Source organism: Plectropomus leopardus, chromosome 13 (genome assembly GCF_026936395.1).
Source record: "Plectropomus leopardus strain MGB_pleo_1.0 chromosome 13, ASM2693639v1, whole genome shotgun sequence".
Classification (NCBI taxonomy): Eukaryota; Metazoa; Chordata; class Actinopteri; order Perciformes; family Serranidae; genus Plectropomus; species Plectropomus leopardus.
Window position 1 is genome coordinate 10733090 of NC_142188.1, and position 55266 is coordinate 10788355.

General features: G+C 39.3%; 1 protein-coding gene across 4 annotated transcripts; it reads right to left on the bottom strand.

The window, feature by feature from the left end:
• Positions 1-16677: 16677 nt before the first annotated feature.
• Positions 16678-38351, bottom strand: LOC121954350 (atlastin-2). Of its 4 annotated transcripts, none has more exons than XR_015778375.1 (15): positions 38210-38351; positions 31589-31755; positions 31131-31343; positions 27259-27390; positions 27010-27114; positions 26858-26908; positions 26707-26763; positions 25843-25935; positions 25433-25571; positions 25215-25342; positions 23953-24009; positions 23759-23830; positions 23090-23521; positions 19828-20299; positions 16678-17151 (listed from the first exon to the last, which is right to left on the bottom strand). XR_015778375.1 is itself a non-coding variant. In XM_088086280.1 (15 exons), the coding sequence occupies exons 1-15, from the start codon at positions 38280-38282 to the stop codon at positions 20770-20772; spliced, it is 1872 nt and encodes a 623-aa protein (XP_087942406.1). In that variant the 5' UTR covers positions 38283-38351; the 3' UTR covers positions 20314-20769. The 4 variants fall into 4 exon arrangements, 3 of the variants coding, with proteins under 3 accessions (XP_042357734.1, XP_087942406.1, XP_087942405.1); XM_088086280.1 differs by lacking the exons at positions 16678-17151; positions 19828-20299 and adding exons at positions 20314-20907; positions 21213-21227; XM_042501800.2 differs by lacking the exon at positions 16678-17151 and having other exon boundaries at positions 17286-20299.
• Between the last annotated feature and the right edge of the window lie 16915 nt (positions 38352-55266).

The following is a 55266-nucleotide window of genomic DNA, read 5'->3' on the forward strand; positions in this document are numbered from 1 at the left end:
ATTATGATGTTTTTGGCCTTTATTTCCACTTTATTCACTATGTGGCGACTCTACAAGCTACAATATGTTGTTTTCTGCCATTTTTATGACGTCAAATTTTGACATTTTTCGACATACTATACTATTGCCTTTGTGGCCATTTTTTGGACATGCAAAATTATGATGTTTTTGGCCGTTTTTGGCCTTTATTTCCACTTTATTCACTATGTGGCGACTCTACAAGCTATAATATGTTGTTTTCTGCCATTTTTATGACATGTCAAAATTTGACATTTTCGACATACTGTACTATTGCCTTTGTGGCCATTTTTGGACATACAAAATTATGATGTTCTTGGCCGTTTTGGCCTTTATTTCCACTTTATTCACTATGTAGCGACTCTACAAGCTACAATATGTTGTTTTCTGCCATTTTTATGACATGTCAAAATTTGACATTTTTCGACATACTATACTATTGCCTTTGTGGCCATTTTTTGGACATGCAAAATTATGATGTTTTTGGCCGTTTTTGGCCTTTATTTCCACTTTATTCACTATGTGGCGACTCTACAAGCTACAATATGTTGTTTTCTGCCATTTTTATGACGTCAAATTTTGACATTTTTCGACATACTATACTATTGCCTTTGTGGCCATTTTTTGGACATACAAAATTATGATGTTCTTGGCCGTTTTTGGCCTTTATTTCCACTTTATTCACTATGTGGCGACTCTACAAGCTACAATATGTTGTTTTCTGCCATTTTTATGACATGTCAAAATTTGACATTTTTCGACATAGTATACTATTGCCTTTGTGGCCATTTTTTGGACATGCAAAATTATGATGTTTTTGGCCGTTTTTGGCCTTTATTTCCACTTTATTCACTATGTGGCGACTCTACAAGCTATAATATGTTGTTTTCTGCCATTTTTATGACATGTCAAAATTTGACATTTTTCGACATACTATACTGTTGCCTTTGTGGCCATTTTTGGACATACAAAATTATGATGTTCTTGGCCGTTTTGGCCTTTATTTCCTCTTTATTCACTATGTGGCGACTCTACAAGCTACAATATGTTGTTTTCTGCCATTTTTATGACATGTCAAATTTTGACATTTTTCGACATACTATACTATTGCCTTTGTGGCCATTTTTTGGACATGCAAAATTATGATGTTTTTGGCCGTTTTTGGCCTTTATTTCCACTTTATTCACTATGTGGCGACTCTACAAGCTATAATATGTTGTTTTCTGCCATTTTTATGACATGTCAAAATTTGACATTTTTCGACATACTATACTATTGCCTTTGTGGCCATTTTTTGGACATACAAAATTATGATGTTCTTGGCCGTTTTTGGCCTTTATTTCCACTTTATTCACTATGTAGCGACTCTACAAGCTACAATATGTTGTTTTCTGCCATTTTTACGACATGTCAAAATTTGACATTTTTCGACATACTATACTATTGCCTTTGTGGCCATTTTTTGGACATGCAAAATTATGATGTTTTTGGCCGTTTTTGGCCTTTATTTCCACTTTATTCACTATGTGGCGACTCTACAAGCTATAATATGTTGTTTTCTGCCATTTTTATGACATGTCAAATTTTGACATTTTTCGACATACTATACTATTGCCTTTGTGGCCATTTTTTGGACATATAAAATTATGATGTTCTTGGCCGTTTTTGGCCTTTATTTCCACTTTATTCACTATGTCACGACTCTACAAGCTACAATATGTTGTTTTCTGCCATTTTTATGACATGTCAAAATTTGACATTTTTCGACATACTATACTATTGCCTTTGTGGCCATTTTTGGACATACAAAATTATGATGTTCTTGGCCGTTTTGGCCTTTATTTCCACTTTATTCACTATGTAGCGACTCTACAAGCTACAATATGTTGTTTTCTGCCATTTTACGACATGTCAAAATTTGACATTTTTCGACATACTATACTATTGCCTTTGTGGCCATTTTTGGACATGCAAAATTATGATGTTTTTGGCCGTTTTTGGCCTTTATTTCCACTTTATTCACTATGTGGCGACTCTACAAGCTATAATATGTTGTTTTCTGCCATTTTTATGACATGTCAAATTTTGACATTTTTCGACATACTATACTATTGCCTTTGTGGCCATTTTTTGGACATATAAAATTATGATGTTCTTGGCCGTTTTTGGCCTTTATTTCCACTTTATTCACTATGTCACGACTCTACAAGCTACAATATGTTGTTTTCTGCCATTTTTATGACATGTCAAAATTTGACATTTTTCGACATACTATACTATTGCCTTTGTGGCCATTTTTTGGACATGCAAAATTATGATGTTTTTCATTGCTTTTGGCCTTTATTTCCACTTTATTCACTATGTGGCGACTCTACAAGCTACAATATGTTGTTTTCTGCCATTTTTATGACATGTCAAATTTTGACATTTTTCGACATACTATACTATTGCCTTTGTGGCCATTTTTTGGACATGCACAATTATGAGGTTTTTGGCCGTTTTGGCCTTTATTTCCACTTTATTCACTATGTGGCGACTCTACAAGCTATAATATGTTGTTTTCTGCCATTTTTATGACATGTCAAAATTTGACATTTTTCGACATACTATACTATTGCCTTTGTGGCCATTTTTTGGACGTACAAAATTATGATGTTCTTGGCCGTTTTTAGCCTTTATTTCCACTTTATTCACTATGTAGCGACTCTACAAGCTACAATATGTTGTTTTCTGCCATTTTTATGACATGTCAAAATTTGACATTTTTCGACATACTATACTATTGCCTTTGTGGCCATTTTTTGGACATGCAAAATTATGATGTTTTTGGCCGTTTTTGGCCTTTATTTCCACTTTATTCACTATGTGGCGACTCTACAAGCTACAATATGTTGTTTTCTGCCATTTTTATGACATGTCAAATTTTGACATTTTTCGACATACTATACTATTGCCTTTGTGGCCATTTTTTGGACATGCAAAATTATGATGTTTTTGGCCGTTTTTGGCCTTTATTTCCACTTTATTCACTATGTGGCGACTCTACAAGCTATAATATGTTGTTTTCTGCCATTTTTATGACATGTCAAAATTTGACATTTTTCGACATACTATACTATTGCCTTTGTGGCCATTTTTGGACATACAAAATTATGATGTTCTTGGCCGTTTTGGCCTTTATTTCCACTTTATTCACTATGTAGCGACTCTACAAGCTACAATATGTTGTTTTCTGCCATTTTTATGACATGTCAAAATTTGACATTTTTCGACATACTATACTATTGCCTTTGTGGCCATTTTTTGGACATGCAAAATTATGATGTTTTTGGCCGTTTTTGGCCTTTATTTCCACTTTATTCACTATGTGGCGACTCTACAAGCTACAATATGTTGTTTTCTGCCATTTTTATGACATGTCAAATTTTGACATTTTTCGACATACTATACTATTGCCTTTGTGGCCATTTTTTGGACATGCAAAATTATGATGTTTTTGGCCGTTTTTGGCCTTTATTTCCACTTTATTCACGATGTGGCGACTCTACAAGCTATAATATGTTGTTTTCTGCCATTTTTATGACATGTCAAAATTTGACATTTTTCGACATACTATACTATTGCCTTTGTGGCCATTTTTTGGACATACAAAATTATGATGTTCTTGGCCGTTTTTGGCCTTTATTTCCACTTTATTCACTATGTAGCGACTCTACAAGCTACAATATGTTGTTTTCTGCCATTTTTATGACATGTCAAAATTTGACATTTTTCGACATACTATACTATTGCCTTTGTGGCCATTTTTGGACATGCAAAATTATTATTTTTTTCGCCGTTTTTGGCCTTTATTTCCACTTTATTCACTATGTGGCGACTCTACAAGCTATAATATGTTGTTTTCTGCCATTTTTATGACATGTCAAAATTTGACATTTTTCGACATACTATACTATTGCCTTTGTGGCCATTTTTGGACATACAAAATTATGATGTTCTTGGCCGTTTTGGCCTTTATTTCCACTTTATTCACTATGTAGCGACTCTACAAGCTACAATATGTTGTTTTCTGCCATTTTTATGACATGTCAAATTTTGACATTTTTCGACATACTATACTATTGCCTTTGTGGCCATTTTTTGGACATGCAAAATTATTATTTTTTTCGCCGTTTTTGGCCTTTATTTCCACTTTATTCACTATGTGGCGACTCTACAAGCTATAATATGTTGTTTTCTGCCATTTTTATGACATGTCAAAATTTGACATTTTTCGACATACTATACTATTGCCTTTGTGGCCATTTTTTGGACATATAAAATTATGATGTTCTTGGCCGTTTTTGGCCTTTATTTCCACTTTATTCACTATGTAGCGACTCTACAAGCTACAATATGTTGTTTTCTGCCATTTTTATGACATGTCAAAATTTGACATTTTTCGACATACTATACTATTGCCTTTGTGGCCATTTTTTGGACATGCAAAATTATGATGTTTTTGGCCGTTTTTGGCCTTTATTTCCACTTTATTCACTATGTGGCGACTCTACAAGCTACATTATGTTGTGTCGTGTCATTTTTATGTCATGTCAAATTTTTACATTTTTCGACATACTATACTATTGCCTTTGTGGCCATTTTTGGACATTCAAAATTATGATGTTCTTGGCCGTTTTTGGCCTTTATTTCCACTTTATTCACTATGTGGCGACTCTACAAGCTACAATATGTTGTCTTCTGCCATTTTTATGACATGTCAAAATTTGACATTTTTCGACATACTATACTATTGCCTTTGTGGCCATTTTTTGGACATACAAAATTATGATGTTCTTGGCCGTTTTTGGCCTTTATTTCCACTTTATTCACTATGTAGCGACTCTACAAGCTACAATATGTTGTTTTCTGCCATTTTTATGACATGTCAAAATTTGACATTTTTCGACATACTATACTATTGCCTTTGTGGCCATTTTTTGGACATGCAAAATTATGATGTTTTTGGCCGTTTTTGGCCTTTATTTCCACTTTATTCACTATGTGGCGACTCTACAAGCTACAATATGTTGTTTTCTGCCATTTTTATGACATGTCAAATTTTGACATTTTTCGACATACTATACTATTGCCTTTGTGGCCATTTTTTGGACATGCAACATTATTATTTTTTTTTGCTTTTTGGCCTTTATTTCCACTTTATTCACTATGTGGCGACTCTACAAGCTATAATATGTTGTTTTCTGCCATTTTTATGACATGTCAAAATTTGACATTTTTCGACATACTATACTATTGCCTTTGTGGCCATTTTTTGGACATACAAAATTATGATGTTCTTGGCCGTTTTTGGCCTTTATTTCCACTTTATTCACTATGTAGCGACTCTACAAGCTACAATATGTTGTTTTCTGCCATTTTTATGACATGTCAAAATTTGACATTTTTCGACATACTATACTATTGCCTTTGTGGCCATTTTTTGGACATACAAAATTATGATGTTCTTGGCCGTTTTTGGCCTTTATTTCCACTTTATTCACTATGTGGCGACTCTACAAGCTACAATATGTTGTCTTCTGCCATTTTTATGACATGTCAAAATTTGACATTTTTCGACATACTATACTATTGCCTTTGTGGCCATTTTTTGGACATACAAAATTATGATGTTCTTAGCCGTTTTGGCCTTTATTTCCACTTTATTCACTATGTAGCGACTCTACAAGCTACAATATGTTGTTTTCTGCCATTTTTATGACATGTCAAAATTTGACATTTTTCGACATACTATACTATTGCCTTTGTGGCCATTTTTTGGACATGCAAAATTATGATGTTTTTGGCCTTTATTTCCACTTTATTCACTATGTGGCGACTCTACAAGCTATAATATGTTGTTTTCTGCCATTTTTATGATGTCAAAATTTGACATTTTTCGACATACTATACTATTGCCTTTGTGGCCATTTTTTGGACATACAAAATTATGATGTTCTTGGCCGTTTTTGGCCTTTATTTCCACTTTATTCACTATGTGGCGACTCTACAAGCTACAATATGTTGTTTTCTGCCATTTTTATGACATGTCAAATTTTGACATTTTTCGACATACTATACTATTGTCTTTGTGGCCATTTTTTGGACATACAAAATTATGATGTTTTTGGCCGTTTTTGGCCTTTATTTCCACTTTATTCACTATGTGGCGACTCTACAAGCTATAATATGTTGTTTTCTGCCATTTTTATGACATGTCAAAATTTGACATTTTTCGACATACTATACTATTGCCTTTGTGGCCATTTTTTGGACATGCAAAATTATGATGTTTTTGGCCGTTTTTGGCCTTTATTTCCACTTTATTCACTATGTGGCGACTCTACAAGCTACAATATGTTGTTTTCTGCCATTTTTATGACATGTCAAATTTTGACATTTTTCGACATACTATACTATTGCCTTTGTGGCCATTTTTTGGACATGCAAAATTATTATTTTTTTCGCCGTTTTTGGCCTTTATTTCCACTTTATTCACTATGTGGCGACTCTACAAGCTATAATATGTTGTTTTCTGCCATTTTTATGACATGTCAAAATTTGACATTTTTCGACATACTATACTATTGCCTTTGTGGCCATTTTTTGGACATACAAAATTATGATGTTCTTGGCCGTTTTTGGCCTTTATTTCCACTTTATTCACTATGTAGCGACTCTACAAGCTACAATATGTTGTTTTCTGCCATTTTTATGACATGTCAAATTTTGACATTTTTCGACATACTATACTATTGCCTTTGTGGCCATTTTTTGGACATGCAAAATTATGATGTTTTTCATTGCTTTTTGGCCTTTATTTCCACTTTATTCACTATGTGGCGACTCTACAAGCTACAATATGTTGTTTTCTGCCATTTTTATGACGTCAAATTTTGACATTTTTCGACATACTATACTATTGCCTTTGTGGCCATTTTTTGGACATGCAAAATTATTATTTTTTTCGCCGTTTTTGGCCTTTATTTCCACTTTATTCACTATGTGGCGACTCTACAAGCTATAATATGTTGTTTTCTGCCATTTTTATGACATGTCAAAATTTGACATTTTTCGACATACTATACTATTGCCTTTGTGGCCATTTTTTGGACATATAAAATTATGATGTTCTTGGCCGTTTTTGGCCTTTATTTCCACTTTATTCACTATGTAGCGACTCTACAAGCTACAATATGTTGTTTTCTGCCATTTTTATGACATGTCAAAATTTGACATTTTTCGACATACTATACTATTGCCTTTGTGGCCATTTTTTGGACATGCAAAATTATGATGTTTTTGGCCGTTTTTGGCCTTTATTTCCACTTTATTCACTATGTGGCGACTCTACAAGCTACAATATGTTGTTTTCTGCCATTTTTATGACATGTCAAATTTTGACATTTTTCGACATACTATACTATTGCCTTTGTGGCCATTTTTTGGACATTCAAAATTATGATGTTCTTGGCCGTTTTTGGCCTTTATTTCCACTTTATTCACTATGTGGCGACTCTACAAGCTACAATATGTTGTCTTCTGCCATTTTTATGACATGTCAAAATTTGACATTTTTTAGACATACTATACTATTGCCTTTGTGGCCATTTTTGGACATACAAAATTATGATGTTCTTGGCCGTTTTGGCCTTTATTTCCACTTTATTCACTATGTAGCGACTCTACAAGCTACAATATGTTGTTTTCTGCCATTTTTATGACATGTCAAAATTTGACATTTTTCGACATACTATACTATTGCCTTTGTGGCCATTTTTGGACATGCAAAATTATGATGTTTTTGGCCGTTTTGGCCTTTATTTCCACTTTATTCACTATGTGGCGACTCTACAAGCTACAATATGTTGTTTTCTGCCATTTTTATGACATGTCAAATTTTGACATTTTTCGACATACTATACTATTGCCTTTGTGGCCATTTTTTGGACATGCAAAATTATTATTTTTTTCGCCGTTTTTGGCCTTTATTTCCACTTTATTCACTATGTGGCGACTCTACAAGCTATAATATGTTGTTTTCTGCCATTTTTATGACATGTCAAAATTTGACATTTTTCGACATACTATACTATTGCCTTTGTGGCCATTTTTTGGACATACAAAATTATGATGTTCTTGGCCGTTTTTGGCCTTTATTTCCACTTTATTCACTATGTAGCGACTCTACAAGCTACAATATGTTGTTTTCTGCCATTTTTATGACATGTCAAAATTTGACATTTTTCGACATACTATACTATTGCCTTTGTGGCCATTTTTTGGACATGCAAAATTATGATGTTTTTCATTGCTTTTTGGCCTTTATTTCCACTTTATTCACTATGTGGCGACTCTACAAGCTACAATATGTTGTTTTCTGCCATTTTTATGACATGTCAAATTTTGACATTTTTCGACATACTATACTATTGCCTTTGTGGCCATTTTTTGGACATGCAAAATTATTATTTTTTTTGCCGTTTTGGCCTTTATTTCCCTTTTATTCTCTATGTGGCGACTCTACAAGCTATAATATGTTGTTTTCTGCCATTTTTATGACATGTCAAAATTTGACATTTTTCGACATACTATACTATTGCCTTTGTGGCCATTTTTTGGACATATAAAATTATGATGTTCTTGGCCGTTTTTGGCCTTTATTTCCACTTTATTCACTATGTAGCGACTCTACAAGCTACAATATGTTGTTTTCTGCCATTTTTATGACATGTCAAAATTTGACATTTTTCGACATACTATACTATTGCCTTTGTGGCCATTTTTTGGACATGCAAAATTATGATGTTTTTGGCCGTTTTTGGCCTTTATTTCCACTTTATTCACTATGTGGCGACTCTACAAGCTACAATATGTTGTTTTCTGCCATTTTTATGACATGTCAAATTTTGACATTTTTCGACATACTATACTATTGCCTTTGTGGCCATTTTTTGGACATACAAAATTATGATGTTCTTGGCCGTTTTTGGCCTTTATTTCCACTTTATTCACTATGTGGCGACTCTACAAGCTACAATATGTTGTCTTCTGCCATTTTTATGACATGTCAAAATTTGACATTTTTCGACATACTATACTATTGCCTTTGTGGCCATTTTTGGACATACAAAATTATTATGTTCTTGGCCGTTTTTGGCCTTTATTTCCACTTTATTCACTATGTAGCGACTCTACAAGCTACAATATGTTGTTTTCTGCCATTTTTATGACATGTCAAAATTTGACATTTTTCGACATACTATACTATTGCCTTTGTGGCCATTTTTTGGACATGCAAAATTATGATGTTTTTGGCCTTTATTTCCACTTTATTCACTATGTGGCGACTCTACAAGCTATAATATGTTGTTTTCTGCCATTTTTATGATGTCAAAATTTGACATTTTTCGACATACTATACTATTGCCTTTGTGGCCATTTTTTGGACATACAAAATTATGATGTTCTTGGCCGTTTTTGGCCTTTATTTCCACTTTATTCACTATGTGGCGACTCTACAAGCTACAATATGTTGTTTTCTGCCATTTTTATGACATGTCAAATTTTGACATTTTTCGACATACTATACTATTGCCTTTGTGGCCATTTTTTGGACATGCAAAATTATGATGTTTTTGGCCGTTTTTGGCCTTTATTTCCACTTTATTCACTATGTGGCGACTCTACAAGCTATAATATGTTGTTTTCTGCCATTTTTATGACATGTCAAAATTTGACATTTTTCGACATACTATACTATTGCCTTTGTGGCCATTTTTTGGACATACAAAATTATGATGTTTTTGGCCGTTTTTGGCCTTTATTTCCACTTTATTCACTATGTGGCGACTCTACAAGCTACAATATGTTGTTTCCTGCCATTTTTATGACATGTTGAATTTTTAAATTTTTCGACATACTATACTATTGCCTTTGTGGCCATTTTTTGGACATGCAAAATTATGATGTTTTTGGCCGTTTTTGGCCTTTATTTCCACTTTATTCACTATGTGGCGACTCTACAAGCCAAAATATGTTGTTTTCTGCCATTTTTATGACATGTCAAATTTTGACATTTTTCGACATACTATACTATTGCCTTTGTGGCCATTTTTTGGACATGCAAAATTATGATGTTTTTGGCCGTTTTTGGCCTTTATTTCCACTTTATTCACTATGTGGCGACTCTACAAGCTATAATATGTTGTTTTCTGCCATTTTTATGACATGTCAAAATTTGACATTTTTCGACATACTATACTATTGCCTTTGTGGCCATTTTTTGGACATGCAAAATTATGATGTTTTTCGCCGTTTTTGGCCTTTATTTCCACTTTATTCACTATGTAGCGACTCTACAAGCTACAATATGTTGTTTTCTGCCATTTTTATGACATGTCAATTAATAATTGTAACGGGTGTGTTTACACAACAACGCTCTGGCAGTCGGTAAGAACTTTTATTAATACAAACACAATAAAAGTTCAGCTTACAGACTGAGTTCGTTCTTCGGGCTGTGAGCCCTAGTAATGTCTCTGGGTGTCCCACGAAGCGAAGAAACGAAGCCTGTACCCACTGTGGCTGGTGATGAGGAAGCCCCGTAGCACCACGAGCAGACAACACGTTTTGGAGCGTTGTCGAGGGTCGAGCTGAAGAGTGGTCGGGGGCAGGCAGGGGTTTGGTCACCAGGAAATCCGTCCGCGGAGATAACAGCACCAACAGGGATCAGGCAGAAGAAACGTCGAAGCCGAACAGAAAGGTCTTTACCAGCAGAGCCGTCAGTTTTCCGGAACGCCGAAACAGAGCACGTGGTCGGGGACAGAAGGTAGGCAACGGAAGATCTGGCAGGTAAGCGCTGGAAAGATAGAAGAACTCCTCGGAACCTTCCGAACCAACGTCGTCGTTGTCATCGGAAGGAGGATCAACCGCCAGCTGCGAGGCGGGACCCCCCGTGCAGGACCCCAAACCAGACGTCCCAGGAACCGAAGAAGGAGGGGGAGCGGAGGCAGAGGACCCCTGTCCAGAGATGGCGCAGGAGGGCTGATCAGGATGGAGACAGTGGAACTCCCCAATCAGCTGGTCGTCCAGAATCTGCCGGGCCGGGACCCAGGACCGCTCCTCCGGGCCGTATAACCTCCCAATCCACCAGATATTGTAGACCTCTACCCCGACGACGAGAGCGAAGAAGGCGGCGCACGGTGTACGCCGGGGCCCCATCGATGAGGCGAGGAGGAGGAGGAGGCCGGGAGGCGGGCTGCAGAGGGCTCTCCCTGACTGGCTTGAGCTTGGAGACGTGGAACGTCGGATGAATGCGCATGGAGCGGGGTAGTTTGAGTCGCACCGCCACCTTGTTGACCACCTTCTCGACCACCTTCTCGACCACCTTCTCGACCAGAAATGGACCAACAAACTTGGGAGCCAGCTTACGGGACACCACCCTCAGGGGAAGATCCTTGGTGGACAACCAGACCCTTTGTCCAACCCGATACGGAGGAGCCTGGGAGCGGCGGCGGTTGGCTGTGGAGGTGTAACGAGCGGCGGTCCGAAGGAGCGCAGACCGGGCTCGAGACCAGGTTCGTCGGCAAGGACGGATGAATTCCTCCACCTGGACTGGGGGTGGTATCCAGAAGACAGGCTGGTGGATGCTCCCAGTAAACGGCAGAACTCCCGCCAGAATGCGGACGTAAACTGGGGCCCTCGATCGGATACCACGTCAGTGGGAAGGCCGTGCAGCCGGAAGACGTGAAGCAACATCAGCTCCGCGGTCTCTTTGGCAGAGGGAAGCTTGGGCAGGGCAACGAAGTGAGCCATCTTGCTGAAACAGTCCACCACTGTCAGGATGACAGTGTTGCCGCCTGACAGTGGCAGACCCGTGACAAAGTCCAGGGAGATGTGGGACCAGGGGCGATGAGGGACCGGGAGTGGCTTCAGGAGGCCGGCAGGAGCTTGGCGGGACGTTTTACTCTGGTTGCAGACTGGGCAGGCATTTACAAAGTCTTTAGTGTCCTGGTCAAAAGTAGCCCACCAAAAACGTTGTTGAAGAACCTCCCTGGTACGAGCGACCCCTGGGTGACAGGTCAGGCGAGAGGCGTGCGCCCACTGCAGGACCTCAGACCTGAATTCCGGAGGAACGAACAGACGGTCCTGGGGGCAGGAGCTGGGACCCGGCTGTTCCTCCAGCGCTGTCTTAATCCGCTCCTCAATCTCCCAGGTGAGAGCGGCCAGGAGACGGGAAGCAGGGAGAATGCTGTCGGAACGAGAAGAGTCCTCCTCCTCCTCCACCAGGAACTGCCGGGACAGCGCATCAGGTTTGATGTTTCGGGAACCGGGTCTATATGAGAGCGTGAAGAGGAATCTGGCAAAGAACAGGGCCCACCGGGCCTGGCGGGAATTGAGTCTCTTGGCAGATCTGATATACTCAAGGTTCTTGTGATCTGTCCATACGAGGAACGGGACCTGGGTGCCCTCCAGCCAGTGGCGCCACTCCTCCAGCGCCAGCTTAACCGCCAGCAGTTCCCGATTCCCGATGTCGTAATTCCTCTCGGCAGGGGATAGTCGCCTGGAAAAGAAGGCGCAGGGATGCAACTTCCCATCTTCTGCCGAGCGTTGAGAAAGGACGGCCCCCACCCCCACATCTGAGGCGTCGACCTCCACCACAAATTGTTTGTCGGGGTCAGGAATGAGGAGGATGGGTGCCGAGCTGAAGCGTCTTTTCAGATGTTGGAAGGCTTCATCGGCGGCCGGGGACCAGTGGAATGGAATCTTGGATGAGGTGAGGGCAGAGAGAGGAGCCGCCACTGTACTGTAGCCGCGAATGAATCTTCGGTAGAAGTTGGCGAACCCCAGGAAACGCTGCAGCTGTTTGCGGGAGTCGGGCACGGGCCAGGAGGAAACAGCGGAAACCTTGGCGGGGTCCATTTCCATGCGGTTGTGCCCAATGATGTAGCCCAGGAAGGAGACAGAAGTGGCGTGGAATTCGCACTTCTCTGCTTTGACGAATAACGAATTCTGCAGAAGGCGCTGCAGAACCGTCTGGACATGATGGACGTGTTCATGTCTGGACTGGGAAAAAATCAGGATGTCGTCGAGGTACACAAATACAAATTTGTTTAACAAGTCTCTTAGAACGTCGTTGATCAGGGCCTGGAAGACTGCTGGGGCGTTAGTGAGCCCAAATGGCATCACTAAGTATTCGTAATGTCCCGTGGGTGTGTTGAACGCCGTCTTCCACTCATCTCCCTCCCGGATTCGGACCAGGTGATATGCGTTGCGGAGGTCCAGTTTAGTAAAGATGGTGGCTCCTTGCAACAGTTCAAAGGCCGACGCGATGAGGGGGAGAGGATAGCAATTCTTGACAGTGATGTCACTCAGGCCCCTATCGATAATCGATACAGGGCCGCAGAGATCCATCCTTCTTCCCCACGAAGAAGAAACCGGCCCCAGCAGGGGACGAGGAGGGCCGGATAATACCAGAAGCCGGAGAGTCATTAATGTAGGATTCCATGGCCTCCCTCTCCGGTCCGGAAATGGGGGTAGAGGCGACCCTTGGGTGGAACCGAACCCGGAAGAAGGTTGATGGCACAGTCATAGGCTCGGTGAGGGGGAAGAGAAGTCGCCCTTGACTTATTGAACACCTCCCTGAAGTCGTGGTATTCAGGGGGCACCATGGAAACATCCAGGGAGGAGGAGGAACCGGAGGATGGCGTGGAATCGGTCGGCTGATTGAGGCAGACCTGATGACATGACGGGCTCCAAGCCAGAATCGAACCTGTAGACCAGTCTATGTGAGGGTTGTGTCGACGAAGCCAGGGGTATCCCAAAATTAGAGGCAGATTAGGAGACCTCAGAATGTGAAACTGGATGGTCTCATGATGTCTCCCCGATAGTTGCATGGCGATGGGGGTAGTCTGATGAGTCACAGTTCCCAACAGATGACCATCCAAGGCACTGGCCAGCAATGGACGAGGGAGAGGGATCTGTTTTACCCCTAATTGACGAGCGAGCTCCTCGTCAATCAGGTTAACATCAGCCCCAGAGTCAATGAATGTGGCAAGAGTGTGGAACCCCTCCTTGAGCCGGAGCTGGACATGAAACAGGGGACGAGGATTGGGGGCAGAGTTCTGGGAACGGCTCAGCAGAATGCCCCCTCTTACTGCTGAGCCCGCCCTTTTACTGGACAATTGGAGACAAAATGGCCGGCCTATCCACAGTAGAGACACAGATTACCCCGACGTCGTCTCTCCTGCTCCTCTGAAGTCAGCCGGGTGCGCCCCACCTGCATGGGCTCTGTCCCCCCCTGTACTGGGTTCGTAGAAAGACCGGAGGAAGACCCAGGCTGGATGGAGAGAGCCCGACGAGTCTCCCCCTCCCGGAGCCGCTCCTTTCTCCTCGCCTGGATGCGCCTGTCCAATCGAGTGGTGAGTTCGATCAGACCGTCCAAAGAATGAGGGAGATCGAACGAAACCAGTTCATCTTTTATGTACAGAGCGAGGCCATTGAGGAATGCGTCACATTGGGCAGCCGGGTTCCAGTCACTCTGCCGAGCTGTCGTTCTGAACTCGATGGCGAAGTCTGCGACGGTCCGATTGCCCTGGCGTTGATTCAGGAGTCCCCCTGTGGCGTCGGGACCTACAGGAATCGGCCCAAAAACCTTGCGTAGTTCCTCAGCGAAGGCTTGAAAAGACACGCAAGCCGGCGTGCCCCTCTCCCACTCCGCGGTTCCCCATAGACGAGCTCGACCCGTGAGGTGATTTATGGCAAAGGCAACTCTGGCTCCCTCTGTGGCGAAGGTGTATGGTTGCAATGCAAACAGGATTGAACAGTTTGTCAGGAACGGGTTGCAACCTTCAGGATCTCCAGCATAGCGTTCAGGAGCCCCTACCCGGGGTTCAGGAGCAGCGTTTGAAGATGACGTAGGAGCGTGAGCGGGCTGGGCAGGACTTGGAGCAGGAGCGGCGTGCTGAGTCAGCGTGGTAGCCATCTGTTGCACTTGGTTAGCCAGCAGTGTTAGCGCCTTTGTGGCCATTTTTTGGACATGCAAAATTATGATGTTTTTGGCCGTTTTTGGCCTTTATTTCCACTTTATTCACTATATGGCGACTCTACAAGCTATAATATGTTGTTTTCTGCCATTTTTATGACATGTCAAATTTTGACATTTTTCGACATACTATACTATTGCCTTTGTGGCCATTTTTTGGACATGCAAAATTATGATGTTTTTGGCCATTTTTGGCCTTTATTTCCACTTTATTCACTATGTGGCGACTCTACAAGCTATAATATGTTGTTTTCTGCCATTTTTATGACATGTCAAATTTTGACATTTTTCGACATACTATACTATTGCCTTTGTGGCCATTTTTTGGACATACAAAATTCTGATGTTCTTGGCCGTTTTTGGCCTTTATTTCCACTTTATTCACTATGTAGCGACTCTACAAGCTACAATATGTTGTTTTCTGCCATTTTTATGACATGTCAAAATTTGACATTTTTCAACATACTATACTATTGCCTTTGTGGCCATTTTTTGGACATGCAAAATTATTATTTTTTTCGCCGTTTTTGGCCTTTATTTCCACTTTATTCACTATGTGGCGACTCTACAAGCTACAATATGTTGTTTTCTGCCATTTTTATGACATGTCAAATTTTGACATTTTTCGACATACTATACTATTGCCTTTGTGGCCATTTTTTGGACATGCAAAATTATGATGTTCTTGGCCGTTTTTGGCCTTTATTTCCACTTTATTTCCACTTTATTCACTATGTGGCGACTCTACAAGCTATAATATGTTGTTTTCTGCCATTTTTATGACATGTCAAATTTTGACATTTTTCGACATACTGTACTATTGCCTTTGTGGCCATTTTTTGGACATACAAAATTATGATGTTTTTCGCCATTTTTGGCCTTTATTTCCACTTTATTCATTATGTGGCGACTCTACAAGCTATAATATGTTGTTTCCTGCCATTTTTATGACATGTCAAATTTTGACATTTTTCGACATACTATACTATTGCCTTTGTGGCCATTTTTTGGACATGCAAAATTATGATGTTTTTCGCCGTTTTTGGCCTTTATTTCCACTTTCTTCACTATGTGGCGACTCTACAAGCTATAATATGTTGTTTTCTGCCATTTTTATGACATGTCAAATTTTGACATTTTTCGACATACTATACTATTGCCTTTGTGGCCATTTTTTGGACATGCAAAATTATGATGTTTTTGGCCGTTTTTGGCCTTTATTTCCACTTTATTCACTATGTAGCGACTCTACAAGCTACAATATGTTGTTTTCTGCCATTTTTATGACATGTCAAAATTTTGACATTTTTCGACATACTATACTATTGCCTTTGTGGCCATTTTTTGGACATGCAAAATTATGATGTTTTTGGCCGTTTTTGGCCTTTATTTCCACTTTATTCACTATGTGGCGACTCTACACATAGTGAATATGACATACTATGACATACTATGACATGTCAAATTTTGACATTTTTCGACATACTGTTCTATTGCCTTTGTGGCCATTTTTTGGACATGCAAAATTATGATGTTTTTGGCCGTTTTTGGCCTTTATTTCCACTTTATTCACTATGTGGCGACTCTACAAGCTATAATATGTTGTTTTGTGCCATTTTCATGACATGTCAAATTTTGACATTTTTCGACATACTATACTATTGCCTTTGTGGCCTTTATTTCCAATTTATTCACTATGTGGCGAAAGAAGTCTTTTCCAAGAAATAATCAACTGAATTCCCTACTTCTATAGAGGAGCAATGGAAAGCATGCTGACTGGAAACATCACTAAATGGCATGGTTCCTGCCAGGCCCAGGACAGGAAGGCTCTACAGCAAGTGATTAAAACTGCCCAGAACATCACTGGTTCCCATCTACAGAGCATCAGTTACCTCTATGAACTGAGGTGTCTACACAGAGCTCAAAGGATACCGACAGACAGCAGCCACAGTCTGTTCACCCTGCTGCCATCTGGAAAAAAATGCAGACGTATCCGCTGCTGAACCACCAGACGACGGAGTAGCTTCTTTCCTCAGACTCCTCAAGTCCTCCTTCAACGCCAAAAAGATGTAACAGGATTTAGCATCAGCTTCAATATAATTTCTTCCTAAACCACATTTAAGAGAAATGACAATAAATCTACCTTGTACCTTGTAAAAGAACAGAGAAACAGGAGCCGGAAGACTTAAATTGATGATTTATTCTTAAGGTAAACATTTTATTCAAAAATAAATTACCGGAGATATCTTTAAAAGGCAGACAGACATTGTCTCCAACCCACTCAACACAATCAAAACAATTTTCCTATCAGAATCCAAATATTCACACCACGTTTCTATTAACGACCGTCCTCATGAACAAGGAGATAAACTAGTGTAATCCCTACAGCAGCGACTTATCATTTAAACAAACCAGACTGTTGTTAGGATGATCAAGATAAACAAAACAGCCATTGTCAACTGATTCACTATAAAATGTATACAAAGTTTATTTAAATATTTAATCCAACATACATGCCCGATTCGTCATATGTGAACACAGAGAAAGAGAGACTGTACAGTATGAGACTGGCGCTTGAGGTGAGAGATCATGTGGATGGAATCAAAGCAAAAGAGCTCAGACAGATGCGGCGCAGCTGCTGAACAAAGAGAAATCAAAAGCGAGACATGTTTCAGTTCCTGGTGTGAGTTATTTTATCAGGCTTTTTCTGGGAGACCCAGCTCTGATGGAGATATGGTTGAGTGATTTTAGATTTATCCAATTATAGAGAAGGAGGGGCAAAAATGCAGTGGAAACAGTCTTGTCAGTGAAGGAGTTGTTCCACATTTTGGAAGATACGTTTATCCACTTTGATGCAGAGGGAAGCTTAATATTGCTCTTGTATAACAGTTAAATATAAAGCTGGAGCAGCCAGTTAGCTTAGCATAAAGATTGGAAAAAGGCTGCCAGCTTGGGAAGGGTTCAACGCTTGGTCAGAAATAGTAGTAGTAGTAGAAATAATTTTATTCAGCGGTTATTGAATTACAACAAAAGGAGGAGGGGGATTAAGGGGGGGCTTTTAGTGGCCATAAAGGTGAGATGCTGTGGGTGCTGTTTTGTTTTAACTTTTGCATTTGAAAAATGTTTAACCCGCCTTTTTCCCTAAATTGCGACACAGTGCTTGATACATATTAAATAGTACAGACACATAGGTTTTCCCACGATTTCTTAACGGCACCCAGCTGAACTTTTGTTTGCAGGATAACCGAATGCTCACTTACGCTTCAGTTCATAAACCTTGTCTTTACCCATTACAGTTTTCTCACAAGTGCCTGAGTGTTACTGCACATGTGAAACTCTCAACAGAGATGAGAAGGAAAGGCAGATGGCTCACTCCTTAGCAACCTCCACCATAACTTTTTGAAAAAGAATAAGTTTTGTCTCTCTTTTTTCTTTTGTCTTGTAAATTTTTTTTATTGTGTTAGTGGATTTACTGGCCCGATGTGGAAATTTACTTGCCCTGGACAACCAGAACGTGTCCAAAACAGGTAAAAAATCTGTCCACTAACACTAAAGCTTGCCAATTCATGTTTGTTTAATTCATATAAAAAGATGTGTATAAATTCAACAAACAAAATGTAGTAGAGCTTTTGAGGTGCTTGTATAGGCAAATTTTTAAAATTTCGTAGATCCTATGACTGCCATCAGTCTTCTCATCTGAATCAAGAAAGCGAATAATCATATTTTCCAAAATGTGTAACTGCTCCTTTAGAGGTGTAATAGTAGCTGGAAAAAGACATGCATCTCTAATAAAATAAGATTCCCAAAAGCAAGAACTGAGGTCCTAAATATGTGAGGGAAAACGTGCAGGGAAAGTGCAGCTTTCATGAAAGGCAGTGAAAGAGAATATGCTTCGAAAGTGACAGTCGTCTCTGGCTACCTGACTACAGAGGCCTGGGCTCCAAAAGCCCTCAGCTTTAATGCTATGATACAGTAGCTCTTAATACCATGCAGAGGGCCAAACGCTGGAAGGTCCACTACGAAAACACTAAAGGCCAGATAAAACATGTCAGTCCTAAATTAAAAACACGTCAAAAGTCAGCTGAGAGGCTCGAGGCTCACTACAGTTCTCTTCAGGGTAACAATCACAAAATATTAAAGGGAGAGAGAGGTAACCTGAGCCCACAGTTTGAACATGTCACCCGGTTAATGAGACTTTCAAACTTAGTGTGAAAAACCGAATGAAAGGAGAGAGGCGGGTGTAGTAGTGGTATGTCAGCAGAAAAAAAATAAAAAAACAGTTTTGCTTAATTTCCTGCTCTCATCAGTTCAGTTCTCAGATTTGTAGGTGGAGACAGGCTGGAAATTTGACCGTTAAAAAGCCTCTCCAGCTCGTACATGATGGAGTTTTCAATTGACTTTAGTAGAATCAAAAACATCTGTCTCCTGAAATAACAATAAACATGAACACGACAATCACCTCGTTATTAGTCGATTAGTCACTTGTGCTTGTAGGAAATCAACAGGCTGAAGAGAAAGAAGCTCTGTCCTGTGAGGCAAAACGATTAAACGCACAGAAAAGTGTTTCAGTTTGCATCCATTGTTGATAACAGCTGCCCACATTGGTGTCAGTTTTCCCTGAATTGCAGCTCAATCCTGAAGCGCTACCAACAAGTGTGTGTGTGTGTGTGTGTGTGTGTGTGTGTGTGTGTGTGTGTGTGTGTGTGTGTGTGTGTGTGTGAACCTACAGTATGCGTTACAGCACAAGATGCATCACAGCATGGCACACTGGAGAAGATGACAGTCCTTCAGGTCCTGTTTTGGCAAGAGGCCGCCGGCTTCTCTGCTCGGTCCTCTCATGAATGTGCAGTTTCTGCTCTGAGGCACTGGGGGGCGATGAAGAGCAGGGCAGACAGCGAGCCTACAGGTCCACAACAGCAAGTTAAGATGCGGGGCAGCGACGCGATGGCGGACGTTTGGGGGTGAGGGATTAAAGAGGGTCAGCTTTGGTGTTGAACTAGTTCCACAGTTCTAGGATTGAGCACGTTGAGCGAGTGGGCAGGAGGGACATGGCGGGGGAGATGAGGAGGAGGAAGAGCGTCAGTGAGTCTTTAACCTGGTGTGCTGCGAGCCCTGATCTGTCAAGCTGGCTTTTATTGAGTTAACCACCGTCTGTCTGACGTTGTCTTCCATATAATGTTCACTTAGTGGCTTCAAAACCTGCAGGAGAGGAGAGAAAAAGAGGATTTTGTGTGAGAACAAATCATTTAACTCATCTTAAAAAAGACATCTAAAAAAAGAAAAGAAAAAGAAACTGAAAGAAAGTAGGTTAGGGAGGAAGAAAATTTAAGGTAAAACAAAGAAAAAAAAACATGATGTAGTCTTCACATGGTAACCACAGAAACACAGACTCACAACAAAACCTCTTAAACTGAAACAAAAATAAAGAAACACATAAATCATCCACCCAAGATTAGTAAAAACCGTTTGGACAGGCGTCATATCTTCAAATCCTGAGATGAGCCTGGCCTGCAGGTGTTCAGATACATTCAGTGAAGCTCAGAGGGCGTCCAGGGGTTTAAGTTTAAGAATCCAGCACCAACGGACTGAAAATTAACAATAAAGCCAGCAAACTGCAGAAGTTTTTTATTTAAAAAAGGAAGTTTAACAGTCTGTTATTCAGCCAGCAGCTAATTCATCTTCTTGTAGTTGTTGTTGAGAGGAGACAGAGCTCTGAGTCCCAGCAGCGCTCCTGACGGGAACGAAGGGAGGAGAGAGACGGGCCAAGCCAGGCGGTTCCTGACAGGCTCCAAAAGTTTGGAAAACACCTGAGAGGACAGCAGGGAGGAATGGGAGAGTTAAAATGAAGAACAAGACTGACAGAAAGACACTGGAGCAGAAAGAGAGAAAAAAAAGATGAGAAAGATCAATCCAGATGTTCAGGCAAGAAATAAAGGAGATATAAAAAAGGTGGAAAAAAATTAGAGGGAGAGATGAAACAGAAAAGTGGGTTGATGTTGAGCCTTACAAACAAAACAAATAAAGGGGGACCGGTAGCAGGAGGCGGAGAAAGTAAAAGGAAAGGAAATGAGGCAGGCATAAGATCAGAGAATCGGGAAGTGACACGTCTCACCTTTCTCAATGTCTTCTGTGAGGCAGAGAGAGAGACACAGAAGCAGAGGAGGGAGGGAGAGGTCAGAGGAGACACGAGGGCTGCGATTGTGGTGAACCTCAAACATTCATGAAATTCCAAACAGATAAGAAACAGAAACTTCATATTTGTGCTCCCGGGTGCCGAGCGTGCAGGCCAACAACTGATGGAGGAATGAGATAAATAAAAGTAGGTTCTGATGGAGCTTCAGTGTGCTGGGAGCGCTGAAAAGTAATCCAGAGTGTGTGAGATGGATGATGGGATGTGATTTCAATCATAGACATGAACAGAAGAACGTAAAAAATGATGGAAGGATTCTTGTTTCTCTGGCTTTTTAAGACTCCTTGAAATGAAAGGAAAACAGGCGCTTAGAGGTCCAGTCTGTAGGATTTAGGGGGGATATATTAGCAGAAATTGAAAAATTATTTTCCTAACTATGTTTTTTATTAGTTTATAATCGCTGAATTAAAAATCATGTTTTTGTCACCTTAGATTGAGCCAAATCAACAAACAAATCAAACACTGGCTATAGATGGGCTCGACTGCGGTTTTGCATCAGCCATCGTAGTTCTCCGATACGTTGGCACATGTGAGGAGTTGAAGTTGGCTGCAGTTTGTAACCTCACTGCTAGATGCCACTAAATCCTAAACACTGGACCTTTAAGGCAAACCAAGGCAAACAGTAGGAAAATGCAATTAAAATGTCAGTAACTTGAAAACTGAAATGTCAATATTTAAGAGATAAAAAGATCCCAGAACAACTTGTTTTTGTGACCACATTTTTTTTCCTTTCTAGGAATTACTTAAATTAACCAGAAAGAATTCTGTTTGTACAGACTGGGACATTTTACACTGAAAAAAAAAACTGTCCACTTGAACTAATGTAATGATTTGTTGCTTTTCTCAGTTACATATAACAGTAAATGTTTCATTTGCTAATGTGATGCAATTTAAAGACCTTGTGTTGGATTTTGGGAAATTGCAATGGGGAAAAAAAACATCTATTTACTGATGTTTTAAAGCCTTAAACTCTGAGCGATTAAAAGAAAAAAATTAAAAATTGAGAGATTAATCGATAATAATAATAACATTATTTCTGTATCCCAAAGTATCATAAATGCATGTCTTTGGCATTTCTGTACAGCATTCTTTGTTACTTATTGGCCAATATATGTGCCAGTGCTGAACTATCTTTGATATGATTATATCTGCCTTACACATTTTGAATTTCCAGATCTACAAGTATTTTCTGCACCCGACAACCGCATCAATGATTAGAAGGAATCTAACATCACAAAGTTAGCTAACAATACAGCTCAGCAGAGGACAACGCCATTAACGTTTACACTTTCCACTATTGCAAGGAGGAGCCTCATCAGTAGATGCACGCTTCCTTCTGTGCTGTGATATAGTTGGTGGGCGTAGATTGGTAGAAAGAAAATAGTTCCTACATAAAACTGCTCACAAGAAGGTCTGAGGATTGTCTGAATAATCAAGTCGTGATTTTTGGAAAGAGACATTACTGTTCTTAAAGGAAAAAAAAAAGATTGCGCTTTGAGCAGCCGAGTACCATCTAGTTCCATCATATTCAAAGAAGGCAGAAATCTTTACAGCCAATACAAATCTTAAAACTAATAAGAAATTTCCTACTAAAGAATCTGTTTTCGCCATGTTGATTAACCTGGACACACGCACACACACGCACACGCACGCGCACGCGCACGCGCGCGCGCACACACACACACACACACACACACACACACACACACACACACACACACACACACACACACACACACACACACACACACAGACACAGACACAGACACAGTCCTCAGCCTCTCACACTGGAGACCCACCTGTTCCCAGAGTGTCTCGGCCACCTGATCTATCAGCATTCCCAGCTCCCGAAACTCTCCAGAATACTTCACGTATGCCCACGTGCAGAGCGACAGCAGCGCCACACCCATGACAAGGTTAGCCAGCGCTGCCAAGGTGCTCAGACCGATGAAGCCCGTGACCCCGGACACCACGTAGGTGACAAACATGACTGCAAAAATCGTGGCAGGCGTGCGTGCTGCGTAGAAGATGTTTTTGCCGTCGTTGTGCTTGGAGAAGTGGTTGTAGGTTTCGTCCAGCTCGGACTCAAGCTGGCTCTGGTAGCGCTGGCAGAACTCCTCGCCGCCCATTTTCTTCACAGAGCGGAAGTAACGCACTGAGTGCTCGCGAAACTCTTCGTGACAGCGCTCCAGGTCGGCGGGGGCGATGTATGGTTTGTCTCCACCACAGACCTGAAAGTAAAGACATGTCAGTGAAGTGAAAGAGTTCATCAGTCCCCATTTTGCACGATGTTTTTTAGATATTATATGACTGGACCTGTTGAATTAGTGTGCTGCTTGTTTACTGTAAACCATATCAAAATGAGACCATGACTCCACCCTGCTCTCCCTCAGTGACACCCGGTCAGCAACCTTTGGCTTACTAAACTGATCGTGATTCATGATTGTGAGAGGAAAACATGTTTTTACCTGCTCCATGTTCTTGCCGTACAAGTCTTTGGCTCCTGCAACAGCAGTCAAGTTGTTTGCTTCTGCTGTCGCCTGAAAATCAAGAGAAGACCATGAGATTCAACAGAACTTTGGTGACCACATATAATGAGAATTATAACCTCAAAAGTGTTACCAATACTTAATATTCCCTCTGTTTAGAGACAGAAACTAACCTGCAGCATGGACTTAGGGTGAGGCAGTTCCTCCCCTTGGTAGATCTTTATGTAAGCCTGCAGGAATATAAAAGAACACAGATTATCAGACCAGTGTTTCCTGTATAACGTTCATACTCTGCCAGAAAACATAGCATAGCTAATATCCTGGCAAGTGCTTTTTCACTAATTATTTGGGGAGAAATATGCACATGGGTGGTGTGTTAAAAAAGATACACTAAACAAACGACTGCAAGTATGACTGAGCACAGATATGTTACTTCTACTTATTGTCTGCCACCGCTGTAGCAAAATTAATAGAAAGTTTAAAGGTTTGCAAACCATAATAAGCCCTTCCTGAGTCCTGACCCAAAGGCAGAACCTTTGTCTGAACCCTGTTTTACTTTGATAGGCTGTGTGTGTCTGTGTTGAAAAGAGGCAGAGTTCCCACACATTTCCATAGACAAAATTTCAAAACTTTCCTGTGACTTTTAGAGGAACCATAATAAAAATTTCCCCGCACATTCATTATGAATAACACAAACATTGCTCCATCTGAGCACAATACAGCAACAGCACAGGTATGGATTCCTGGCCCTACAGTTTTAATGTCACTCTGTTTTTTCTCATATTGAAACATATCAGAACTTTATCAAACATAATTCTAGCTGGGTGCCATTCATGTAGGGAGAGATGTTACCTGGGAGAAAAATGAGGAAACGTACGTGATGGTAAACAAAACCTTGTCACACATTGACGGATATGATACGCTATCATGTGACATTATGTGGAAAGTTACACGTACAAGATTACTGTACAAATTTCATTACAGGCAACACAATTCCATGACTTTTCCAGGTTTTCCATGACAGTGGGAATTTTGTAAAAGATGTGGTTGGGGACTGTCACAATCTTCACACACTAATAAACACTGTGGCACTTAAGAGGGCACTTTTTGTGACACTTAACTTAAAAAAGGCATTGCCATGTTTATTTTTGCCAGGCTTGTCTGACTTAGCAACAGTAACTTTGGGGGGTGAGACTTATAATCGCTTAATTGGATGATTTGGGTTGGATGGAGAGGATACCACTGTTTACTGGCTAAAAACTATTATAAAACTATTTTGTTTCATTTATGCCCCCTATAGCTTTTTTGTTACTTTTCAAATGACTAATCCTGTGTTAGCAGTTAAGGTGGCAGATTGTTATTTGAAGCTTTATGTTTCTCTGTGACCTATCACTGTAAAAATAACTGGACCATGCATAATAAAAGCCTGCAGGACCTTGAAGTACTCCAGGAGATCTCTGCAGGTGACTTTGTTGCCTCCAATCTCCTTCACAACCAGCCGCTCTGGTGCCAGGAGGAGAGGCACCAGCTTGGCCAGCTCCCTCTTAAAATCATAATCAATGTCTGAAACACACAAAACACACACCTTGATTGTTCTCTGCAGCATGCTTTAGATATCATTCTTCATTATTAGTGTATTTTCTATTTTCTCACCTTTCAGCCTGCCGTCAAAGTACGGGTTGGTGGCCACCTTGAGGCCAGGATGTGGCAGCAGGAAGCAGCCGATGTTGGAGAAGCAGGAGTGGATGTGCTTCCTCACATTCTGCAGCTCCTCGTGTTGGTTCTGCTTCACCTGAGTCAGCAGACAACAATTCACTGTCACAGTGAAAGTTTTTTCTCTCGCCATGACTGATGCGAGGAATGTGTACACACATGACGTGCTAAGCATATTTGCACACAGCTGAACAGACTAGACATTAAGTATGTCTGTGTGGTGTGTCTGACAGGAGCAGGGAGCATGTGACCTGCTGTGTAAATATCTTCGACAATGTGCAGAAAAATAATTTCTGTATCCTCAAAAACAAATGTGCATTTTCAACTGGATTTAAAAAGATGATTCTCACCTGCAGTCTTTTGTCCAGGAAGTTGTTGCCTCCTTCCAGTCCGTATCTGTGTTCATAAGGATAACTCCAGTCCCGAATCAGGAACATCAGGGACTGAAACACACCGCCAACATCACAAAGACACAATGAAACACGTTACACATGCTTTTTGGAAAGACAAATTACAGCTGAGATAATAATGGTGACATGCCCAAATATGGCTGTCAATTTTTACTGAACAATTTTTTAAAACTTTTTTGCCTCTTATCGCCCATTCCTCTCTTCAGTTACAAGCTCCATTCTAATTTAAATTAATCTTAATAATCCCCTAATATTATTAATTAAAATATGCAGCTACTTGCTGTGCAGCCATGTGCAAAATTGAATAGATGAATTTTATGGACAAGGTGCACCTTAACTCTTTGAGACCTGGCTTGACATCACTTTTCTTGTGCTGCATTCAGACACCTTTCATTCAAACATTTGGACCCTGAGGCAATTGGTTTGAGTTCTTTCAAAAACATGGAGGAAAAGGCAATAAGCAACCTGGCAAGAAATGTAAAAAATATCATAAAAATATATTTTAAAAACCTAGGAAAGAGTGTCCAAAACTATATTCATATTTATCATTATCATATTTTCAAAATTATGTTACAGATAAATATTTCACAAGCGCTTTCTTTCAGTTCACTTCCTTTTATTCCCTCTTTTTGTTGCTATTTTCCTAGTATTTTTAAAATGTATTTCTTGGTAAATTTGAGTTTTTTATTTCTTTGCTTTTCTGCTCATTGCCTTCTTCCCGTGAATTTGAAAGAAGACAAGCCAATTTGCTCAGGTTTCAAGGGGTTAAATGGTAGATGGCATTCATCAATTAGGAGTCAGTACCTGGAAGGGTTTCAGGTAGATCTCTTCCATTGCCAGCCGGCCATATTCTGTGAAGAGCTACATTTGAAAAAACAAAATTCTGATCAGAAAAACAACAGTTACTGTAACTTTAGTGCTACTTTTTCCAAGGAGAAAAATAAATGACACCAACCTGCAGATGCTGCAGGTCGTCCTCCTGTATGTTCTGGGAGAGATTGTACACCTGAGAACAGAGAAACAAAACAGTGTGAGGCATAACTGTTGACATTTTAAGAAAAAAAAAGGGGACAACATATTTTGAACTGATCTGCTTTTAAGTCTCACCTGCACAGAGCTGGTCATTGTGCTGAGGGCGAACACAGTAGCGCAGTCCTTTATGGTGGACTGGCTGTCGAATGCTCCCTGAGTGTCAACAAGGAGCACAGCAACCTGTTGGGACAAGACGCGACACATGTAATAAGCTGAAATTTCAGGCCGAGCAGGGTATGAGTGGAAAAATCTGTGAATTGTGACAACATTTTCTCGAGAAGCTCACAAAAAACGTATCGTATTGTTTGTAAGGTAACAGTCTACCTTGCTGCCATCAGGCTTGTCGACCACAAAGACTTCGCTCCAGATCTGAATTCCTGTGGTCTCCCTCTCGCAGCCTCCTCTCCAGGTGAACCCTGTCAGGGGCTCATCATCACCTCCTATCCACGACTCACTCTGTTGTAGAGGGAGAGAGGGAGGAGACAAAGAAGAAATAAGATGAGAGGAGAAACATTGGTTGGAACAGATGAGAGGTAAAGATTGAAGGGAAGAGTTGACAGATGTGGAGAGATAATGTTAAAAGAAAGAGGGAGGTCAGTGGACTGAAGTATTGCTACGATTACCAGCTGGGCTTAAACCGTTGGTGAAAAAAGTGTAGTGGTCAGTGGACTGAAGTTCACCAAAAATTTGCTATGATTACGACCGGGGGAAAAAAGTATTGTTTAGTGAAGTCATTAAAAGAACGTAAAGAACCTTCAATAGAGATTGACTGTGACCACAATATTTCCAAACCCCATGCCCCAATTAGTGTGAAATTTGATTTGCACATTCACACCTCTAGTGGACAAAAAGCATTGGTTTTAGTGACCCTTCAATCATCAGGACAGATTTTGACAATCTTTATATAACTAACCTATTATCTACAAGTGCAATATTGACTTAGAAACTAATGGCTAATAGGATAATGATGAGACCTGTGTAAAACTTTCTGACTTGCTGATTTCAAGTGCTGCAGCGCCACACTTGACAGTTATTAAGGTTTCAGTTGAGTTTATTCAAGAAGGGACAATGCAAATTAATAAATACACAAGGTATAAAAATATCAAAATTAGGCAGGAGGCTATCTGTAGTCCCTCAGCCAATATGTTACACAAGGGTTCCTAAAATACAACTAAGCAAAAATTAAAAAAAAACAAACAACCTAAGAAGGCATAAAGTTTGAACATTGTCTTTAAACACATCAGCAGGAGAAAGAAAAAGAGAAAAACATAGCAATAACCAAGAACATGCAATTAAAAAAACATCTGAAAAACAGTTGAACCATCATCCTTAATTTTTTTTTATTTTCACACTATCTTTGTTGTTTTTGCAATGTAATGATGCAACAATGTAATAAATGAGCATAGATGCAGGATCAACCCACCACCACCTACCTGCTTCCCATTACTAACACACATCCAACCCATCTGAGAAATGAATTTAGACAGGGAGGCCAAGAACATACTATGCATCAGCATACCTACACCAGTTATGCTTTCTGGGCAGAGCTGGGAATACTGAGGCTTTATTCTGTGCAGCCTGCTAGGAAAGTAGTTTATTCTATGAATGAGATTGTATTGCATGATTTCATGTCTGGTGTTACAAGAGAAATACTGATTTCCAGTCCACAGTGCTTCTTATTCACTTCAAAATTACAGTCAAGGTCTTCTTCCCATTTGTGTTTAATTTCCATTCCTATGATTTGAGAAAATCCCAAGTACGTATAAGATGTAAACCCTTTAACTCCTGTTTAGTCACACACAAGGTCATGCTTGTATTTTTACAGTGTATAGTGTACAGGGTAACAAGTGTGAACAGATCACTCGTGCTCTGAAAAATGTGGCTCCCACAGTAGCAAGACTAGTGGCGCTGCAGCACAAAGCATCAATTTGAGACCAAACGCCCACATAGCAACGGATTTAATGTTATTCTTGTAAGAATCTTTGTTTTAAGGACCATTAAGAGCACCTCATTACCAAAAAAGTTGATCAAATTAAAGCAACACTTTGTGACCTTGTCTGTAGTTCTGGCTGACAAGTGTAGAGGGCCACTGACCACAAATGGGAAATGTATAAAGAAGCCTCACAAACAAATGCCTAATTTGCAAAGCAAAGTATGAATGAACACCGATTCCTGGCTTCTATTCTATTGCCGTTTGATAAGAGCAAGTCACTGCAATCCAATAATAATAATAATAATAATAACATAAACTAAAAGTTACTTTTTGCACCATCAACTCCTGGGTATAACTGAATATATAGAACTTAAGGTTAGTGTTTGGGGGGAAAAAATGTGAACATGTGCAGGTCTGGTCAGTCTTGCATGAATGCCTACGTTCATGCTGCCCAACAGCTGTGAGAAAAACATTCCTCCGTCTTTCCTCTTGTGTGTGTGTGTGTGTGTGTCTTTGTAAGGTGATCCTGTCTGCTTCTGAAGGACTAGTTGTTGATACTTGTGTCGGAATGAGTCACACAGTTGTTGGTTGGACATGCTTGAAAATGTCTGTGTGGATATGTAATGCTGTAATTTATATTTATAAATACTATTTCAAAAGTCAGTAACCATATTTAAGTACCCAAACTCTTATTATGAAAGCTAGTTATGGTAAAATTCATCTTCCCAGAAGGCAGAGACCAGTTAAATCACCCTGTCATATTCATGTACCACCTTGTCTGTCTTAGTCACATTGTTGAGTAAGTATCTCAGCATGAGAGCAAACAGGAAGGTCTCGTCTCTGCTCGTCACATTCGGTCACACATGCCAGTGCTGGTTGTTATCTCATCTGCTGCACATATTCCTCGAGCCCACCCGGTTTCACAACCTCAACTGAATGTGAATGTTACACAGTATTAAAGCCACCAGAGGATGGATGAGCCTTTTTATGTTGACTTAGGTCATGTAAACACACCATCAGAAGGGGCTTTTCACAATTAGGACAAGTGTGAAGAATTTGTTTTACTGATCTCACAGACACTTTGCACCAATTCTCTATTTCTCAGTAAATAAGGCCATTACTGGTCTCTTTTAAATTGATAGTTAAAATCCAAATATCTGTGCCTCAGTAAAAAACTCAACAGATTAGAAAACTAATTTTTGACATAAGTTAAAAAAATAAATAAATAACCAGCTACGGAACAAATGCAAGACCAACAGTGACATGATGAAGTAAAAGTTACAGTTACATTAACTTTTCTACTTAGAAATAGTTAGGGAGTAATTTCGTAAGGAGGAATTTAATAATTAATCAGAACAGTTGTGAATGAATCAGTGTTTTTAAAGATGTCTTCATCCGTTAATAGGCATCACAGTTACAGTATAATAGGTAACTATACACTGGAGGTGCAACTATTTTGATAGTTGATTGTTTCAAGTAATTTTAAAGAAAAAAAAAAAATCACTGATTTTATTTCAATATTCTCTTATATGAATTACATGTTAATATAGTATTTTAGTCTTTGTCAATTTGTAAGGTAAAAACATCTTACAACTGACTGGACAAAACAAGAAATCTGAAGATGATATTTCTCTAGGAAACTGTGTTGGACATTTTTCACTATTTTGCAACCATTTATAAAACAAACAATTAATAAAGCAAATAATCCACAGATGAATAACTGATGCAAAACAATTGTTAGATGTAGCCCTACCACATAAATAGTTGTGTCCTTGTCAAAGAAAAAAATATCAGTTTTATTTCTACAAAAATGACTGTCATCTGAATTTTCAATATTATGTGACTCTATTCTACAATGTATCTTCCATAAAACAACATCCAATAACCACATCACTGCACAAGTCAAGCAAAACCAAACAAAAGCATTAGTGCACTGTGAAAGGAGAAACACACAGTACCAGCCTGTGCAAAGTCACGTTCAAATTACAGAAAAATATCTTTTGGCATCAGTTTCTGCCACTATTTAGATTTTAGACCAGCCTCATTGTTCCATCAGAAAGTTGTATCAGCGCGCACATGGTGTTAATATTTTTTTCATCCTGATTTTAAAAAGTCTAATCAATATGCAGCGTCACAGAAAACTGACAAAACACTTGACATGTATCAAGCACTTAACTGAATACATTTCTCTTTTAATCTCCACTGAATAATGTACCCTCTGGTGTCCAGAAAAAGAACGAAAATCAAGCATTGGTTATCTCACCTGACTGTGCATGTAGCGCAGCATGAAGTCCAGCAGGAAGGACTTGCCCTTGCGGAAGGCTCCAGCCACAGACACGACCACCACATTCAGGTCTTTTACGTGATCCTGCAGCAGGATCTTCTCCAGCGCTGCGGCGTCCAGCTCAAAGCTGTGCTCATCCTCGTTTGCCAGAACGATCTGGATGGGCCTGGCCTTCTCTTCCTCTACTACAGCCTGAAGACATGAATTTGCAGTCAATCAGGAGCTTTGCCTGGCATTGGGATAGTATTTAAAGTGATGAGGAGGCAGGTTTCATGGAGAAGACAGGAAACTGAAAATTACAAGGCTGAGATCAGCAAACAAAGCGTCTGGGGGTGAGGTGAGGTGAACAGAAAGAGAAACATTGACTACCCAAAATCGTAATTGTATACATGTTTGTCGGTTGACAGGAAATGACAGGGAATACAGCAGCACATTACCTCTTCTTCCTGAGTCTCTTCATCTGGTGAGGGGGTGAGGTTGGCGTTTTTGCCCGAGCTTGAGGCTGTGGTCCTGGGGAGCAGCTCATCCTCCAGGTCTTCAGGCCTGGCTAAAGGAGGCCTCCGCTTATGTCGAAAAATGGGGACATCTTCCACACCACTCAAGCCTTTAGAAAACCAAAGAAAGTAGGTAGAAAAAAGTTAAATTACACTGGTTATATAACATCATGTTGCATGTTAGTGGTGAAAGACAATAGTCATGAAGGAAGGAGAACAATGTGGGGGCAGGGCTGTGCAGCAAAACCAGAAAACCACTTTACTGAAGTGATAGGTTTCAGTTTGTTTACGTGAGAGACCATTGCTCTGAGAAGTTAAAGAGAAAGCAAAATGCCCTTTATTATGTGATCAAACTGTAGATCTTTTCAGCATTCTGTGCTGGGCTAAATACTGTCATCCACTCTGGTCTACCCATCTAGGTCAAACTCAAAAATAGCCTTGTGCTGAACATTACAAAGGGCCAGCAAAAAGGACACGAGAGAAGGAAGTTAGGAGGGCAGCGCTTTCACATTCTTCTTGTCAGCCACTTTCAGATTCCTGACGTCTTTCCTCTAAATCTAAAGCACATGTTTCCTCTAAAACTGCAGGACTCCTCTTGTCACAGGACCTTAACTGCAGCATACGAAAGTGTGCTGAACCACTAACACACACACACAACATAATGCATGTAGACGAGTCACTCAATCTGATATCATTATTTAAAGGGCTGATTCATTTAATCTTGGATTAATCTGCAGTTTATTTTCTTGATTAATTGCTGTGTTTATAACTGTCACAGCTGGTGAAATAGTCAAAATATTTAAAAACCTTTGAAATAAAAATGATACAAAACAACTGGTTAGTGAAAGCGGTTGCAAATTAATTTTCTGTCAATCAGCAATTAATCAGCTGATCATTGCAACTCCAATATTTTGTGTGACTAAACTACATACGTGAAAATTCAAGAATGGTAAACTACCCTTGTAAAATAACATGCTGTTTTCTTCTTTTGTCTAAACTAGTTTTGTAGATTGAGAAGTTGTCACAACTCTATGAATCAACAATGACAAATAAGGCTGCTTGTGGTATAAAAAAAAAGCCATTTTGCCTTATATATCAACAAGATAAGTTTATAATGCTTTACTACTGTTCCCCACTTTCCAGGCAAAAGGCCTGGTCAGAAGGCCAAACATATTTGAAGAGTACAAAAGAGCTCCTATTATAGCTTCACAGACACGCCTTGGGGACTCCACCTGTATTCAGCAGTGAGAAAACTAAGGCACTGAGAAGATGCTAGCTGCACAAATGCTGCAACTGACATTTTTTTCAATGATCAATAAATATGGAGATTTATTATCTTGAGTTACTGACTAATTTCCAAAAGGGAGGTGACATCTTCAAATAGCTTGTTCTGCATGACAGTCCAACAGTCCAAAGCCCAGAGAGGTTAGATTTAGCATCACATAAGACAAAGAGAAGCATCACATCCGCACAATTTAGAAAATAATTAATCAACCATTCGTTTCAGCTCAAATGTTAATTATGATCTAAATAGGAAGCTTAATATGAAAGTCATGAGTTGGGCCCTTTTTTGTTGTTGCATTTTTTTCATGCAGCTTGAATCTACAGGTTTAGACATTCAAACCAAATGTCTCCAAGTCTTTGTGTTCAATTGAGAGTGAGAGCTTTAACAGTGGTGCCTTATGTGGATGACACAGGAAGAAAGTTCAGGCTGTACAAACAAGTTTATTGCAAACTTGTCTCCTGTGCATCGCCCCAGGTAATGAGGGCCTAGTAGTTACAGCGGCACTGAACACACAAATTCAATTTCACAGTACCTAGACAGACAGAGATTACACATTTTTCCTGAGTACATAATACATTTCAAATGAGCATTTCCTATGAAAATAAATGGTCCTCGATCAGAAAAAACAACACCGTGCTGCATGGTCTAACTGATGGGCTAAGCAAAGGATCCAGAGACATGGGCAAAAAAACATTAACAAATCGGATCATTAATAAAACTGACGCAACTATAGAACCTGTATGATTCAGGCGATGTTCATGATTACTACAATATTTTATTACTTTTCTTGTACACCATTTTGATGGTGAAGTGACTGTAGATTAGTTTGACAGCCTACAGTTAGCTTTTAACCCTCTGAAACCTGAGCAAATTGGTTTGATTTATTTCTAAAACATGGACAGAAGGCAAAAAGCACCTTAACAGGACGTGGCCCAAAAAAAAAATACCTAAAAAAAAAAAAAAAAGTTAAGGTTGAATGTGTATTGTAATTTATTTTGTTTATTTGTTTATTTATTTTGTTCATTTGTGAAGACTGTCCCAACATGCAAGTATCACAAATATTTGTCAGCCACAGAGCTTATTTTCTACAATAATCCAAAATCCAATGGAAAAATCCCTTTTGCATTGGCCTACAGAAACATGTCATCCCAAGAGTCACTCCTTTGCATTATATTCTTGCTCAAAAGGACAACTGTAAATGGGGCACTCAAAGCCCAACCTGGAGTTGCAGCAAATTCCCAAAGGGCAGCAGTAATGCTGCGCTAGTGTTTGAGGAGCTTCCGTGAGCATGAAGCAGTTACAGTAATCTGCTCTGCACACAAATTAGCCCTGCAGATTTCATCAGTCTGTGGCAGTGCAGGTTCCCATCCAGTCCAGAGCAGCACTCAGCAGGATGAAGTGGCACAGACTGCAGCCACAGAGGGGACCCACACAAAGACACTATTCTGCTGGGACTGCGAAGAGTCTGTGTTGCAGCAGAATGTGTGTGAGAGACACAACACAATGCAAGGCCAGTGAAAAACCATTAGCTTTGCTGATCTGTGCATTCACAGCTGCACTCGCACTTCATGATAAAGTGGCTGATGCACTGTCCTACTCCTGCAGAAAACGAGGGCAGAACTAAAATTAACCACATTACTTCTTATCTATGGAGGCACTGAGCAGATGTTAACTGGCCTACATGTTTCTCCACACAGCGAACACTCACACACAAAAGTTATCAAGGGATGAGATAAGTTTGTACAGTACATCACACACTTGAAGCATAAAGCGTTGCACATAAACACACAAGTGGGGGTCTATCTTTATACAGGGCAAGAATAGAGTTTGTCTACGCAAGCTAGCCTACATCTCCGTCCCAAAGCAGCTCTCCCTTCCCTGGACTCCTGCACTATATCTGAGGGAGACTTTGATAAGGCCATGGTCCACTTAACTTAACCAGCTGTCTAAATATGGGAGCTTTCATACTTTCATAGAGAGGCAATTTCCCTGGCTTTATAAAAAAAATTGTGTAAGAATTAGTGTGGGATGTTAGGAAAATGCTTAACTGAAAGTTAGTCAGTGACATATAATTTGGTCTGCAAGCAAGATTATGGCTGAATTTCACCAACAAGAATGAACTTTTTAACATTAAATTATGGTTTACGTTCAAATTTTATTGCACCAAACTTTAAAACTACCGTAAAATTAAGCAAAATTCAATTTAAATCTCTCCTTAAATATCTGTTTTGTTTTTACTCTTAACCTAGAATCCTAGAAACTGTGATCCAGGGTTCACTTTGAAACTAGAGCTGAGGAGGTTTAACTTTTACAGTGGCTGCCTTTTTGAGATGGATTGAGCATGATAATCAAGTTCCTCAAACAGAGTTGAAGGACAGACTCAGCCCACTTGACTTTCATGATGGTAATGAGTTTTTGTAAAGATACCAGCTCACTAAGTAAACTTAAGCTGAACAGAAAGACTGGGACAACTGTCATCACGGGTACCATTAAGCTAGCTTTTTTTTAGCCAGCAACAATATAATGTTTATTGTTGCAGAAAAGTAATGTTTTAACTGTATAACATCTGTATATAATTCTGTTTGAATAAATAAACTTGGATATGGTGTAACAGAGCTCTGCTTAGTTTTAAATCTGGATTCACTCATTTTAAACCTAGTTTTACAAAACTCTGATTAGCGCTTATCTTAGATTAAACCAATTCTTGTTGGTGAAACCCAGTAACTTAAATATCTGCTGATGTTGTTTGTTGCAACATTTCACATGTGAATCATAACTGAACATTTTGAGCATAACATTCACTCAAAAATCTCTCTACTATTGCGACAAGATAACTGCTAGTGCTTCATAGGCAGCATTACAACACCCTCTGCACCCAGGCTATGCATTTTAAATTATTTTGAAATAATCCCAAGTGACCAGGCAATATGTTCATTATGTGTCAAGACAACGAGAATGCAGAGACAGAGTTTATGAGAGAGGACGAGGGATCCACTGTAGCCTATTAAGATGCCAGTACACTGACTTCCCTGCACACCAGCGCCAACAGACAACCTGACACGGCCTCCCTGGACAAGAGTCAAGGAGGGCAAATGTTCAACTGCAGCAAGCAGAGCTATCGGGAGTCTGTGAGGACAAAGTGCAGATTAAGAGCAGCCGCAGTGAGTGAATGTTGCTACAGAGTCAGCTGGCCTGTGCGAAAGCAGACATAAGGGTTATCCTGATAAAAGAGTCCTCCTGATCATATCTCAGAGATGAGCCTTGGAGAGTGACAATTTACTGTTTGCTTACCAGTCTTTACAAGGTTTAGAGAAAGGTTACAAAAACAGAGAGTGTGCTGGAGTAAATTAGTTTCAGTTATTTATTATCTCGTATTGCTTTGGGACAGAGGACAAGGGTATTAGATTGTTTTTTTTTCATGTCAGATGGTAAAACATAATCCCTCTGTTACACTGTTTTTTCTCCAATCACTTAATTAAATGCTTGGTGTATAAAATTTAAGAGTTTCAAACGCCTTAATCAGGGTTCCCATGCATTTTCAATGCGGTTCATTATAGTCGCTCTGGTGCCTGCAGAGACACAGCAGTAGAAATAAGCACCAGTATATAAGAATATAAAATATAAAATAAAAATACAATAAGAGCAAACAATTGGCACAGTACGTAAATATTTAGATCTTTAAAAAAGTATGTAAATAAATATGCTCAGTATGGAAGTGTGTGAACATAAATGTTAAGAACAATCAGCTCTAATCTGTGCAAATTTGTAAATAAATTATAAAACTGTGCATGTTACAATTCCATGACTTTTCCAGGCCTGGAAAATGTGATTTTGAAATTTCATAACTTTTCCAGGTTTTTGATGACAATGGGAACACTGCTTGTTTTATCTGAACAGTCCAAACCCAAAGCAATTTAAATTTAGATAAAACGTTTCGCCCTTTTTTCTTGATTAAACAACCAAACTAATTAATTGATCATCAAAGCTTGGGAATACAGACATTAATGCCCTAATATCCATAAAATATTTTTATTAAGATCTACGTTATGACTCTTGTATTTTATCTCTGTTCCTGTCTGTTGTTGTTTCTTGTTGCTATTGCTGAACAACATGTCTGCATGTTGTGCTTAATTATGTTGTTATGTTGTTGCTTCATTGTGTGCATAGCTGTTTGTGCTAAAATGCTACATTGTTGTTGTTGTTTATTGCAGCTGTTGCTGTCTTTATGGTGTCCTGCTATTGTTGAATTTTGTCATTTTACAGGTTTTACAGGAAAAAATAAGCGAGTTGGCACATTTACATAGATATTGATTGTGTGTTGTCCCAATAAATAAAATAAATGAAATGACCTGACATATTCAATATTAACACAACACTGATTCCTCAACGTGCATACCTGTCAATGTCTAGGCAAGAAAAATCATCATGAGGTGTGCCATGTATTGATTTCAGCATCAGTCAATGGTGTGTTAATGGCTTTGGTTTACTTCTTTTCATTTCTTATGATTAATAACTGCTTGTAAAATGCTGTCACACTCAGGTATCACTTTGCATTCAGAAGACAAAATTAGCCTCGCAATTACGTGGATAAGCCTGCTGGCGAAGTGAGCACACTAATAGTAGGGCATTTAAAAATATCCGAGTCATTAGTGGGATGAGGAGATTAGCGTAACTGTTATGTGTGACTGAACCCCCGTTACAGAAAACAGCCGACGCGTAACAAGGACTGTTTTTAAAGTTCACAAAAGAGGCACATGAAGCAGATACAGGGAGACTGAGCAGCTTAAAGGCAGGTTTACACACAGGAAACAGCGGACAAACTGCTGGACTTCTGCGGGTCAGGTGAAAGTGACGCCCGGACAAATGAGCCGACAGGTGTCGCGGTTAAATTTTGTATCCGGGTCAGACTCGTTTTCATACAGCAGCTTGTCAGCTTAAATTACAGATTTGAAACGTGTTTCGACAGAGAGACAACACACTCCGTCAACATGTGTCTCCCTTTAGCTCATTTTCAAACAGTTTTGACTGTTTTAACACTAAGTTTGCGAGCTGCCGTTAGAGGAGACACAGTCTGGCGGGGGTACCACATTTTTCGGGACACCGCTGGTCTCCCAACTGACAACACAAGCTAACGGAAAAGCGAGTTTGCCACTCACTCACAAAGACAAAGACGACAGAAACTAAAACACTTTAAATTCAAATCTCCCCGCTCCCCAGTTTCGCACTCCTTAATCGGATCACACTCATACATCTACTGGACATGAGCAACAACTGTTTACCTTCGTCAGCGACTCGGCTTTTGCAGTTGGGCTCGAAGTGATTTCTGCTCCTCAGCCCGCTCACCTCCGCCATCTTGGACAACTGAAATCTAACGTGGCTGACGTCAAAGGAGCTTTTTTTTTCTTCTCGCGCAGTCTGCTGAAGTTCACAGACCGCCCCGAGACTGCTGCTGCAGCCGGGTCAAGTACACCACACTGCAAACTGTGCTGTCCTTTCACATAGGAAATACGCCTTTTCTTTTCAGTTTTTTCCAAAGTTTCCAGAGCAGATATTGTCTTAAGTATAATGCAATTGTATTAGCTTGTAATTAATACAATTGCAGGAAGTATTGCTGCCTCCCATTAAAAACAACAGCGCATTCAGGCTTTGCAAACACAAGTGATGCATTAGTTGCACACTGTTTTACAATGCTTTTAACATAGCTACCTACCTCATATTTATAAAGTAACCTGTTTGATTAATCAGTCATTATTCCAGCACTCTTTACATGATTATATTCTTGTTTACAATTCAAAGTGTTTGACACATATACTGTATGTATAGGCCTATAGATACATACATACATACATAGACAGCTAGATAGATAGATGGGAAATTATGTTTTTCACTCTGTTGACATACAGTATTATAGTATCAGTATCATATACATATAGGCCAGAAATACACACACATGCACAAGCAGGACCTATACAGGCATTAAATGGATAATATAATAAAATATAATATAATGCAATACAATATAATATTATATCTATCTGGTTCGGTTAGCTGAACTTAAGTAGTTTAAACCATGTGAATATGTGCCCGTTTGTTCTTTAATAGTGTTATTTCATATCTTAATAGACATATTTATAAGTAAAATTGAAATAAAAAAAGTGGGAATAAATCAAAGATTAATACTAAAAAAATCTCTGACAGTCATCTGATGTATTTTATGAGTTTTGGAGCTGTTAAATGATCATCTAATACAGGTAATAATGTACCACCCTCTCTTAGTGCTAGAAGATAACTGACAACGCGATACTCATTTACAGACTGGTTGGTACATTTAAAGCTGCAACATTACATTCAATATCACTGTCTTTTCCTGTTTTTGATAATGCATGACCAAAATCATATTATTTGTTTATTTTGTCCTCACAGTACCCCATATACTGATGTCATTGTCATCAGTTTTACCCCTCAAGAATACGAGATAGGAATCTATGAGGAAATTGGATTCATTTCCTTCATGTGCCCAGGCTTCCTAAGCTTATTCTGTTTTGTTTTGGTTCTGGTATAAGCCACATAAGCACGCATTTAAAATTTACGTAGGCATTCACATGGTTTGGGATGAGGGTGATTCCTAATGACTTTGACTTTCCAAACACCATCATGAGGTTGACATTCTTCCTCTGTGTACTTTGATGAAAGTTAATTTTGCTCCCACCGGTGGACTGCCCACAGTAAAGATAAGACTTATCTCCTGTGTTTAGCCAGCTATCTGTGACACAGTGCAGATATGTTGTTCTACACTTTCTTACTTTATGGTGTTTTAACTGCTCTCAGATATAATGAGTGCTAAACGAAAAGTCAGAGAGGCTCTTCACCTCAGTGGGTAAACTGGCTTCATGTGTTTACGCAGCTGTTCACGTCCAGCATTATGCTCTGACATTGTGGAAAGACTATCTGCGGACAGAGATGCATAAATAGGAGGGCAGCTTCTCTTCAAGCCTTATAATCCCATGTAAGATTAAAGTTAGCCAGGGAGGCCTGGTGTACAGTTGCTGCTGGGAAAGATATGGGTTTAAAATCAATAAATATGCTCTAATAGACTAAATGCACTAAGGTATGTGGGTGTAGACTTTGATTTGAAACACACAAAAGTCTCAAGCCAAGCTGACAAGTCTGTTAGGCTCAGCCTACTTAGACACATTGGGACTTTGGGGAAAATGCAAACATCTGCATGCTATGATACAATTCAGTTCTGATGTTTAGCAGCCATAATGTTACCATGTTCACCCAACATTTTCCAATTGGCTCTAAACTTAAAGAACAGCTGCTGATGATTGTTAAGACTTTTGCAAATGTTTTTTCATAAATTAGTGCATTGGACAAATTTGAAGGAACATGTCTACCAATTTTTATTGTAATCCAGCCAATAATTGTCAAGACATAGACTATAAAAACTGCACATGCCAACCTAATGGTGGTGCTGAGAGAAAAGTCAGGCAATCGTCAAAGTCTTTAGAGTTCACCCGCTGGGGTTCATGAATTTATATTTAGTATTTTCACCGCTTTACCTCACCATCACACAGCCTTACTCTTTGGCACTACAGTTCTCATACGCCACTGGTCAGCTGTTTGGGTGAGAAAGTGCTGTAAGCAGCTGTTACACGATCCAGCTGAGGCAAAACTTCACAATGAAAACCTGAGCATCCACTTAGACTGGTACTGTATTTTGGCTAAAGTGGCTAAAACACTTTTTAATATCATCCTGGGGATGCATACAAGACTTCTCAGGGAGTCAAAAAAAAAGTACATGATGTATGTGTTTATTCATGATGTATGTGTTTCTCACTCACCTGGCATGCTTATGCCAGGTGAGTGAGAGACTAGAGCTGTCCACTTCCTGTCCATTCACCCAAGTTGCATGTGTTTTCAATGGCATGAGTTAATCCAAATGTTACGTAAGAAAGCTGCTATCTGGAGAAAGTAATCAAAAGTACTGTTGCAGCTTGCAGCTCTAAACTCTAAATGATATGACCCGGACACACACACACATCATCACGGTCAACTATATTTACATACAGCTGAGGAGACGAAGACAGAGGAAGAGGAAAGGGACAGCTCACCTTAAGTAACCCTGCACACAGGCCAATCAGCTTCAGTTGGCTAACTGTGATTGGATGTCTGACGAATGCAGGATCAACACTCTCTCTCTCTGAGGGACAACCCCACATATCCTGGAGATCCCGCTCCATCCTGGGATTAGATGTGACCTTTAGGAGCCACTGAAGGACTCTGTTGTCTTTCCTTTCCTTTAAAGTCATAGATAAAACTTCCCTGACTGCAGGCTGGTTTAAACTGTATTTGAAAATCTTGCTGGGAATCCACAGAATCTGGGTCCAGCTGTCCAAATTGAGAGGACGGTTATTTATCTGGCACCAAAATCTCTCAATGCTTACCAGATATCCTACTAATACAGATGAAACCTTGTCCTGTTAGGATTATTGTGGCCTTAATTTGGACTACAGGTTCCCCTGTTTTCCATACACTGCAATAGAGAAGGTCACGGGTCAAACTTACAAAAAGGAGGTTCTTGATAGTGAGAGAGACGGATGGAAAATAATTGCTTTTCATAAAGAGTGAGAGGAGAGACCAGCCGTGTTAATCTGTGTCAGTGCTCTTCTATTCTTAGCCAGTCCCATCGGCCAGCAGAAATATGATAGACACACGTGATGACACAAGTCCTGATAAATTTAGAGAGCGGGTCAGTGAACAGTGACAGAACCCCCAGACCGGCGCTAAACTCCAGATGTCTGGACTGCACAGTATGCGAGTCTTTTATGAACGAGCTGTCTAGGAAATCTTCTTCATGAGCCTTTTTTTGGAGGATTATTGCCCTGCATTCAACCCCCTGCTATCAAAACGTCATTTTTGAATACCAGTCGCTGAACCTCATGTTGCAGTCAGTTTAGATAGACTTTACATCAACTGCATGTTTATTTGAGCTCAGATGTTAGTTGATACTGAGTAGAGGGCTCCATCTAGTGCCTACAATATAAAATACAAGTTACGGCCAGCCTGTTGATTATGATTATGAAGGGGTCATCAAAGCTTCTTAGAGGATCATGTGGCCCTTTTAATTTTAAGGAATTTAAAACAAAAAAAAAAAACAACCAAAAAAATTTCAGGTGTTAGATTTGACATTCATAAGTCACATAAGGACTCTGTTGTCTTTCCTGTGCTACTGAACATTGTGAGTAATAGATAACACTTCCTTCAGACTTATTTGAATTATTTTAAAGTAATAGTTCACAAAAAATGAAAATTCAGTCATAATTGACTCACCCTCATGCCAATGGGAGGTAAGGTAAAGTTTTTGATCCAAAAAACACAGCCAGAGTTTCACAGGACAAAGGCATTGCAATCTAACGTCCGTATTTGAAACCACATTAAGTGGTAGATCATTTTATAATGCATCCAAACCACAAAGGGCATTGTCTTTTACTGCCTTATCTTTGAATCAATTATAGTGTCTTTTTAGCATGACACTAACTGAAGATGCAAAGCAGGTTGTGAAAGTAAACTATGCCCTCATGTGTGCTGACTCAACAGGAATAATGTTAAATGAAGAGTTGATCTGCAGGAGACAAAAATATTTGAAAGCATTAGAGAATGTCAGAGGCTACTGCAGTCTCATCTGTAATTGCCTTTTTTTATATTTCAAATAATCACATATCATCTGAATTTTGTGTTTTTCTTTACATATAAAATACATTTCCAACATAAATTGGAGCACAAAACTTCCCCAGAATGCAGGAAATGATGTGAGTATTGCTGAGAATTTCCTGGGGAGGATATGACAATGCAGCAATGTCAGTGTTGAAGTGAGACCTACACCCTAGATGTGTTTTAGAGATACTAAATAGAGGTGGCACACCCAGTTTGTCTGATGCACATCCGCTTTTTTTTTCTTTTTCTGGGCTACGCTAGTGCAATAAAGAGAGGAGATTGGGCCTCTTGCTTAGGGACTTTTGGCCTCATTGAATTAAACCCTGTCCTACTGATTTGCATAAACTCATTTAGCATAAAATGAACCACTTCCTATACAGCAGACATTGTTTGACAAGGTTTTTCCTTAAGGCTTTTTTTGCACGTTTGTGATCAACAAGAGGTTAAGTATTATATGGCATTACGATATACATTTTATATATAGTTTTAGTATTTTATATACTTGTACACAGTTTTGGTATGTGTTTCCTTTATCCTGTTTCTTGTGATACTGAAAAGAAATACTGTCTCTTGGTTTATGTATTCTTTCTTACAAACTAAAAAAGAAAAAAAACACCAAAAATGTTCACTTGTTCAAAAACTATTAACTGGATACAAAAACTAAGATGCAGCATCTCACCATTACCTTACAGTGTACGCACTAAGTCAACATTTGTCCTCCGCTGTCTTATCTTAACTTGTAAATATGTGAGTTACTGGCATCAACAAAAGAATATTCCCAGGAAGTTGTGGAAATGAATTTGCGAAGATTTCCATTTTGCACTGCCACCACACAGTGGCAGTGCAGGCCTGGTTAAGTTTTGTGTCTGTCTGAAGCAGATCAGAGTTTATAGTTGAAGAGGGTTAAGATGATTCTCTTTTTTTTCAGTGTCTGGTTATTTGGCGAATCTGACATATTTACATTCATGTGAACATATTTGGACCACTTTATCAATGCAAAGAAACAGAGGGAATCAGAGTTGTCATTTCCAAAGACTCATTCATGCCTTCATCTCCAGCAGGGTGGACTGTTGTAACGGCTGCTTATCAGGGGTCCCAAAAAGTTTCAACTTCACCACAATCATAATGTTTTAACAACTCCTGTTCTTAAATCTTTACACTGTTTCAACTTAGTTGTTGAATAGTTTTCAGTAGTGATGGTGGTTTATAAGTCACATACCAACCAGTGGCCAAAATCCTCTGATTAAATCTGATCCTAAGAATATACAACCAGAGGGTCTCAACTCCTTAAATTTGAAGCATCTTACACCTTATCACTGCACTGTTTCTATATTTGTGGATTAATATTATTTTTGTCTATTTGCATTTTAATTAATTTCCTCATATTCCTTTTAGAAAAAAAAAAAAAAAAAATATCCCAAACCAAATATATTCTCTAACTTTGTTTCAAAATGCTGTAAATGCATTATATTGTCATCATTGTTAACATTCATTGTAGTCCTTTCTGTAGATAATATAGCAATGGTTTGAAAGGAGGCTACTGGTTTTTGAGAAAATGCTTCATTTCATTTTGTATTGACATGGTCAAAGTTATCTTAAGATCAAACAAATATGTCCGCTTTACCCATTCAAAATTTTTTAGCTGACTCTGACTGTAACATGTCAGTTTCTTCATGTGCAGTATGTGAACAAGTGTATGGGTTACCTCTTTCAACTGCAGAATCTTTGCAAATAATTACTTTGCCAACCTTTTGTTTCTCTATTCGATCATTGCAAAACATAAAATGTCACAAGTGTTTGCTGTCTAGGCTCCAAAATGGAATGAACTCACCATCAACATCAGAAACAGACAGAAACACTCATTTGTCTGACTGCACCTTGGCCCATATAATAAAAAGTAAAAAAAATCATAGATAAAAAAAATTTCCCCATCTTCTATTGTCTCTAACTTTATAATTGAAGTTGGTTTAGAGTAGTGGGCCCTCTTGTACTCACATCATTAAAAACACTTACTTTAAGTCCCCCTTTAAGTTTGGTTAAAATTATCAGCAAAATAAATGTAATAGAATGGAATTGAATGGAAAGGATTCAGTGTATCCTGAAAAAACTACCTGCACATTTTTTCCATTTCATAGTTAAAAAAACCCCAACAACAACAAAAAAAAAAACAGATTTTATTACCACTCCGCGATGGGTCTCCCAATTTCCTGTCTGAACATTTTTCTCTTTATTTGGAATCGAAAAATCATTGAGGGCGAGCCTTCATTTACAATTATGTCAAGATTAACAAACAAACAAAAATAACAGATAGAAAGACATACAATCAGTCAATATTATTAACTTCAGTATTAGTTAAAACATGCACAATCAGAAGTAAGAAGCTTAACAATTAAAGATCTAAAATGACCATAAGAAACGGGTTCATGGATTTTTAAAAGGCCTTGAAGTGAGTTCCAGGCGGATGCTGCAAAGAAGCAGAAAGCAGATCTTCTGAGCTCAGAATGAACTCCAGACACCTGGAGAGTAAGCCAGTCATTAGGCTGAGTGTAATGTGCTCTGGAGGACCAGACTAGCATGGAGGAAATGTAAGATGGTAGCATCCCACTAAGTGCTTTTTAGATGAATAAGTAAGAATGCAAATCATGTCTCACACAGAGAGAGGACCATCCAACCTTTTTGTACAGGATGCAGTGATGAGAATTGTGAACATCATAACACTAATATTTAAAAAACACAAAAAAAACAAACTAATTAAAAAATATATAATTTCTAAATGTAAAAGTCTGGGCAATCTAATATTTTAATATGAGATGAAAATTCTTGAAATACTTTGTAATGATATTTTTCACTCATCAGGCTCCTGTTATTCCTCTGCAGATATTAAAAATACAATATCTGATCCCGTAACACCTAACTGTGTTGCCTCCACTCAGCAACATGTTTATTGTCTGCTCTCTACTCAACTCCTCATACAGTTTGGTTGCTGAATCAACAGCATTGTTGCCAGGTTGTCATGGTGTCTGATTGTTGAGTATCATGTCACGCGCCCCATCACAGCCGGACGTCTCCCCGAGCCTGCAGCCGATCCCATGGTCGCCATGACATTTACCTTGGAAACCACAAGAGGCTGGCAAAGACGAGGGAACCAGGAGAAGTTGTATCACCTCATGTCATAGTGTTTAATGCAAAGTTCCCCATGATAAAAGTGATTTTAAGGGACATTTTTTTATCGAGTTTCAGTAGTTGATGAGTGTTTCTTTATTTCTTGATACATCTTAAAATACCTCACATGTCATGTTTTCCAATCAAAGTTAACCATACACTCAGCAGGTTTATTCCTGCCTTCTCATATTCAGACATAGAGCATCAAACACAAAAAATATTAACACAAAATAAAAAAATTTAAAAAGCAGTTAAATCTGTCCTTATGGCTTATTTTGAAGCTACTTTTGAAAGTGAGTGAATGACCAGCCACCCCAGTACACGGGAAGAAGTATTCAGACCTTTTTCTTAAGTAAAAGCTGAAACCCATTGTGAAAGCACTGTGTTACAAGTCTTGCATTAAAAAATAGCTTGAGTAAATACAGTTGAGTATTAGCAACAAAAAGTTCTTGTGGAGTGTTAAATTATTAGATTTTTCTTCAAAATTGCATTGACAGCGAGCAATGAGATGTTGTCGATGTCAAGGTGAAGGTAATTTCCAGTATTTCATATACTTTTAGGTAGTTTAATCCTTAAAACTACAAAAACAGTAAAATCTATACTATTGATTTTGTATGTATAATCTTGATCTGTAGTAAATAACTGCTAAATATAGCTGTCAAATTATTGCCCGTTGAAATGTGGTGGAGTAGAAGTATAACGTAGCAGAAAAGCACATGTACCTCAGTTAAACATAATTTCTGAGCCCCCTCTATTACATTGTGGTAGGGCAGGTTCTAAATTTTAATTTTATTTTTTAAATATGTTCTAAGACAATTACTGATAAATGTACCTTGTACTTTGTAATGTTGGAGTACTGAAATGCTTCTGCAGCAGATTTCAAAGTGATCATAATGTCTGTGGCTATAATTCTACATATGTTTTTGTGATTCAGAGACTTGTTTTGGATGTGAGCTCAAATAGGCTAAAACATTTGGATAAGAGGTGACCAAGCCAGGGCCCCTACAGGATCCCAGAGTCTCCAGGGCTCCAAGCCCTCAGGGGCAGGAGTCTGAAAGGGAAAGCCAGGGAAGGAGAGTCCGAGGCCAGACTCGCTAACACGCCAGCAGGGGGTCTCATCACTCTCTCCACACTTCTGCTGTCAGGACTTTTGTTTCAGCAACATTACTCACTCCCAAGGCCCTGCCTCCCAGGTAACTACACTGCTGAGCTGGTGCTGCTGCAGGGAGGGACAGTACTGCACAGCCCGCACAAAATGTTGATTGATCAAGAAAGACATGTTTAACAGCTCTACAAAAACACAGCAAACGTTAATGCTCTCCAGCACTCAACAGGCAGCACTGACTGTCAGAGTATCTGGGAGCCAAGGAACACTTCCTGCAAGTTCTTCACCAAAATAAGACTTCAGTACCAAAAATTTAATACACTCTCAAACTGAAACAACCTGCTGCCCCAGCACTGCAGACCCATCACTCTCTTCTTCTCTGGTAGGCTCTACACATGCCATCACGAGACAAACATTCAAAGTTTTTTAAGTTGAAAGCAGTTGTTGCTCACTTTAAAACGCTGTATTTAGCTGCTGCAGCCTCTTTGATCTGGTATGAACAATAGTTTTTAATAGGTAGCCTAATGCTAGTTAATGTTAGCACACCATATATGTATACTGTTGTATAAAAATCACATTAAGCAATCAGTTCACTGACTTAACTATTCTCTACTAGTGCCTCTAATTAACATATTCTCATACATATGATATTGTCCAAATTAGCGCCCCATAAATGGCAGTCAATCCTTCACGTAAAGTTACATAATTAATGTAAAGAAACAGAGGTTATGTTTTGGCAAGTAAAGTTAATGTGCTAAGGTTTAGGAAACCGTCCTGTGTTTCATGATCCACCAACCACCTAAACTCGCCTACTGGTCGGTACTGCTTCCTTCTGTGGTACCATAAAAGCAATGATTATGTGATTGCAGCCCTCCAAAACATGTGTGTTATTGCTGACTCATCATTACGTCAGATGTGTAAGAATTTGGGTGCATTATGTTTTGTAGCAAAGAATATGAATAGTGTATGAAAACAGCTGCTTTGTTACAGTCACTTAGCATTTTAGCGAAATGCAAAACAGTAGTGTTGCATTCAGCGTTATCCCATAGCTTGTAGCTGCAGAGGATGCTCTTGCATCAAATTTTACCCTATAAGATGTTTACATAATTTTGTCTACATAATGTTATTTCAATTTACTGCTACAGAAATTAAGACATGGAGCAGTTTATTATAATGCAAATAAATTCCAATTTCCAAACATCAAATATGAAAATGCCAAATATTTAATGGTTGTACCTTTAAGGGGAAGATCTCAGTCTTAACTCTGTGCAGTTTTATTACTAATATGATTAGATAAGAAAATAAGAGAGATTTTTCACTATTCTGCATCAACAAAGCAAATAATACGAGTTCAACTTTCGAAGAACGTCTTATTTTAAAACAACATTTGCATAAATCAGAGAAACATTATTTTGTCTTTGAGTAAAAAAAGTTTGTGCTCTCTTCCCCTCAGATCTGTCTCCGCTATAATAACAGGGTGCAGATTTGATTTCAGTTGTCACAACAGAGCTACTCTTGTGTATCTGAATCTTTCACAGACCAGAGATGGATTTTAACGATGTTGTGTCTTCTGCTTTCCTTCACACCTTTCCATTTACTTTCACTGACGATTCAAATTTACTGCTTACCCCCTGGTGTCATGGCATATAGCAATAAAAAAAAAGAAGAAGAAAAAAAAAAGCCCAAGTCAATAAACAAAGAGGTAACATGTTGCACATTCTTGCAGGAATCATGCTGTGTTTTTTAAATGTTCTCATTTTTTGTTCTAAATGTTTTGGCATTTACTCAGTAATTATCTATGCTTTAATTCTCATCGACCAAATTTGAAATACCCTGAGTAAATATGATTGTTTACCACATTTTGCTGTTTCAAGACTCTTATCAATCATTTCCAAACAATTTTCCTCAAAAACAGAAACTTTTTTTCTCCCCTCTGAAGAAAGTTTGATTTTTACACATTTCTCAGCTTTGATATATAACACCAATGTCTCCCTATGTTATGTTTTATGATTGCACTATATAAACCTACATTTATAATCAATTCTTCCATAGACATTTATGTTTGCTATCTCTCCAATTTGACATGCCAGTTGTTTGTTAAGCAGCAGAGTTTATTAAAAGCTTATTTTACCAGGACATCTCTTAAGATTCATCATCTGTTTTTACAAGAGACACCTGGCCAAAATGACAGCCTTGAGAAGATTTTACAGAGTTGTATGAATAGTTTTATTTGCATTCAACATTATAAAGATCTGAGAGGCATAGGTGGGATACCCTATTTGACAAGACAAATTTCATTAGGAGACACAGCCTTTATATCAGATATTCAAACACCACACTGAAAATGTGTTTTATAAAGACTCTAATTATTTTAATAGTCACTTTCTCTTCTTTATTGTTCAGAAAAGACTCAAGGGACTCTGAAGATCATTTGCTACTGATGACTGAATTAGGAGGAAGCATTTTAAGGATGTGGAGTTTACCAAAAAAGGCTTTAAAGTGGTGTAAAATGCATATTGGATTGATTGGAGAGATATTTTGTTATCATGTGTTATTTGTGAGGGTGACCTAAGAACATAAACACCCTGTCTCTTAGAATAAATAAATAAATAAATAAATAAACTATACTGAGTGTTTTCTCCCACTTTATTCATTCATTAGTACAAACACACGTAAAACATATGGCAATTAAATGACAGGAGACAGCATGCATAGAAAAAGAAAACAAAATAAGAAAATAAGAAGAACACTAACAGAAAGGTAATAGGGAGGGTAGAAATGCATAGTTCTTGGGGCATCACCTTGGAAAAAGCCTGGATATTTCTATCAAAAACAACTACTGTTAGTGCCTCAGCAGCCGGAAACACTGTGACGAGTTGCAACAAAATACTCATGTTTGGGGGCTAAAAACATGCTAGAAAAACAGCCATGGGTTGCTAAAAAAACATGTTTAGGGGCTACAAGGCAGCAGAAAAACATTACAAAAACCCATTTTGGGTTCCTTAAAAGCTACAGAAAACACAGCAATGACTCACTAAAAACGAGCAGTTTTGTTCACTGTTGGTCTTGAATAGTGGTCTGCAGTGGTCTGCAGTGGTCTGTAGCGGCCCGCAGTGGTGTGGTCTGGCATCTCACCTCGGCATCAAATACGGCCACCTTTAACTCCAAAAATCCAAGATGGAGACAGCCAAAATGCAACACTTGAAACTTCACAGAAGTCCACAAACCAATGGGGGACAACAGGGTTGACAGGGTCCAATACTTTATACAGTTGATGGTTAAAATATGTATTCTGAGTGTTGCCTCTTCTTCTTGCTCAGGTTGTTTTCATACTTTTAGCATGTATTTCTAATTACAGATATTGAAGCTCAGTCGGCCAGTGCTTGATCAGAGCCCCTCTCCCCCCCCCAAAAAAACATTCACATTGTTTAATATGTTCCCAGTGAACGCTGGCAGACAGACGCCCACTCAAGATTGGCTAATGTTCCTGTTATTCCAAATCAAAGTGCTGAAGTCTGAGTGAAGTCCCAGGTCACTGATGTTAAAGTCGAGTTGCAAGTATTTTATGATTTTATCAAGTCAGGTTCAAAGATTGACAACTTGAGTCCTCTGACGTGCATTGTTGTGCACAGATTGTTCTGGCTTTATACCTGCGTTATGTGCACATACATTGGTTTGGAGATAGAGAGAGAGAGAGCTGCCTGCTAACGTGAGTGCTGCTCCACCACCTCTCCCTGTTTCTGGGTGCAGCTTTGTGTGCCATCAAAAGGCCCTGAGCAAAGAGACATGAGCCTTAATTGTTGTGCTTTATCAGGGGGATAAAGGCGGGATGGGCATCAATTTAAGACCTTTTATTAGACTACAAAGTGTGACAGACTGACGGAGAGATAATTGGCAGTGAGGGGAAAGGAGGATGGGATGAAAGAGGAGAAGGATGGAGAGACGAGGAGGAGAGGGGACGTGGATGGAAGTGTGTTTAATCAGGCAGTTGTGGAGCGGAGAGGAATGGGAGACTTAGTAAAATGAAACTGTTGAACTTGCTCCTCTGGTTGAAACCAGATTGTTTTGCAGGAAAATAAAATCAGTCCATCATCCACAACTAAGATCCAACATGTGATCAGTTTTGTGGACAAAAGTTTAGTGCTCAGTTTTTAAAAAAATGATTTAATTGAATCCTCATTTTTGAAGTTGATTTATTGGGTCATCTTGTGAGTGATGTGGACTTTTTCTGTGCATCATTATTTTTAAATATTTAATTTGTTAAATTCTTTAACCCTTTTAAACTTGAGCAAATGGGCTTTCAAAAGTCATGGAAAAGGGCAATGAACAATGAAAAAAGAAATGAAATCCAAAAATTTGCAAGAAATTAGTAAAAAAAACACAAGAAAATTACCGGAAAAAAATGTTTAATTTTTTTTGTAATTAAAAAAACAACAACAATGAGATGATCTGGAAAAGTGCTTAAAACTGTAATAACTCTATAACAGATTTTAACATGGAATTGTGATCATTGTAAACATGGCTTTTCCCTAGCCTTCTTCCCTGTACATGTTTTCATGGTTTTTTAAATAATCTACAAAGTTTTTGCAGTTTGTAGAACATTTCTCACCAAGTTGCTTATTGCCTATGTTTTTTTAAGAAATGACATCAATTTGTTCAGGGTTAAAAGGTTTAAATACTTTTGAAAAGCCTTCAAAAGCAGCTCAAGAAAAACGACGTCACTCCAGCTTTCAAAGGGTTAATTAACAAATAAATTGTTTGCCATAAAGCTCAGACACTTGCCAAAGAGGCGTCGCAGTTAAACGCCTCTCCTCGACATTTTGAAGGATTTCCTGAATTTAAATGTTTGCAGAGTTAAGAGTCAGCTACTTGTTGGGGTGTTATATGTGTGTTTTAAGGCTTTGTGTAGTGTCAGGATGCACTGGCTGCTCTGTTTTCCTGCACGCCACAGCTTGTTAATGTGGCAGGATAATGTTGGCCTCCTTCGATTACATCTGAACTAATGTGTTTGTCTGATTATACTGTGGCGATATGAGGACTGTAAAACAAAAGCTTAGCATCATTTCCAATCTGTCCTCTACGCAACACGCTAATGACATCATTTAGTTTTGATGCATGTTAAAAAGTGCCAAAAGAAAATGCTAAAAAAAATTATTCTTTTTTCATTCTGTCTACCTAAGATGCAGTTCACTCTCTCACTGTCATTCTCACAAATCACACACAGTCTGATCACTCCTGAGTTCACACACTGACGGTGAAGCCCTGAGCCCCCATCCCTCTCCTCTGCTCTCCACCCCTGACATGAATATATGAGTGTTTTTATGTGTGCAGTGAAAAGGCGCCGCTGAGTTAAGTGGCCTTGTTGTATTCTGCTCGGGCTCTAACGGCTTCCAGTGGGGGGTGTGGATGAGAGTGGTGGTGGTGGTGGCGGTGGAGGTGGGGGTGGGGGTGGATGAAGGAGAGGCCTGCAGCACCATGCCTAATCAGCCTTTCTCGCCAGGGTCAAGACTTTCTGTCTGGGTCCGCGGTGCTCCCTGCCACCGAGGACTCGCCCATTCATGTGCACAATGTCCCTGTCAGTCCCGACAACACTTCCTGCCTCTGCTGGCTCCAGCCCTCGCAGGGATACACAATATTTCACAGCTCCCAACAATGGCCTGTCTGCCTGCACCCACCATATGGTTACTATGGGCCACAATATTGACACACATCACTAATTATTCAAAGAGATGAGAGAGAGAGGAGCGAGGGAGCTGAGGAGCTGAGGAAGGCGTCTGCCGCTCCGTTTTCTATCTGCAACGAGTTGTGAGTCTACACTTGCCTCCCCCAATATTTAAATATGCTCAAAATGTCCCCACAAAATATTGATAAATTACAAAAAACGCTATGATATGACAGGCTGTCTGAAATGATTTTATCAAATGAAATAAATTGTAACTAAATGAACCAAATTTCCATTTTTACTACTACAAGTTCTGTTATACTGGTGAACTGAAGGTCTACATTTGGTTTGTCCAAGTGGTTATCCTGTCCTACCTCAGCAGCCGTTTCTCAACTGCTGTGGATCAACATGCTCTCAATCCCATCTCGTCAAACTCTGATGCTCGGTCAAAGGATTTTGGCTTTAGACATTGAAGCACTGAGGCACCCTTCAGCTGCAATATGAGATGCAACGGGCTGCAGCAGATTTTGAAACTCAGGGCAGCTGCTGTATTATAAAGAGTAAGCAAGTCCAAATAGGCCAAGTGATTCAAACAAACTCTGGACTTTCACCTGGGAGCCTGCAGTTCATTTCCTTTGTGAAAACAGAAGTCAGTAGAGTTATTTAAAAAACAACATAGTGCGCCAGTATGTGTAGCGAGCCTGTTCTCATTCCAAATTAATGAGACGCTGATGCTAAGAGCCACCTTTCGTGGCAGTATGATCTGTCAGTTTATGTATGTTTATGTATTTTGAAGGGACACAATGCATGCTGTCCCAGAACATCAACAACAGATGCAGAAGGATGCATACTGTGTAACATGTAGACGTCAGCAATATCTGCCGACATTCGACGAGTTGGAATCTGAATGTGTTGGTGTAGCGTGCAATTCTTGTGATAAATGTGCGGTGATGTTACATTAATAAATTTCACTTCTTGAAGCAAAACCATGTTTTTTTGCTAAACCTTTCCAAGTACTTCCTAAAACCTAAGGAAGTAAACTTGAAAACAAAGTTTTTAACCAACTCTAAGTTTATTTTGAAACAAGGCTGTATGCACTGAATGAGCATAAACTGTACATTTCCTGTGAAAAAAACAGATTATTTTGAAAAGAAACAATGCACATAATGAGCATAAATCATCACTCTGTCCCTGAACATCCAAATCTGATGCTGCAGGGTACCTTGAGTGTTATAGTTTGACACCGATCGCCACTGCCCTAGTCGATATTTGTAAAGTGCAAAAATGGGTTGTGTTGGTAGGCACAATTAGTGTCAAACACTGTACCGTGTCTTTATCTTATTGCTTTCAAATGTGTTGAAAGGTAAAAAACAAGCATGTAATGAGTGTTAAAGTGTCAATCACTTAACTGCCTCAGTAGCTCACTTGTTGGAGTATGCACATCATGTTGACTGAGTCCTAGTGAATAAACAGACCCCTGGGGGTGATGAAGTGATATTATATTTCATATAAAAAATATTGTTAATGAACATTTTTCTTGTTTCAAAACAGCTCCAATGTTTAATTGGCTGCTTTCCAGGAAAAAGTCTGTTTGGGATGCTTTTGGTTTGAAGCAAGAGAAAGAGAGAGAGAGGATGTGATCCATATTGACGGTGCTTTGTGTGCACATGAGGACATCTGGGCTACAGTCTATAGGCATCCAGCACACCTCGTCCAACATATGTCTGTCCTTATTCCCGCAGGAGCTTCTTAACAGCGCGGGAAATATAAATGATGTGACCTTTGACTGCTGCCACAATGCAGATGAACAGAAAAGAAAAAGTAGATTCAGCAGAACATTTGATTGTTCTGTGGTTGTTTAGAATTGTTTCTTTTCATACCAACATCAGCTGTGGTGCTAGGATTTTACTGGTAACATGCAAACTATCAATCCAACAAACCCAAATAATGCAAAACTCTGTTATGCAATTGCAATGCAATATAAGGAGGGGAAGTATAGTGTTTGATCTAGCCATCTCACACAGCTGGCCAATTTCTGTGTCCTGTATGTTACAGCGTACAGTAAAACAAAACACAATTGTTTTCTTTATTCTTGTAGGAAAGTCAGCTAATTACCTGTTGTCTGCTCTACTGTGAAATTGTTCCTTGATTGTTTAATTGAGCTTCAGTGTGTTATTATGGTTTACCTAATGTTGAATATTATCTATGAAACACACTAACGCACTAAAATACTTTTTTCTTCATCACAGCCTTGGCAGGAGGGAAACTTGTTTTCAAAATGACTTAACCACTTACTCTTGTATTAAAATCCGAGAATTAGTTTCAAATCCAGCAGATTTTAAAAACTTTGCATTTCCACATTTTTGTGGGTCATTAAACCACAGTGTCAACAAGTGATAATTATTGTTTTGGGGCATGCTCTAGCCCACTAACAACAATCTGCACCTGATGTCTTTTACATAACAAATTTAGGGAAATCAATAAATGTTTACATTGATTTCCTTCTTTGCCTTCTATGTAATTATTGTTTTCATCCTTGAACTAAATCCTGCTGGGCTGTTTATCTATATAGCTAAAAGCAAAGCCTCTTCATATAACTCAATACGAGATGTGAGATCATATGCTGTGTCTCAATATGTGTTCTTCTGTAGTTATACATGCCATTTTGAGTACATAGATATGTATGACAA

Coding starts and splice junctions, on each gene's coding strand:
- LOC121954350 (XM_088086279.1), bottom strand. CDS start 38,282: ATGGCGGAGGTGAGCGGGCTGAGGAGCAGAAATCACTTCGAGCCCAAC. Junction 27,391..31,130: donor TGCGCTACATGCACAGTCAG/GTGAGATAACCA, acceptor CCTCTACAACAG/AGTGAGTCGTGGATAGGAGG. Junction 21,228..23,089: donor CCGAGACACTCTGGGAACAG/GTGGGTCTCCAG, acceptor TCTGCCTCACAG/AAGACATTGAGAAAGGTGAG.